The following is a 52,022-nucleotide window of genomic DNA, read 5'->3' as shown; positions in this document are numbered from 1 at the left end:
ATTAGGCTCACTAAATGGTCTTTTGAAAGAAACATTTTACAATCGAGCAAAGAGACTTCATCCCCTCCTTGCAGTCGCTTTCAGAATAAAGCATCTGGAACTTTTTCCTCCTCAAGCTGACATATCCATTGTTCCTGTGATGACACTTCTTTAGCTACTTCTCAACAACCCTTCACCTGGCCTGATGAACGAAACTGAGAGTCATGAAAAATACATAAACTTTCTCTCAGCCTATGATCCCTTCTTCGCTTCCTTGCTCAACAGCAATGGTGTGATAATCAGTATTGTGATGTAGGCTGCTGGGCAATAAGAAACTATTCTATGCTGTTGATGACAAGTGCTTCGTGTATTTTGTTGAGGATGGGCACATGACAAGGAAAGAGTACAAGCCACTTGTGAGTTTCCACATCGAAGCTGATACAAGGATGATGCAGCATGTGAAGCATATTCACATCCTCAACCACAACCACATCATCACTGTAAGAGTAAATGACACTGATGTGCTGGTGACTCTCTTGTATCATGCCAGTTGTAACAATTCCCTCACAGTATACATGGACGTAAGAAATTCAAACAACAACAGTCGCAGGTACATTGACGTAACGTTGCTGGCAGACACTTTGGGAAAAGAACTTTGTGAAGCATTACCAGGTTTCAAAAACCGTTTGGAGAACTTGGTTCTTCAACAATGGCTGAAGACACCTACCTTGTGCTGGAAGAGTTTGTGTATGTTTTGTATGGACAAAACAAGGTTAAAGAATATATTAACATTGCTCGCTTCAGCCTCTTCAATGTGAAGTATCAATCCAAAGACCTTAACACTCCTTTGCAAAATATCAAAGGAATGGATCCATCTATGATTCCTCGATGCAAAGCAACCATCAAGTAACATTTCCTTCGTGCAAACTTCATTGCCAACATGTTGAAGTCAGCAGATGAATGTGACATTCATCAGCTTGATCCACATGGTAACAGATGGAGTAGAAAAAAGGGAATGAACATGCTGAATTGGTTCACAGGTTCTATGGTTCCTAATTGTCTCAGCGATCAAATTGAAGAAGTTTCTGATGAAGAAGGTTATAGTGAAAGAGAAGCAGAGGAAACTAGAGACTCAGATGAAGATTAATTGTTTATTTGAGATGTAGGTCTAAATTCAAATATGTGTCCCTGATTTAACTTCTGTTCAGCTTTGGCAGAAGTTGCAGTTCTAAGTAGCCTACAGCACCAACGAAATACCTTATGTATGAATATTGTGTTATTCCTTCGAACTTTTGAAATGTATCGCTTGTAAACTTAAATCAGTTTTTGTTTAAAGCTGTCTTTTGTAAGTAACTGTCGTATAAGAGGCTACGGTGCCTACAAGGGTCTGTGATAGAATTGCTTCAACTCTTGGAACTTTGCTAACATTAACATGTTATGTTAGTAGGTTCTATCAAAGATATACAATCTAAACTTTCTACTTACCTTTCGTAGTTACTGAATGTACTAGATAGGCTACCGGTATGTAAAAATGACAAAGTATTTTGCCTGGGGATTGAAACTTTTTGCAGGTTTTGCGTATAATCAAACAAAAAGTGTTCATTGTGATCATAATATCAAGTCATGTTGTTCTTATATCTTTAATTTAGAATTTACCTGTCATTAAAATCATCTTTTATTGCCTCTTACTGTTTCCTGTGATGTATACCATCTTGATAAGCATTCAGTCACATAACAGACGGATATAGCAATATTGCGATATAGCCTATAAGAAGTTTAATTTTGAAATCTACGTCAAATTTCAGTCTATAGAAACATTTGCCAAACCTTACTGACTCAGACAGTCAAATAAATCGACCTGGCTCCTGGTCTAGTATGATATAGCACGGTAAGGACAAAGAAATGCTGCAATATGATTCAATGGTGCAAAATCTCCCTTAATTTTATGGGTCGTCTTAAACTTATGGTAGGCACTGTATAGCAATATTTACGTCGTTGAAAATTTGGTGCCCCCATCAAAATGTTATTCTAAAGTAAATCTGCTGGTTTAAAACTTTATTAAAAGTCGCCCAGACTAAAACAAAGTTGAGAACCACTGCGATAGAAGAATATTATTAATATCAAAAAGAACAATGATGATAAACACAAATCGAAGTTAAATAAAGATATTTTGAGAGTATGAATGACAATAGTTGTGGATATTGTAAAGTAGCTTACATGAACAATCAGTGTGAGAAAACTACACAAAATTTCCATTGATAGAAAATCGTTTACAAAATAATAACTATTCTTTTGTTGCAATACAGTAACTATAAACACAAAATAGCGAAACATTACGTTGTCTTGTATACGACAATCTGAATCCAGTAGACTTTACGACTCCGTCGGTCCTAAATATTATTCGCACTCTTGTCCCATTTGAAATGAATTCAGGAGGTGTATTTGTTCCACAGTATTTAGTTGGGTCCTGTTTTATAATAATATTTCATTTAACACAATCACAAAACAAATTAGGCTATCACTATATTGATACCATACCGTATTATTTTCTATTAACGTTTGTGTGTAAATATTCCATCGAAACGTTGGCTTATTGTCATCGTCAGGGTTCTCACTTAAAAAGTAACAATCTACCACTTATTCACTCAAAAAATACAAAAACTGATTACTTTGCTGTACGTAGCTCATAGACTTCCCTAAGATATGGTTTATTTTGAAAAAATAATCTAGTTAGTTTTGAGCGTGTAAAACTATATGTTCTCTGTACGTTGAAAATGACAAATTTTAGTTGATATGCTGCTGATTCGCACAATAAATCGTTTTTCTTACCGTATTATTATTGTCATATATTTGTAGATAATCATATGGGCACCGGCTGTTCCCCCATTCTAAGCTAAAGTTCAAAAACCGGATGCTCAAAGCCTGCATAAATGGTAGAAAACAGAATGAAATACTAGTATTTTTATTGTACAGAAGCATGCCATCTTTTTTTGGCAACCGGCTTAAGCTGGTTGTTGAAAAGTAACAACACTTATTTTTGCAAAAAATACTTTAATAAATGGCGTAGAGTAGGCCTAGTGGCGTAGCTTTTGAAGGAGACAGGCCAAAAAAAGAAAAACTGGCCACCCTTCTCTCGTTAGTGTCAAAGTCCTAAGACGACGAGAGTCCTATCTTTTCACATCTCTGTGCGTAGGATCAACCACTATAGTATGGGACCATCTCTACCTTATATTCAGAGTTTGTTCATTTAAAATTATTTAATACACACAGCATGGTTGTTTTTTGATTTTTTTATTTTGGTGGAAAAACATGTTTACAGGCTCAGGAATTAGGACTTTCATACCGTGATGCAATTTCCACGCAGTTGTTTTTTATTGCAATATGTTAACAATTTTGGTATATTAGCACTTGTTTTTCTAAAATATTGACCGACACATTATGTGGGTCAACATTTCAAGGAAATTTTCGATTCTTTAAATACTAACCAAAAAGAAGTTTTGCTGTATCTGATAGTGCACAGATGTTTATAGACTATAGCAAACTTTAAAGAGATTTTAATGCGCTATTTTCAAAAAATATTTTTGTGTAACTTGGAAAACACTCATATACTTTTGCTTTGATCTTGACTGCTGGTAACCTCTCAGACCAGAAAGAAAAAAAGATGTTTACACGATTTGTTTCATTATAGGTGAGGTGAAAGATTAAAAAAAAGTATTTTTTTGCACAACTGCCACATTCATCACTTTCTACGCATTTGATGAATTCAAAATAGCAGTACCATCTTTCTGTATAACTTCGTATAAATTATAGAAAAGCTTATAACTGCCAATATTACTTAAACGGCAAAAGGCTGGTCGAAGCAAAAATAATTCACAACGCTTTGTTTTGATTTTAAAAAGAATTGCTTCGACATGAAGTATTTCAACCGAGTTTTCAATCTCACGTTTCACAATATTTTCTTGACAAAAGAATGTTCATAGTCGTTTTGGCTCCAAAATACCGAAAGGGATTGCAAAAACTTGTGATCAATGCCGTATCGAAAAACCGTTTGCCTTCCCGTAAACAAAACTTATGGCTACAAAATACAAACTTTTAGAACGATAGTCAAGTAAAATCCAAACCAATGTGAGAATAAAATTCCTTTCTTTACAAGCAATTTTCAGTGATCTCAATAAAAATTGTGCCAATTTGACATTCCTTAAAATTTAGAAAACCTGACCGAATAAGAAATATTTCCAGTACTGAAAAAAGTGATGGATCACATTATTGTTAGGAAATGTTCAACCTGTTCCAATTGCGTTTGTGTGCACAAACGCAACAGGAACAGGTTGCACGTATCGTGTTTGTTTCAAATGTTTTTTGGTGGAAATATTTCCGGGTTTATCAGTGCAATGATTTAGCGCAGTACGTTTTCAAAAGAAACATATTATTGACAGCTCGCTTTCAGCAAAACCTTTTAGCCAATCAGTAGGATTGAGAGACTTCCTAATATAGTCATGATGTCGAAACTTCTTAGTGCTTAACAATTACTTTTTATACTTGCTTCTTGTTCGGAGAACTTAATGAAAATAGATCAACAGGCAATACCTTATTTTTTATTTCCTACGAAACCGGAAGTAGTTTACAATACATTTTAACTAATCGGGGTTTTGACAAACTAACAATAGTGATATAACTTTTGTCAGCTTCATATAAAACCTGGCTCCTTGATCGTCATTATTTTAAGTTGGCTAATATCATATTTACATGTGCTGTGGCTGCGTGTATAGTCCATTCACAGTAGACATTGTTCGGATATGATTCAGGGTAATTTGGAGATGTCAGGAATCCACTTTCATCACTGAAGGTATGGTTTGCACAACTTGGACTATTTTGCTGACCTAAACAAAACAAGAAAAACATGACTCTTTGTTCAAATAACAAAAATACAATAGGTTACTTTTTAGCTTTTTTCTTGCAATACATATAGCCTATTGACGCTACCCCATTTGTACAAGACAACGGATCATTAAGCCTACATTTCGTCGATGACTAAGCATAACAACAATGCTTGCTTTTATATAGCGCTGTATCCATTGCAGAATGCGTTGCTCCTCAGCGCTTTACAAAACAGACAATGTCAATGTAGCGGTATGGAGGCGCAATTAAGTATACTATTACCCGAATCCATTCCATTGCTCAGTGCCAAGCAGGAATTAAATCAGTACCATAAGGTTATGAAAAAAAAGAATAAAAGGTTATAAAAGCATCAATGAAAATCTGTGCACTGCAGAGGGCCAAGGAATGGAAAAGGGCACGTGACAAAAGTAAGGGCAAGTGCCCTTCTACAAAAGACAAAAAACATGCATTTTTTTGAATTTGCAAAATTGTTATGCTCCCTTATCTTACTCATTGAATAACCCTTTTATTGAATCAGCAGAAGATTTAAAAACTAAGAATTTGGTCATGTACCCTTGAAAAACTGACAAAAAAATTGTAACAAAGCTCACTCAAATACATTAAATGAACTTTTTCCATGTTTATAAAATTATAAGATGAAGCATAGGTTGTAAAGAACATAGGAACAATCTTCCAGAGTAGACGGATTCTCGAATTATACTGTAACAAACTATGAAAAACATTCTCCTCGCTTTACTGTTAAGTAAAAATCACAAAAAGCACAAACTAAGAATTGTTCTCACTGCATTGTAAAACCATTCGGAAAAAAGATCAGTAAAAATCGAAGTTGGATCAATTACACAGTTTTCAGTTTAATTATATTTCAAGTACACCAGCGATTTTTTTTTATTACATTGCAATTGTAATCACACTGTTCTAAAGGGTTATAGGTGAATTGTTCGTAAACAGTTGTTCGTAAAGCAATTGTTCGTAAACAAATCGTTCGTAAAATCAATTCTTCGTAAAGCAACTCTTTGTAAAGCAATTCTTCGTATACATCAATTATTCGTATAGGTGAATTGTTCGTAAACAGGTGATAGGTGAATTGTTCGTGAACAATTTTTTGCAACAGCAAGGTTTGTCTTGCAATTTCCGATGAAGGTGCGTAATGCAAATTTTCCTGAATAACCAAGTTACGACGACACAAAGAAATAAGCACAATGAAAAAGCGCATTTTTTGTTATTTATTGGAATACAACAATTGTCTGTGTTTAGCAATTCTTTGCTTACACTACCAATACTATTTTGAGTAACTTCGTACAAATTGTCCACGAGCCAAGTTTAGTATGAAGTATTGTGTGCAATTCCACTCAAGTAATCACAAATTTCATCATCTTGAAAGTCTTGACGCCAAGTTCGGACGACTCTAGTTAGTCTTTCTGCACTGTCCTTGTACTTCTTCTTTGGAGGGGGTCCTGCCTGGCCACTGACATACTGTTCAATGCAAACCTCATTTAGGTTTTGCTCTCGCTTGATTGCAGATATGAACTTCTAAATATCTGGATGATTTGCAGATACGGGAACATGAACCCTCTGTGCCATCCTTCAATGCTATTATTAGTTTTGGGAAGGCCACTGAGGACGCCATCATAGCAGTTCCAGATTTGAATTGCAAACATTGGAGAACGGCGCCCTTGACGACGATCTGGGCGCCCAACCCAAGTGTCTTCAAAGTAGTCAATTACTGGCTGAGCAACATCTGGTAATACATTCCCATCAATGAGAATGTCAAAGGCCCGGCTAACTTCATCAATAGGCACAAAGGCCAGAGACGACAACATGCGCAGCCTCAGAGCAAACTCTGCACTTGTCTCGTACTGCTCCTTCAGGCCACTTGATTGCGTCTTTCTCCAAATGCACTGGCACAAATGGAAGAAACAGCCACGGTGAGTTGAAAGTGGGTACTCTCTGCTCACTGCATTAACCATGGCCATCTCAAAGTCACTCATGATTGTCTCTGGAACAGCAACAGCAGGTAACAACTCCTTAATGTTTTGCAGCAGATGAATGTATGTCCCTCTCCTTTTGTCCCCCAGCAGGGCATACACCAGAGGCACTGAAGTGTTTTCCTTCAGTCCGTGTATTGTGTAAAGCTGTTCAAACAGTGAAGGCACTGTCTTGAAGGTGCCGTCAGCATACCAGTGCTTTGAACGGGCAAGGAGCTGCAGATTTCTTTCAGTGGCAAAGAGGACCATACAGTTATCTCCAGGCCCAGAATCATAGGCCAAGAATGTTACACCAGCAAAGGTTTGCTTGTACTCTACTGGAAGCACAATGTCACGGAGAGAATGTGGGATTGCCGGGCCTGCATTTTCCTTCAGTCGCACTTGGGTGACTGCCCTTTTCATGCTCTGTACACTTGGCAGTTTTGCTGCCATGGCTTGACTGAGTCCAATAGTTTTTGCTGAGACGAGGTAACTTGGGGCATCACGACTGTCTTTTGCTGCACAACGAATATTTTCCATAACCTTTGCTGCTTCGACATGACCAGCATCTCCAGCATGATTGTGCTCACCTCTGGATTGTACAATGGCTGCCATAGCAGTTGTTACTCGTGCAGGACATTTCTTATTCAAATGCTCACATTTCCAATAAGTAGTTTCTTGCCCTTGTGCGTTAAGTGCACTATAATCTTTGTAATAAAACTAGCCACTATACAAAAGCTTTGGCTTTCCTTTTTCGCTGCTTACAAACTGTAATGCCATTCTGAATCAGGGACTCTACGCTCTGTCTGCTCGTCTACACTCTATACAGGTACAGCACGTCTTTAAGCACAATTAGCACATTTCTAGCATATAGGCTACCCTAATTGATTGTTCGTAAACAATTGTAGCTTTTTTTTGAAAACAAAGCTGTAGCCTAACTTTTATGAACATTTGTTTACGAACAATTAGTATTGCGGTCAATTGCATGCCCGAAGAATTGCTTTACGAAGAATTGATTTTACGAACAATTGCTTACGAACGATTGTTTTACGAAAAACTGTTTACGAAAAAAACGTCGGACACCGTTCTAAAGTTTTCAAAGTAGGCCTACGTTTCCTTTCAAATTTAACGAACTACACGTTTCAATTACACAAGTTAAATGTTTCAATATTGATGTTCATCGATGATTTTTTTAAAGTTTGATTTTATCAAAAACAAGAAAATTTGCATTTGGTAAAGATTATGTTGCAATGTAAGAGTCTCTATTGAACCCCAATTACTGGCTCAACAAAAGTACCGATAGCATGCATGCTCCTTCCCAAATGTAATTGTAATTTGGATCAAAATTTTTTCAAATTACAATTACACAAAAACAAAATTACAATTACATGAAAATTTTTATTTATTTACATTTAGGCTAATTCCAAATAACTTAGGCTACAATTGTAATTTATCCAATTATGGCAAACAATTGTTCTTTTCTAAATAAATTTCTCATACAAATATTAACAGGCATGTCGTATGTGTAAAGCCTCCTTCCATTCAAACTGTAGTCTATCTACTTTCCTTTTATTGACAGTAAGGCTTCTCTAAACTTTATCAGGAACAAAATGATCTATTCTTTTGTTAAATAATATGAGGTGGTCTACTGGTGCAAATTAAGCTAAACTATCACCAGATGTATACAGTGACAATCTGTTTTTATTCCGACGTTTCGTCAATCAGACACGACTGACTTCTTCAAGGGGCTAGACCAGGTAGTGACTACCTGTCTAGCATGGCAAAACACAAGACCATGTTGCTGAAATCAACTAAACGGGCAAAATGAAAATTCAACTTCTAGACAAAAAATTATCGCGCGCAAAGTTTGAAATAACTTAGAAAAAAGGGACTTAAATGTTAACGATCAACAAGAAACTTAAATAACAACAAGAGAGGAGAGTGAACTGCATGAGTCATGATGAATCGAGTTTTGTACGCACGTAGTTTAGCTTAATTTGCACCAGTAGAACACCTCATATTATTTAATTAAATGCCTGGTGAACAGCCTCATTCAATTTTCAGCATTAATCTTTTGTTGTTATCATAAAAATAATTTTAAACTTAACTTTGTTTTTAGAGTTCTGAGTGGACTTTAGAGTTAGGCCAAGGCTTTTAACATCTTCTGCTCAGCTTAAATCTAGTTTCGATTTGCTAATCATGATCAAATATAAACTGTGACTTTTAAACAAGAAAACATTATTGGGCTACAAAACACACAAAAGTAACCCAGTTAAAACAAAAAGTTGTCAAAAACTTTTGAGGGGCAAGTCTCCCAGATAACCTTCTTAAATATTTTTCACTTTCGAACCTCGACTGCTGCACTCGCATTACATGTGGAATGACGATTCATAAATGTTCAGCTGCATTCAGCACTAGCTATATTTTTCAAACTCTTTATTTCAAATATTAAAAAATTTGATCTCAAACAGTTGCTTTTGCCCCCAAAAATTTTCTTCCAAGCTACGTCTCTAATGTAGCTAGTAACATCTTTAAGCTAAACTCATTGGAAAGTCTCCTTAAAACTGTCATATGTCTCTTAGCATCAACACAACTCAAAATTTCTTGACATAACTTTTTGCGACTATCGGATTCAATAGGCGGTTATCTCGATGGTGTTTTTTTGGGTCTTCCATTTTTTTCATGTCGTTAGGCCTATATGAGCAGTGCAGTTGACATTTCTTAACTACCCGATGAACTGCTGCCTAGCTGATCTTAATTGTGATAAATATCTGCCGGTTCTGATAATCGTTCACCATGTATGGTGAAAATTCGAGCCTTTTGAATTTCACCAAATGACTTTTTGTGCCCCATTTTTACTATCCTCAAATTACGTAAAAGTCAATAAAAAAATCGACTTAGGTGTTAAAAACAGTAAAACAATATGCCTAATTAATGTCAGAAAAGAAAACAATACGTATGATGTAGTTAAAACAAAGAAATGTTTGCAAAATGGTGTTTGCAAAAATGGTGCAAAATCTCCCTTAATTTTACAGGTAGTCTTACACTTATGGCAGGCACTGTATAGCAATTTTTATGTCGTTGAAAATTTGATGCCCCCACCAAAATTTTATTCTACAGTAGATCCGCTACTGTGCATATCTGATATTGCAATAGCCTACATATTCTTCATTAGTTGGTTACGTATTAGACATTTTCTGATGGAATTTTTGGAAAATTTGGGTAGGAGTCCGTTGGCTTAGAAATTTATTAAAAATATCCCTGACTAAAAAAAAGTTGAGAGCCACTGCTATAGAAGAAGATTATTAACATTAAAAAGGCTACCAAACAGTGCAAAAAATTTAATGAACTACAGTATGTACTTAAAAAGTCTTCTTACCTTGAGCCAAAGCCAGTGACATAAGGAGAATAAAAATCATGAGCAAAGAGCAGGCTGCAGACCTGTTCATCAGTGGAGATGTTTTATGTTCAATAACTTTACTCTGGTTTTGCTTCTTCTTTGCAGTATCATTCAATGACAAAGTCATCACAACCGAAATGTTCTACCACAAAAAATTCGCTTTAGCGACTTAAATTTGCTTCGTTTCAATTTGAAGAAAAAGTCTAAAAAATACAGCTTAAAACTAAAGAAGTGGTTTGTATAGATATACAGTACATTTCTGTACCAACACATCACAAACAAAGAATACGACCAATAAAAACTCGACTTTAAGTACTTTTATAGATTTATTTCATCACGATTTCTCTCTGATAGGCTACGTGTGTCATGGTATCTAGACATGTGACTTCTTTCCAGCAAATTTACATTAAAAACCACAGCACTGTTTTATAGTATTATAGTTTCACGATTTTTCAGATTGACCAAAGCTTTTGACATTTTTTGAGATATACAGTATAAGAGGTCTTAACTAAGGATCTACAAAACCACAATTATGTAACAAGTCAACGCTTCAATGTTTAATACTGGTTTCAGATATATCCCTCTAAAGTTGCCTCGATAGCTCAGTTGGATAGACGCTTGACTTTACGAAAGAAGAAACTGCAAGATCATGCGGCGCTGGTTTGACTCTCGGGGTGTGCGCTTGAGCAACGTATTGCAAGAACAACTCTCTATATCCAGCGGCTACAAGTGGATGAAGTAATTCACAAACAACAACACTACGGTAACAACAAAGCGAAACTTCACTCTGTCAAATGTCTGTGGTAACGGTCAATCTCGGTGACACGCCTGCGTCAGTGGTTCAAAGCCCTTACAAGTATTCGAAACTACCAGGATTAAGCTCTCAAAGAAGCTTTCTCAGTCTGAAGAAATATTCTCACAATCAATTAATCAAGCTAGAAAACACTTGTTCCAATTTTATGTTTTTAAAATAAAAAAATTCGAAAATTGGACGGCAGCTATCTTTGCTTTAGGGCCACGAACCACGAAAGACTGAAAATGACTAAAGTTAAAGTAGATTTTTCGAGCTGAGTAGAAAACAATTCAACTTGCTTATGTATAAAGAAAAGCGCTTTTTTTCTGATTTATTTTGACTAAGATTTAAAAACACGCATTTAGCCTATTTATTAAACTGGCTTCATTCCTCAATCGTGACTGAAGTCATATTTTATAAATGACAGAAGTTGAAACAATATGTTTTGCAATTGTACATTATCAAAAAGACAAGAATATATGAAAACAGCAAACGTAATTTTTTATTTGTTTAGTCATTGTGGAAAATGCTTTCAATGTTTGATCCAGAATCAATAGTCTGGTATAGTCTGTATATAGAATTATATAGTATATAGTATATGCAGTGACGATCGGTGCGGGAAAGCAAGGAAAGCAGTGCTTACCTGAGCGAAAACTATGCAAAATATAATGTCTGAATTCTAGGTTTAACTTCTTATTATCTTTATCAAGTCTATTTTAACTTGAAAATTACTGTGTTCGTGACTAGAATTACTCGTAACGCTTGTGAGTAGTCTAAGTCTTCACCAAACCGCATGTCTTGCCAATTAACGCAAACGCTTCTGTCAGAAACAATCACTGAGGCTTTAGGGAAATCAACTTTCCAAGTTGCTTTTCCCACATCCAAAAACGTCAAAAAACGCCTTCGTTTTATCCAATCCTCACCCGTTTTGCAAAACGTCACCAGCTGCTTAGCCAATCAGATGTGCTATGGTTAGAGTTGCTTTCCCAGTGACGTCAATGCGTACAATGGCTAGACTATCTCGTCAAACGCACAGAATGGTCTCTCGTCACGGTACACAGCACAGCATCATAAAGGCGAAAAGATCGTTGCTGTTTTTTGATGTCTCCTCGCCATGTATTTTAGCCTACTAGCTTTCATAGTCATACCTTTGCCCTTTTTACAGCGTTGATATAACGTTACTTCGCCAATGAACCTTCAGGTGCGGATGCAATATTTAGTTCGTTAAGCTTCTATACGCAGGAGGCAAACTTATCCAGCTTTTTGTACAAATTGCTTGCGGTTGTAATGTTTAGGCCTAAGTGTTAGTTTTTGTAGTGTAGGCCTAACTGAATATCTGAGAATGAACATTCATGACGAATTAAATATTTAGACAACTATTATTCCATGTCTAACACTGGATTTTGGTCCTGCAACGTTAAAATTAAGATTGTTCATGACTTCTAAACATTAAATGAATGTATGATCACGACATAGGCGAAGCACAATTTTACAGATTTTTATTTTTGATTTGTTTTGGTAATGCTCTCAGAGCGCACCAAATTGGAAGTGTTTTTCAAAAATGTCTGGGGGAGGCCCCCCAGACCTCCCGTTGGAAGTGTTGCCTTCGGCAACACGCCTTCGGGTTTCGCCCGACGGTTACGCCCTTCGTGCCTACTACCTTGCTGCAGCATATTTCCAAGTTGCTTTCCCAACGGTTTAAGCCACCGAACGTCACTGAGTATGTCTTTAGTATAATCTGTATAGTCTGGTAGTTTGCTAAAACTAATTATTTTATACATTGACTGCCAAAATCTTCATTTTTGAATTGAGAAAGACTCGTTGAGAGGTTAATCCTGTTGGTTTCTTATACTTGTAGAGACTTACAATTGACACAGGCTGGTGAATGCAAACCGGTAATGAATTTTCTTCTGGTTATTAAAATTTTTGCCAGCAAATTATTATTTCTTCATCTAGGCCCTACTGAATGGAGAGCTGTCCTTTAAGTATTTTATTGGACCCCTCACCCTCATCTCTAGAGTTGAGCCAATGTTGCTCAATCTTTCCTCTTTTTTGTTCACAGAGTCGATATTTTTGCTTTCTCACTTCCGTTGAGATTTTAAAGTTTAAAATTTCAAGCGTTGAAGTTTCAAGTTTTGAAGCTTCCTTTGAGATTTTAAAGCGTAAAGTTTGAGCCAGGTATTTAATATTGTTTATATCAAAAACATTATTCGTTTTTAGAAGTCCGACGTCAAAATTAAACAAGAAAATATTTGCATAAGCTTCTGAAAAAAACGCCTTTACGGTAGCAAAAGTTTTATCAATAAATCTTGCAAGTTTCATAACCTGGCTGATTCTACTACTACTACTACTACAGTACAGTATCTTAGTCGATGTGGCCTTTGATGAACTAGATGCTCAGTTCGTAATTTTTTCCAATGTTCCTTTGTCGTGCAGTGTCTCAAAGTGTTCTTGGTAGGCTGATTGATGTATTTCGTTGAAAATTAGATAGGCCTACAAATGTTGTTCGTTGTCTACCACGATTCTATTTGCTTGTAACCTAATGTTTAAACGTTGCATCCGAATCGAAGGATTCTTGTGTAACTATTTATTTTCAATAGCATTGCAAAACTGGAATAGAGGCAAAAGACATAAGCGTCTACTTCATGACGTGCAAAATTAAACATGCAATTTTATAGTTTTGCATTAGTATTAGCCTGTACACGTAGCACGCAAGTCGCAAGTTACTGTATAGTATGATATCAAGAAAATTTAATCGACACTTTACCCTACTTCCTTGTATGAGTCATACTTTTCGCATGCAGTGCAATATCCATGTTGCAACACCAAATATAACAGGCATTGGAATTGTTATCACGTGCAATTTTGACGGCCATTTTTGAGTGCATCTAAAAATATTTTTATCAGGACACGACAAACTGGACTTTTCTTTGTTACGGAGCTATAAACTAAATTTCAATGCAGTTTAAACCAGTTTCACTTTTTCTTACACTTGTTTTACATTTTCCCCTATTCATAATTGTATTTAATGAGACTGACAAAGTGTTTTCAAATTAAAATAGAATGTAATGAATAGCAACGCTCGTGGCAAAGGGCGCCGTAAATAGAGCTGCTTCCTTTTAAAAAGTGTACAGTGTTCTGAGTGAGTAAGTATTATTGCTGGTCTCAGACACCCCTTTGTGGTTTTCTCTCTTCATTTTGCTTCAATAAAGCCTGCTGGTCTTCATCACGAAGCAATCCCATACGCTTCGTGCTCAAGAAAGATCACTCACCTCAACCATTGTTGCAAGCGGAACTGAAATGACAGAACTGTGGGCTTGGCGCTTGTAATACTCTGCAATGTTACAAAAACCACTCTTGAAAGCTGGAGGAAGAGCTTCCTTCCACAAATCATTGCTTTCAAACTGCTGATAAATGTAAAAAAATGTTGACTCGAATTTTAATTGATTGCGATTTCTGTACGTCTATCTTCTGTTTACCTAGGTGGTCTGTCAGTCGGTCAAGCAATCGATTTTGTAAATGATGAGACAACAAATTGAAGCAACAGTGCTTCAATTCTTTTAGTGTGTGCTTGAGCAACTCACTTCAAGCACAACTTTTCGTTTTGTGGAACCTAGTGAATGGATCATTTGAGTCACCGTGATGGTCACAATTTAGAAAACAGCAATTCCACATTGTGCAAAAACTTCAGTACCAGCATGTCAATCGCGGTAACCGAGCTTGTGCCAGTTGTTCAAAGCGTCTATAAGTGCGCAATACAGCTAACATTCAGCTTCTAAAAGAACTTTCTCAGGCCGATAATAGAGACTCGAACCTTCAATAAATCAACCATGTTTGTTTTTGGATAAAAATTTTTCCTTTTTCATGTGCAACTATTGTAATATTACTGTCCTGATAAAATCCTCTTCCAAAAAAGGCTCCACTTATTATATGAACGGCATTTGCCCAATGCTTTCGATTTAATCTTTCACCATGTGCTCAACTACAGTAAACTGCAAATACGCAATCACTTTTAAGAACTCAAATCCTTATCCCGGAAACAATCTCAAACTGTCAGAATTAGTAATGGTCAAGACGGGAGAAGGAGAAAAAGTGAAAAGAATGCACACAATGCTGATGACTTCATGCTATTGTGTTAATGCAGCCTTGGAAAAATTAGTGCTGACGTAACACTTTCTCGTAAGTTTTCTCACGTAGGCTCATCATCATCATGTTCCTTCCTCGTATTCAGGGTTGGATACAATGCGCCATTGTTCTCGACCATGAGCTGTTCGTACTGCTTTTTCATAACTTAATTTTGTCCATTTAGTGATGTTTGATGTCCAAATCATTCTTGGTCTGCCTTTGTTTCTTTTACCATTTATCTTTCCTTCTATTAATGATCTTTGTAGCGAGTTTTGCCTTATTGTGTGTCCGAAGTAGTTCAATTTTCTTGTTTTGACTATTTGTAAGAGAATTTTACTTGAACTGAATTTGGATAATACTTGATCGTTAGTGATTTTTTGTTTCCATGAAGTTTTTAACATTTGCCTGTATGACCAGAGCCCGAAGGCATCGATCCGTTTTTTCATTTTTTGTGATACTGTCCAAGTTTCAAAGTTGTATAAAAGGGTTGACCAGATATAGCATTTTAGTATCTTTTTACGAATTGATAAATTTAAATTTTGATTAATTAAAACATTTTTTATTTTTCCTAATATAGTTCTTGCAGTTTCTCTCTGTCTTAGAATTTCATGTTTACACCTCCCATCTTCAGTTATTAAATGTCCAAGATAACAAAAAGATTTTACTTTTTGTATATTTTCATTGTCAATTATAATTTGGAGTACTGGAGTGTCTGGTGATTTTGAGATTATCAATGGTTTAGTCTTTTTAGCGTTAATTTTCATATTAAATTCTTTGCCAATTGAGTTGACATTGTCCAATATTTCTTGAAGATCTTCTTGTGATTCAGCCAACAAAACAGTATCATAAGCATAGCGTAAATTTGTTATGTTTAAACCGCCAACATTTACCCCTTTCACATCATCAGTCCGTCGAAAAATCATTTCTGTAGGCCTATACAAATTTAAAAGACACGGAGAGAGTACACATCTTTGGCGTACTCTACGCTTCTTTTTCCATGCGAATAAATGCTTTTTGATGCCAGTACAAATTGATAATAAAACGTAAGTCTTTGCCATTCATACCAATATTGGACAAACAATGAATCAGTTTCTCATGGTTAACTCTATCAAATGCTTTCTCATAATCAATAGAACATGCATATACATCTTTATTTACTACATTGTAACTCTCACAAATTGTTCTGAAATTAAGTATACCTCTCGTGTTTCTTTACCAGTCGTTGATCAAGTCACACTCTTAACCCAAGACATCGAGGATTGCTTTGAGGCAAAAAAGAAGGCCGGCGCTGTTTCTAGATCTTACAGCTGTCTATGACACCGTATGGCATCGCGGCCATACTTGCAAGCTGCTTCGCCTGCTTCCTGACCGACATACGGTTCATATGATTATGGAACTTGTCAGAAATCAAAGCTTCTCCCTTACCACCGGTAGCCCACGGCGAAGCAGACTGAGACGCTTGAAAAACGGCGTCCCACAGGGATCGGTTCTGGCTCCACTTCTTTTCAACATCTACACCTACGACCTGCCAACTACGGTCTCCGCAAAATACGCTTATGCGGACGATCTGGCAATTCTCCACTCCACAAAGTGGTGGGAAAATCTAGAAGACAACTTGAGCCAAAACATGAAAACTCTCTCAGCTTATCTCCAGAACTGGTGACTGAAACTCAGCGAAACCAAAACTGTGGCAGTATCTTTCTACCTCCATAATCAGGAAGCTGACCGTGAGCTACAAGTCCAGAACAACGAAAAATCTCCGTCCTTCTGCCCCGAACCAAGATATCTTGGGTGACACTTGACAGATCACTCACATACCGCCACCATTTGGTGTCACTGCGCAAGAAACTCACATCCCGCGCTGCGCTACTCAAGCGCCGGGCAGGCTCTAGCTGGGGGGCGAGGGCTGACACTTTGCGTATAGCAGCCTTAGCCCTTTTCTACTTTTCAGCAGAGTACTGTGCACCTGTTTGGTGCCGCAGTGCTTACTGCCATAACATCGACACTGCCATAAACAGCGCCCTGCGCACAGCGACCGGATGCCTGCGTCCCACACCATTGGCCAATCTCCCCATTCTCGCTGGCATCTAATCCGCTGAACTTCGTCGCGGAAAAGCCACTTTGTCCCTCGGTCGACGGGCACTGGAGCCTAACAACCTTCTCCACCACAAGATCTCTGCTCTCCCGAACGAGCACCCCTGTCGACTGAAATCAAGACACCCATTCGTGCCAGCCGCTCAACTTCTTATCAACGAAGCTGATGTACAAGACATCTCTGCGGCTGCTTGGGCGGACCATAAATGGAGTTCAGAATAGAAGTCAATCGCCAACAGACTCTATTTGTTCATCCCGACGCCGACACACGCCCTATCGGTCTAATACCAGGGATATCTATAACTACGGGATTGGAAACTCTATTCAGTGCTATACATCAGTAGGGTCATCACATTACTACGACTACAGAAAGATTGACAAAATAAAATACCGACTAAAAGATATACAAAATTCGATTTTACAATAATAATACAAACTACACTCCCATTGAAACTTAATTGATGTATAAAAGTACATTTACGCTGCTAGAAAAAAAACAATGAATCCAAAAAATAAATAAATGTAACGAGTCCAAAAATCGCCTACTGTTGTTCTTTAGCATTTTGCGTACTGCAAGTCGGATCAGAAGTAGGCTACGTAAATGAGGAGTGTTCAGCAATCAGTGAAATATGTTGTTGTATCATCAACTTGTTCACAGACCAATCCAGTACGAAACCAATTCGTTTACGATGTCATCAGAACTAAAACCAATTATCATTCTGGAATTTTTTTTAAGCAGCAAACAAAATACTACATGACTGCACTAATGGAATACAAACAAATAAACAAACCAGGCAAGCGTAGACCTTACAATTTACAGCAGGGGAATTGATTGTTACACTTTTGGTTGTTCGTTTAGTCTACTACTTGATGCCCTTTGAGGTCAATTTATGTGAATATTTATCACAGCAGCGCACAAAGAAAAGTGACCCTACTGGTGTATAAAATGGTTTTCAGTTCCACAGAGTTTCCAATCCCGTAGTTATAGATATCCCTGTCTAATACTACCAAGACAGGCATGGATGCGCCTCAACCGTCTTTGTACGGGCGTCGGGCTTTTCCGCTCAACCATGCACCAATGGGGAATGGCCTCTTCCTCCTCCTGTGAACGTGGTGCCGAGGAACAGACCGCAGACCACATCATCAATGACTGCTCCATCTTCAAGCCACCTAACGGAGTGGAAGGTCTGCGTGTCATGGATGATGAAACCAAAGATTGGCTGCTCTCTAGTAGCCTTCCAGTGTAGTCCGGGAACATTGTGGATCTGGGGTGGTAAAAGGATAGACCCTCGCCCCAGACGCTCACACGACGACGACGACGACGACCAGTGATAAATCCACTTTGAGTCATGCTAACCTCATTCTCAATAGTTTTACGATTTCTTAACAAAATTATTTTCAACAAAATTTTCAGTACATGACTGATCAAACTTAAAGTTCTAAAGTCACTGCAGTTCTTTGCTTTGGGTTTCTTTGGTAGTCTGATAAAAACAGTTTCATTCATTTCTTCAGGTATAAATCCAATCATAGAAATTTCATTACATAATTTGTGTATGCGTTTTAAACTTATGCCATTGAGTGCTTTTAGCATTTCCGGATAAATGTTATCTTTTCCTGCAGCTTTATTACATTTCAGATCTTGAATGGCTTTCTCAACTTCAGATATCAATATTTCTTCTTCTTCGTTGTTGGTAATTTCAGGCATACATGTTCTATCATCATCATATAATTCTGTTACATACTCTTCCCATCTACTCTTTATTTCCTCTTTCTCAAATAATATTTTTTCTCCTCCATCCATGATGCAACTGATGCAACTGTTTGCTTGTTCAAATATTCAACTTGTCACGTAGGCTATTAGCCTATTATTCAAATTTTCAATTTTGCAGGTGGTTAGAAAACGATGTTCTTGATCTCTTAATTTCTTGAAACGTAGTAACCTACAAAACCGTTTTACGGTGATTTAAGAGAAATTTATGTATTGTGTCGTATTTTTTGCGTTAAAATTATGATAATTTCGTAAAATCATTGATTGCTGTTTTCTTTGAATAAAAAGATTTCAATTAAGTTTTGGCTACTTGGATATTTCTCAGGCTACGTCAATGGGCAGGTCAGTTGAGCCATGGCGTCTTAAATACAATAAAGACTTTGTTTTAGAAAACATTACAAAATCATCCTTCTATGTAAACTCCCTCGATACTTTACTGAAACTAAAAAGTTAAGCTCAATTAGTTTTTGTAAACTAATCTGTGCAACTTGCTTACGGCAATCCAATAGCAGTCATCTTTAACAATGCGACACTAAAGCAAGGTTTTTGTCATGTGCTCAAAACACATGTTAATATGCGATGATAAGTGATAAGATAAGCAATGCAGTGGTAAATTACTAAATGTGTTGTGGTAAGTGATAAGCAATGGAGTGGTAAATTACTAAACGTGTTGTGGTGAAACATCTATTTCTGTATATTTTGTAAGTGGTATGGGAGTTTTGGGAAGATGCAAAAGCAGCGTTCAATGAAAGAAATAAAAAAACGTCCAACACCATTCCCAACATAACTTCTAACTTAATCTAAAGATAACTAGACCAGGTCAACCAGTAGGGAATCCAGGAGTAGCACTTGGTCACGTGCTCCTCCCTACGAAAGCAAACGTAATTTTTCTCTGTTCCTGCAAAACTTTCTCACTCGCATTGCCAGCTCAATCACATTGCAAATGAATCGGGTATTTTAAACAGTAGATATAAGGATATGCTTTTTTGGGGCCATTTAAAAACTGAGAAAATAGTACAATTTTCCAACCTAAAACACATTTGTCATCCAAGTAGTCAATAAACATATTCCCATGTTAATAGAAATTAATAGAAATATGAGGTGAAATGTGCCTTGTATACCTACAATGTAGTAAAGTGGGTATGCCACCTACGGATATTTGAGATTTTGCTAAAAGACTATGAAATAGCCTGTGAGCACTAGCGCAATCAGGGGGGAGAGGTAAAAAGGGCAATTGCTTCCTCTTCCCTCGGAATTATTTTAAATACAAATTTTACACTCCGTTACAACATCATTTAACAAGGTCTTACTATTGCTTTAGGCTAACAGTACTCTTAGAATGAACTGAACACATTTGAGATATTTTTTCAAAATGGTTTGGAGGATGCTCCCCAGACCCCTGTAAGTGCTGCACTTTCTGTGGCCTGTTGCCGGTCTCACTTACATGTGCAAAAATACTCCTTTGTCCCCCTGAAATTTTGCGCTGGCTACGTCCCTGTCTGTGAGTAGCTTGTGATATGTGATAGCCCACTACATGACCTACTAGAACACGGCCAAATATGCTGCTATTTGAAGAAATTTCTAAGAGTCTGAATGGTTACAATCATAACTATGACAAACCTGTCATCTTCCCATTTCCAGAAGTAAGTAAAATAAGCATTATTTGCACCTAGACATATGTTTGGCTTGTTTAACCAGAGATTAGGTATGTACGTTGAGCATAGTTTACGCAATAACAATGTAATATGTAAGACTTTCCAACTGCACCCTGGAGGTAGTATCGTTTGGTGCAATTGCATGTTCCATTAAAATATCAAGGATTTTTTGTGAATTCTATGTTGTAAGCTGTTCATTTGATGTATCAATTTAAATTTTAGTTTGTTTTGTTTTTCGCCAAGTTTAATTTTGCAAGAAAAATAAGTCTTTTGGTGAAAGATCCTGCTATACAAGAAACCTAACGACTGTATTATGAGACTACCTCCAGAATGCAGTTGGAAAATCTTACATATTTTACATTATTATTACATAAATTGTGCTTAACGTACATATCTAATCTCCGCCAAAACAAGCCAAAAATTGTCTAGATGCAAATATTGCTTATTTTACATACGTCTGTAAGTGAGAAAATGACAGGTTTGCTATGGCTATGATTGTAACAATTAAGACTCTTAGAAATTTTCTCAAATAGCAACATATTTGGCCGTGTTCTCGTAGGCCGTGCCCACTATTAAGACAAGGTAAAGCTTTGTCTAAAATAAGTTATTGGCATTCTTCTGTAGCTTTTGTAGCTTGTGATAATATGTGATAGCCCACTATAAAGACAAGGTAAAACTTCGTCCAAAATAAGTTACTGGAATTCTTCTGTACCTTTAAAAACCTAAGTTTAACTCAAATGTTAAACCAAACCCTGTGGCTCTGACGTCTACAGAAATCCAGGTTTTAATTGGATGAACTTAAAACTCTCGCGGTGTGCGATTGAGCAACGCATTCTAAGGACTGTTCTCCACTCAGTGGCACCTAGTGGATGAAATAATTTCCCGACAACAACACTTTTACAATCGAAAACTTGCTCAGCCAATCTCGCTAACCGGCCTTGAGTCAAAAGCCTTTACAAATATGCAAAACTACCAGGACACCCATCAAGGCTTTGTCACTCCGAATATAAAGATTCAAAAACTAAAAAAAAACTCAGTCAAATACAAAATCTGAGTCTGTAAGCGAAAGAAAAGAACGTACCGCATATTAAAGCACAATGTACGCAAAAAGCGACCAAAACACAATAAAAATTGCCAAAACTGTTTAGCAGTGTTCGCCGCTTTTTGTACCACAAGACAATTTGTAGAGCGCTCTATTTTGCAATGATGGAAAAAGAACGTAAAATAAGAGACACTGCAATGCAAAAGAAGTAAACCAAGAAATAAGTAAACTAGATTTAAATCTAAAAAAATCTAAAGCAACAGGTGGTAAATAAAGAACAGTGCACCCAAAGCGAAAATTTTCTTTTCCATGCAGTAGGCCTACCGCTAAATTGTGGCACATTTAAAAATCATTTTATGTTTCACTTTGTTAAAACAGCTAAAGCAATAAAATTGACCTGTGAGGAAAAAGATGGATCAAATAAAATTTAAATTGGTTACAAATAGTATAGCAAAATCTAAAAGTTTGTCGAAATCATGTAGGTTTGAGTTAAACTTGTACAAATCTTCATACAGATGATGTGCATCTATGGTGCAGCAAGGAAGCGATTTCACAATGCCAGGCCAATCGGTCACAATTGTTTGGCGCCGATCTTCAAAAAAGAACACAATTGCAGATAATTCCAGCTTGTCAAATAACTGTTTTTTTATTTGTTTATTCACTAAGAAAGCGAGGGTAGAAGGAAGTTTCGCTATGATGTAAGCTAATAAAATTTAAGACAAGCTGAGCTATGGAAATTATGTTTCAACGAAGAGTACAAATTAAGTAAAAGCAAAATATTAGTTATGGATTAAGCAGGATTGAGCCTGCATCAGTGCTTTGCTGATATAAACAGCTACGTTTAAAAAAAAGTGTATTTACTCACTTTTTAAAATCATCACGATTGCTTCTCTAACACGTGCAATCGTGCATGTTATGTACTGCACATACGCAACTCACAAAACAAAAATTAACCTAACGTTGTTAAAACCCTAGCAGTACATCAGCCAATAAATTTAACTGCAACTTTTGTTTCCAAAATATTTGTTGGCAACTGTTGTCTTTCTGGCGTCACTAGAATAAATTTTTGAGAAAACTTTGCCTTTAGATGAGTGACGGTGCATAAGTAGGTCGGTAAGATCATACTTATAACAATCGTGTTATGAAGTGATCACTTTTTGATGATTTCCTTTCTTCTAACCGGCAATTGTGAAATCCGTTGTAAGAATAACTTCAAATACTTTTTTTTCACAAAAACAATATTTATGAAATTTTATTTATTGACAAACTTTAGTCGTTTTCATTCTCAATAAGACCTCGCCTCCTACCAATATTGGCTTATTCTAAACGTATCAACTGTAGCCTACACCAGTGATGAGCAACCTTTTTGTGACTGTGGACCATAAATTTTTTTTAGAAATCTCTGTGGACCATAGCCTTTTTTGTATATCAGATTTATAATTGTGGCTTAAGTTTAGTAATAAATTTAACCAAATATTAATAAGTAACAATTCACCAAATATCATAAAATTTTAAGTCAGTGACTGCCTTGTTCTGTCACACATTAAATCATAATTACAAGTAAAAGTTTGATTCAATCTTAATTTTACTATACCACGCTTATTAATATCAAGTCGGTTTCTTTTTTTACAAAAAATGTCATTAATAACAGAAAATCCAGCCTCAACTAGCCATGTTGTTGGAAATGATATGATGAAAAATTGTACAATTTCGTAAATCTGTGGATTATTATTTTAAATAATTATTTTATCCGTGGACCACCGAAAATTCTCTGTGGACCACTTGTGGTCCACCTGGACCACGTTGCTCTTCACTGGCCTATACACGATGCACAAAAGAAGTGCTGGGTAGGGTACTGCACAAACATAAAACGCCAGGGCTGTGGAGTCAAAGTCCTGGATTCTGAACGATTTTGGCACATCCGGAGTCGGAATTGTTAAGAAAAAGCCGATTCCGATTTTGATTTGATACAAAACAATGAACAATAAATTTACGTTTGCATCTTTTTTTAAATATTGTTTTTTTCTTTGTAATTTGTTCTAAAAAATTTCCAGAAAATAGAAATGTTTGTTTTTGTTAATTTTTCTGAAAGTCGCCGTTTCAAACAAACAAAAATCTAAAAAAAAATAGCAACTTTAAAAAGTCTGGCAACACCGGAGTCGGCCACTTATAAATCGAGGGGTCGGAGACTCGGAGTCGGATACTTTTAGCCCGACTCCACAGACTTGGGAAACACCACTGTCCAGTTGTGACGTCAGCATAACTTGCGTTTGATGCCTTGGGTTCAACTACAAACAACTACAAATATGATGCTTTCGGTTCAACTACAAACAATACAATACTTCGAAAATATGCAACATTAATGACGTAAGCTATATACTACAGTATAATCAGAAATCTTACAGGAGGTTTTCGGTTTCTTCGAGGAAGTTCTCGGACAGGTTCTTCGTATTGTTCAAGCTCTTGTGGCTTGCCCTACTTGCTGTTTTAGGCATAAATCTTGCCGATTATTGAATCATACCAGTAAATAATTTCACATCGTGAGCGTTCATTTCCGGTAAATAATTTAAAAATTGCTTTTGCCTTTACTTTATCTGTTGAAATGCTTTCTTCAGTTATTCGTTGACCTATAAAAGTGTTTTTTTTTTCTTGCTTGATTAGGCTACTGCTTTTCAATGTTGAGATTTTTTTCTTGATCTAGTGATGTAAGAAAATTTTAGGGGGCAACAGCAACTGTCGGGATGGAGACAAAGCATTTTAATGTTTGCAATAAAGAGTTTGTAAATATAGCTACTGAATACAGCCAAACATTGATGAAACGTCATTTAACATGTAATACAATGTCATTGAAAGTTACCGTTTTTCTGAAAAAAAAATAAAATTTTGGGGATAAATGCTTCCTCAAGCCTCTTCATGCCAACGTTCCTGTATTGATCATGACATGGCTTTACAATTTTTTTTATGTAGTTTTTTAGTCAGTTTGTCAGTTTCATCTTGTTCAATCGAGTTGCCACAACTTACTACTACAACAATGTTATAAGTTACCGTGATCAACAGCAACGTGAACAAAAGCATGATCAAGACGTTTATAAAATTTTTTGCTACATGCAAATCTATTTTGCTGATATCGTAAAAGTGGAGTAATCATGTCTGCAAGATTTCCTGAATCTTTATCCAAATTAACGTGCCAATAAGCTTCTTTTACACATAGTTTGCTAAATATCTTAACTTGTACATTTTTAGAAATAGGCCTACATCATCAATGGGAAGTAGTCTATAATCCTCGATCTTTAGAGCGGCGTTAATGGTTGCGAACCAAATGCTATGACATCGATTTGAATTTATTTTTATTTTTTTCCTTTAGCGTTAACTCCGTCTTGAAATGATACAATACAGTGACTCAGAAACAACAACAGTTTAATTGCAAACAAAAACTTTACACTATCCTATACTGAGGTAATCGAGCCTGCTGCGTGACTGCTTCGAAATCTACTGGATAGGAAAATTCCCAGGAGCAAGTTTTCTAAAAAGCTTTCTGACCTAGAATAAAGATTTTACTGAAAATCAATTTCTTTTTATGTGCAATATTGTTTTGCAATAATCACGAACAAAGTGAAGCTGAGCTGATTTTTTGTTATCGTTGCAAACTTACGCCTGTTGGTTGAAGATTTAGATTAAGTGAACGGGAATGCAAGGAGTGAAGGAAACCTGTCTTGGTGTCCATCATTTTCAGGCATGCCTTAGGTGTCTTATTCAGACACAGCTGCATGCTATTTAGTGGTATTGAACTGGTGCCTTTCGAGGATTCGAGTGCCGTTGCAAGGCTCTCACTACGCCATTACACATTACACAGCCCACCATTACCCAGTGTAGTCCAGAACCATCGTGAATCTGGGGTAATAAAAGGATAGACACTCGCCCCCAGAGGCTCACACGATGACGACGATTACACGGCCGACTGAAAATATCGATAAAAAAATGATGATATCGACGCTAAATAGCGCTAGAGATTTATTCTCATTGTTTTGTTTATTAAACTTATACCAATAATAATCACTCATTCTTCCATAACACTCATTATAACTCACTCATGCAACCTAGTTGAGTAAATACAATGTCTACTTCTGACATAGAAGACATGAGTGCGATGTACTGCTGAGTATTTACACACACACACAATCACACATGTTCCTCTAGAAAAGCTGCAAAAAATGGTAGTTGTCATTTTCAACTAAACTCTACGTAGCCTAGACACAGAAAAAGTGCAAAGCGACACAAAATCAAATTTAAACCAGTGATTGAAGCGGTTTATTAAAAAAGACTACTGGATATATACATATGCTTAATGCAAAACATACAGTGGAAATGTACTTTAAGTGGTTGTTAAAGTACTTTTCACAAAAGCTGAACTGAATATTGACAACAAACAGTTCAATCCTACTCGATTCGCAAATATCTGTTTTTACGGTGGACGTGTGGTTGTGTGGAAAGACATAGTGCAAAACGCGTAAGTTTGAAGGTAGGATTCGGACAAATACAAGTTATCTTCATGAAATGAAAGTTTTATTTCCAGTTATCGTTTTGCATCTTCAACATCTGGTAAAGTTAGAGAAATTTTAACAACAGCGTGAGTTTGCTATGGTTAGTAGTTTGTACCAAAAGGTGTTGCGACCCGGCCATATTTTAAACTGTTTGCTCTGCTTTGGTATCATGCACGTTATAACGTCCTTGTCGCTTCTACCTTTTTCTAGACCTCTGCTATGTTTGGCATATATTGTTTTTTCGTTGTGATGGTCAGAAATAAAAACAAACTGAATTGAAGTGAAAAGATTTCATAAAATTTAAGAACGCCAGGCAACACTTCACTGCAAACTGGCAACCGCTAGTTTTGCATCCAGTGCTTCTAAAAATCTCTGGGGTTATAAAATGAACGCAACATGTTCGTTGCCAAATGGACACAAAAAAGTCTCTTGCCTTATCGTCTTCAGTTTTTAAGTTTGTTTTCAATCAAACTTGAAGCGTTTTTCTGCACTACTGCTGCATCGTGCAACGTTGAAAACTAATGAAAAACATCAATTTCTATGATGCCACTGCAGCAACGTTGTTTGAGCGCTGTTTCTGCGTGAGATGATGTTTGTTTTACATCTGTAAAACAATATGTTATCATTTTACCTGGTACTGATTTTACAATACACTGAATGTTTAATATAACGCCACAATTGATAGATGGGTCTCGTAATTGAATATTTCCTGTATCAAATTACTTTTTCTGAAAGTTGCTGATTGTAAACTCCAATTGCTTGTTAGCTGAGTTAGATGGAATATCACGGGTTTAGTGACGATTCGTAAATTGAATCTGTGTCCATACAATGATAAATTGTTATCATTATCGTCGGCCCAGTGATACTTCAAAATTTAGCGAAATTTGATTTTTGCGATGCAAAACCACCAAATCTAATTGAAAACCTTAACTTAATGAAACTTAAATGCGTTTGCAAACCTAATATATGCAACCTACAGAAAATCTCATCAAATGTTGAAAAACGTAATCTGCTGTAGCCTATCACTATCGTTTCCTTTTTTTATGCACTGGCATCGTAATCGAATGCATTGCCTCAGTAATCGTATGTAAAGCTTACTTGCAAAAAACAAGTAAACCGAAGTACATTTAACTTTATCTATTAAAATATGAAAACAAGAAATTTAACCTGCATCATAGGCCTAATACTATTTATTTTGCCATTTTAGCCTAACCACTTTGTTAAGAGTTTTCAGATTTAAAACAAATCCGCTCAACCTTGATGAAAAAATCTGTTTAGAGTTATAATGCTTGAAACAGATGTGTCACGTTTGAGACGACTGCTGTGGATCTTAATGGATGTTGAATGCAACAAGTATTTTAGGCGATGCTGTAATTAATAACATTTACACTTGATTAGTGGCGTAGGCTATACGAGAATAGTAATAACTGTGCTTATTTTGTGCCCATTTCAACAACATACTTATATGTCACTTTGCGGTTATAGATGCCCCACAATAGAGAACTGGAAGGAATAAAAAGACAAGGAATCACAGAGTCAGCTTCTATTATTTTGGCGTGCCGTTAAGTGTCTTGCCAAGGCACTACCACGTGCTCTGGAGCGGCGTCGAACCGACGTCCTTTCGAACGGCTCGGAGATGCTCTCAACAATCGGCTAAACAACCGACATATTGGGCTCTAAACTTATTCTCCCTAACTTGAACGTGATATTCTCTTTTTAATTCTTCTTGTCCATTATAGGTTTTGGCATTGTGTACTTTCCTTCATCACCGCAAGTGATAATTTTATTGCGACTGCACTCACGTTTGTCTCTCATTGACGAAGTGGTTTTTATTGCAATGGGATCTAATCTTAGTATTTTGCCATCTTTTGTTTCATTCCGACATAAATTCTTTTGTCTTATTTCAATTCGAAACCACAGGGGCAATATTTTCTTGGTGATATGCTCCAAATAAAAATGAAATGCTGTAGGCTATATGAAAATCGTAAAACACAAAAATCGTAAAACAGAACAAGTCCAAATGCTTGCCGTTGCGTGTGTACACTTGTGCTTGATTAAGATTTACGAAGAAACACTTCAAACAAAATACAGTGTAGCCTACTGTATTTTGAAATTTTGTTCCGTTTTATTACTAAATTTCTGCCTTGATTTCCCTTTATGGTTCAATACAAAGTGTATAGGCTTACGTGCCATATAAAAAAACAAAAACAATATTGAGCCACAAAAGGCACAAAAAGCACCCAAACAAGTTGTAAATGTGTCCTAATAAAATATTTATTTTTTTGACCATAAATTTTACATTTTTTATTCTCTTCAAAAAAATTTGGTTTTGTCAGAACTATGGTTCTCCCATTTTTTTTTTCGTAGACCCGCTGTTGTTTTTCATCATGTTCTATAGGAAAACATCAAGTGTCTTCTCAAAAGCTCACTGTAAAAACTATACGTTCACATTGCATTTTGTACATTTCTTGTCAGAATTTCTATCTTAGAGAGAAAATAAAATCAGCAGTCGGAATTATCATGAAATCTATTCTGCGATTTGATGTCGCTTGGAATACACGGAGACAAACACCTGAAGATAAGATAACAAAAAAGAGAGATTTGATCCTACCAATTCCACGAGCTTCCTGCGCGTGATAAAGTCAATGTACAGATTGTGCAAATGCAGCGATTTGTTAGCTGCAATACCGGCAATGTTACAATGACTTATCCAACTGCCACAGTAGAGAATAGAGAAGGCAGCGATGTTGTTGGTGTCACGTTACCACAATAGGACAAGCAGGTATTAATATGTATGCTGCGTTTGCATCAAATCTGAGGTAAAGTGAAGTGGAGTGGCTTGACAAAAATAGGAAGGAAGGGAATCATACGCAACCATCACTCACACTACAATTTAAAAATATAATCCTACAAGAAAAACGCCAAAAGATCATCGGGCAAACTGAGTGATTTCCTCAAGTGATCATTACCGTACACTGTCATTAATTTTTGAAAGTGATCACCTCTTTTCTGCAGCATGTAAAAGTTAAACATCTTTTGAGAAGATGCTGCAGCAGTCAATTAATCGGAGTAGGATATTGTTAGGCTACAGGTTTCGTTTTTCTCTTTTTCACATCAAAAAATAAACAGATTCCTTTTTTTCAATGTTTAGTGAGGTATGGTAAACAAAAGACGATCACTTCAAATTACGTTCCAGCGTATTAAACATGTCTGAATTATTTTACAAAAATATCAGAAACAGGTAATTTTTCACCGCATCATCTTTAATAAAAGTAAACGTCCGTTTTGATGTAGACTATTCACATAATCTACCTTATGCAGTACTATCGGCAACTTAGCCTACAACTGACTACATATCGTTGAAGTTTAGAATTTGTAAGTTGCAAGAAAAACACTATTACTGCAATAAAATCAGCCATTGACAGTTTAATTAAAGCAAAAAGTTTCTGCCATAGGCCTACTCAGTAATTTTGACCAGTTTATACACAGGGCGATATGGCATTGATCTTTCTATGCTAGTTTTTAGAATTTACAAAGGAAAATAACTAGGATTCTTCCGAAAAAATTTCTTCATGTAAAATAGGACCAAGTGATTGCAAAAGTTGCAATGTCGTAGATATTCAAGCAGCAATTAAAGCAATTGCTTTGTCAGTTGATCATGATAAAGTGTATGGTCTCATTGTCGGGCGTTGCTGCTGTACATTTCTACGTCATTGTCTGGTTCAGTGAGGTGCGCCTTCCACTTTATCACCCCCACCAGACAGCTGGTCTATTAGTTAAACAAATTAATTGTTACAACCTGCATTAAAACGCAAATTATTCTCAGTCGATTATTTTTTAGAGTTAAAGTACTCTTGTTTATGCTTTTTTGCTTTTGAAGTTACTGTGAAGAAGTCTACCGTACATGACGCACTACATCATCTTGTCGGCGTTAAAGGAAAAAATACGATTCACGTGCATGATATTTGACAATGATCACGAACTTTTGCTAAGCAAAACAAGAACTGCTGGTAGGAAAAAAAAGTTTGACACAGCCTACCTTACTAACTGGTCTATCAAGAGAGAGATCAATGGAAAGTCAAAAACTAGGATTATAACTTGAGACATATTATTATTTTTTCATTTATTGAAGTCAGCAGTTGCTAAATGTATTTATCGTCTGTCAAAATGATTTAATCTGTTTAATTTTTTACAAGTCAAAAATAATGAGAACTGATAGCAGGCTTTTTAGTTTTTAAGTTTGCTATTCAAGCAGAGATGTTGAAGTTGGTGAAGACTGAGGGTTCTTGCAACACAAAAAATCTATAAAAGAATAAATTTGTTGTTTTGTTAAGTCATGTGTAAGCTACGTAGAACAAACATTTTTCTGTGAATCGTATCACACAGACAATTTTACAATTGAAGTTCATTTTCATTTTCAAAGACAATTCTTTTCAAGTATTATGTACACTTTTGCATGTAAAATATATTGTAAAAACTTCATTTTTTACTAAAACAACCAAAGGATTGGGCTACTTTAGGCTTTCCAGTTTGTCAGTCCGTAGAAATGGATGTATAGGAACTATTATTTCATGAGATTATGAGCTTGAACAAACAGTTGCACAAGCAGGAATAAGCGGATACGGTGTCTGTCATATCGCAAAACACTTTTTTTGTAATTTTGCTCCGAAGAAATTCCATTACGTGTTTACGTTCTGGACACGTTAATGCTGGCTCCTCATAATCTTGTTTAGTGAAGGCTTGGATTGCATATCAGACCTAATCCAATAGATTTGAATAGTGGTCTACAAAGTAGTCTTCTTCTTTAGGCTAAATCGGGTTGATTAAAACATGAAGCTTTATGTTAACATAGATTCTCTGAAAACTTTGCCTAAAACATACCTTTAGCTCAGCTTTGATTAATTGTTTGCTTGTGGGCTTCTTCTTCTTGCTTATGAGGCAGCAGTTCAGGCAAAACCTCCCAATTGTTGCAACCAGTGAAATGTCTTCATATCAGGGTCTATCAGGGTTCATCGCTACTCATTGCATCTAACCAGTATCATGTAAACAGTGAAAAATACAACAGACTATTTGCAGTAGCCGAAGAATTGCTTTGTGTAAACCATTACTGTCCACAAGTTGGAATTTTTTCAGGATAAATGTTATACAATTGCAAACTCCAAAATACAAAAATTTAGGAGTGGAAACGAGCGACCTATCACAACAGACCCCTATTCTTGTTTCTGTTTACAGTACTGAGTGTAGGCTATTTTTTTAGTTAACATTTCCTTCCTTTGTGATTTTAATTGTGATCATGCTTTTTCCAGGTCTCTCAGTATATGAAAATGAATTGTATAGATAAAGGTTCAAAGAGTGATGCTTTGCTTGATTATTTTGTTTCGGAAAATCAGTCAATACAATCCAGTCCCAAATATGGCCAATGCCAAGATACCACATTCACCGCCTGTTCCGAGAATGGACCGTTAATACCGTTACCGCCTTTAGAGAAATCCTTTCTTCATTCCAATAAAAGACTAAACCAGTCATCACAAGTTGGTTTTTACAGAAACGATCACAATGGTAATGGCTTTGAATATGAGTTGAGTTTGAGTAATCCATTTTCAGAATGCAACAGCAGCAATAACTTTTTTGGAAGCCAACAAACCCAATGGAAGCAATCCAGTAGCTTTTCTTCAAAAAACGCGAGCTATGCCCAACCAGAAAGTGGTCATCCATTAACATATCCTCAAATGCAAGTGGTTAATCATAATCTCTACGAACGAGAGCTTGTTGGCACAAGCGATTACCAATTGAATACATTCCATTCCCAATCTCGGTTTGATCCTTTGCATCCATCATTGGTGTTCCAATGCATTAACAAGATGAATGAGCCATTGCCTTCAAAATCATGTTTATCATCCCTTGAAAGCCTAGCATCTTCTATTTGCGCTGCTCCCATTTTGGATCCTGCGTTTTTCTCTCTCACAAAAGATAGACGTTCCGGATCTAAATCATCAAAAAACCGTGGTAAATCTTCAACTGGCAAACGCAAAAAAGGAAAATCAGCAAAAATTGCACCATCTGGAAGCAAAGCATTTCCACGCACTGAAAGGCCGAATGAAAGCACGCCACTACAAACCGTAAAGGAAGAACTAACTTCAAGTAATCAAATTACCTGTTATACAAATGAAGACACTCCAGGAAATCTAACCGCAACAGCGGTCAAAAGTGAAGCACAAGAAGCATTTTTTGTTGATAAAAACGACGACAATTTTGGCACAGATTCGACTTTTTCTTATATTTCCACAAGCAACGATGTCAATGCCGACATTGCGTTCATACAGCCAACAGTAACAGTCTTGCACGTGACTGAAACTCAGAGCTCTCAACCTTGGAACAACAGCGCGGCTGTGTATACAGATTTAAACAAAAGCACTCTAAGCAGCCAAAAACGTAAGTACTTTTAGAGTTTATCATGGTGAATTTTAACCTTTTTATAAACCTTTGTTAGTGGTAATAGAATTTTTAATTGTTTATCCCGCTGACTCTTCAGATTTCCAAAGCATCCCTGAACTCAAAGTTTCCACAAGTACTTCCAAATTTGCACATGCGCAGTGTATTATATAATTGTTAATTAGTTCATCCACCAGTGAAGATGGTGGTGCTGCCTACCGCTTAGTTACTTTCTCTCGGCCGCCTTTCCTTCAGCAACTACACGCCCACCCAGCTTATCACAACCTGAGTAGATGTGAGCGGTGTTTATCAACAACCAACTTAAGCCGTGTGTGGAATCAGGTTTCCATTGCGAGAAATCCAACATTTTATCCTCTGCGCCATCCCACCGTTCAGCTGCAGTGAATCCTATCAAAAAAGTGTTTTTTGTGTTGGTCTACTTATGTCTCCAACTTTTTCTTTTTCTTCTTCTTCTTCTTCTTCTTCTTCTTCTTCTTCTTCAGAAAATTAAGAGCAAACTGAAATAACTCTGAAATTTTAATTTCCATTTTTTCAGTATGTAAACAGGAAAATTGCTCTTTTCAAACAATGCAGCTTTGTAACAATACACGCCATCAGAAAATACAATTGCGATGTAAATAAAAAGTACTTTAACAACATATATAAAGCATGCTTGATTGATGTAGTTACACGCTGGTACTTCCGATTTTAGAACTTTCCTCATCAGAAAAGCTGCCAGAGGGGCACAGACCTATGTACAACAATAACTAGAAACATCCGGTCCAAGAAGCTGAAGTTGTGTCGAAACACAGTACAACATTGTGTAGGAGTGTTAGGACAAGACGAAAAGAATAGTCGTTTGAGCAGAAGTGCAAATACTTAGGTTGCAGATCTTGACATTAGTTTTCACAAGAAGAAAAATTCGCATCGAGTTTTTAGTTAAAAAGGTGAAAATGGTTCCATACTTGATTCAAGAGTTGGGTATGAGAAGATGAGGTTCTTTATTGTACTAAGCATTCGGCACTAGTTGCAGCTGTTTTTTTGCCTCATGCAAGTTAGGTCAATCGCGCAGCCACCACTCTGTTGTAAACAGAGAGGTGAAGATGTTTATTATTACTGGTAACGCAATATAAAATTCACTGAAAACGCTGATAAATATGTACTTAAAGAAAATAGTTAGAACGCGGCAACGTGCCTGAACGTAATTTGAAAGAAAGCAGGTAGAGAATTAACTACACAAATGACCAGCTCAGTGGCCGAGTGGTTATCGCTTTTGACTCTAGTGCTGGTGGATTTGATATCGATTCCATGTTGGGTCAAACCTATGACTTCAAAAACGACACCGATTGTGTTCTTTCTTGCATAACGCAGTGATACGTTGGGTAATGGTAGCCACTTTAACAAGTCGAAACTCTGCCACTAAACTTAAATACAATGAAACCGCCAACCAATCATAAGCTACGGTTTAAGTGATGTAAAAAATGTCAAATAACTGAAAATAATAGCCTACACAACAATTTTCTGATGGCACTGTAAGTCTTACCCAGACTTTCGCCTGATGGTTAAAGATTTAAATTAATTCGACGGGAAGGCAAGGAAGCCGATCTTGCGTCCGCCTTCAGGCATGCCTGTGTCTTGCTAAAGATACAGCAGCATGCTCTTTAGAGGTGTCGAACTGTAGATGGCGCCCTTTCGTGTGCCGTACCAAGACTCTCACCGCTCGGCTGTGCAGTTGTAGGTTTACTATTAAATATAAATTCCAGTGAATTATTCTTACCAGTCTCTTGTCGGACTTTTCGACCACGATGTCATTGATTCGACACTCGACTAAAATGCCATTTAGTGCTCTTAAGATGCTTGAAACCAGGGGTGTCCAAAGTCCGACCAGAAGCTAATTACGGCCTTCGAGGCGTTGTTATATGACCTGCGCCTGTTGCAGTATGCGTTATTTTAGACCCGCAGACGCGCCATAAGTTATGCCAATTTTCTTGCGCTTTTTTAAAGTTATTGTTGTCAACAAAATGATGCGCTTTTTCTGCTCAACATACTTGTGAGAATACATAACATACTCGGTTAGCCTATGAACTTAAGGAACATAACTGAGGGTTTCCATCTACTGTTATAAAGTTTTTGAAGGTTTTAATTTTTGCTAAGAATGCACATAGGCCTAACTTGTATCGCATGATATGTAAATATTAAAATGCTTAAACTTGCCTAGCCTATTGCTTCGTTGTATGAAAATGAAAGCATCGAATAACACATCAAAGACATCTTTTTTTGTGCAAAATAAAGTCATCAGAGATTGTTGGTCTTCGGGCACTTCCGCAATATGAAATATGGCCCTCCTTCAAAAAAGTCTAGACACCCCTGGTTTAAACTAATGCCTAAACCAGCATGTCCACAAATTTAAAACTATTGAAAATAGCTTGAGAGGAATCAAATCTGAAAGCTGTGATAAACTTTTTAACAGCTAGATTTTTACGGAAAATTTAGCGTAGACTTTTTCAATTCTAGCTACTTAAGTAGGCCTATATTTTAAAGCGTTGGTCGAAGATGTTTGGAATTTTTTAGCAGAAAAGTTCTTTTTATATAAGAATGTTTCTATAATAACCGAGTGGTGAGAGCACTAGTAGTGGTACGGCACACGAAAGGGAGCTTGTTCGACACCGCTCAAGAGCATGCGGCTGTGTCGTTGGCAGACACTTAAAAGTATGCCTGAAGGTGGACACAAAGATTAACTTCCTAGCCTTCCCGTTGACTTAATCTAAATTTTCAACCACGGCCGTAAGCCTGGATACTACAACAATAATGAGGAGGGAAAAATCAGATAAATGGTGCGCATTTTTTTTAAATTTTAGCTTGAATGTCCTAGAAAACAACTGAAAAAAATGCTTAACATCGAAGTTTTTGTTTTTGAAACAAGCACTTTGTACATCCCTTGGTCCTTGCAAATCTTGTGAGATATTATTACATTTTGCAGGAATAAAATATAAAAATTTAACTGATTAACTTAAAACAACTAGAAACGCGCTTGTGTTGAGGTAGCCTGAACTATCACCATCGTTTTTTGATTAGTAATGTAGCGGAAGATATCTGGCTGAAGAGCAACACGTGTAAAATAAGACTCTAGCCATCTCTTGATGAAAAATAATTAGTTTGATGCCATAATTTTTATCAACTGTCTGGGTAATCGGGAACTCAGTTTGATATCAATTTGCCAGCAGCTTGTCTTCTTCCGCCTTGTCAGTTATACTTTTACTGCAGTTGTATAGCAATCTTATTGTGCAAGTGTACATATGAGATGGAAAAGCTTCATAGCGATAAAAAGAAAAGAAAACGCATGCAGGACTTGCTTGAAAGAAACAATTAACTCTGTACCTTAACTTGGAGCTTTAATACCGTTCCGTTGGTCCGTTGGTTTACGAGCCAAAGATGGAATTGATTTGGGAAGTCAAATTGTAGTTTATTCATGCCAATTAATGCTAACAAATAATTTTGTTTCATTTGTTATAGAGTCAAGAAATATAAATTATGGCACAAAAGAATATCACTTATTTTTCAATGAATGTTCAGTGTCAAAGAGCGGAAACTAGGAACGGTGTATAGCGTTTTCATTTATAACATATACATGAAATATTTGTTTTCGGAGTAGTAGCAAAGGTTGTGTGCTACATAATAGCATAGCTGCGTGCTCGTACGTGACAAAATACCAAAAACAATCAATTGTAAGACTCATTACTAAAGTAGGAAACTGTAATTGCGTCAATGTTGCAGGCACCTTACATTGTAAACATCTCAATAATGTTGTAATTGTGTTTAGCTAATTTGTTGTTGCACTGGGTGTCTGCAGTCCGTCTACACTTACACCAAGAGTGTTTTGTTGGTCGAAACTCATAATTTCGTCACTAAGAAACTCAGTTTGAACGAAGAACAAAGTGAATACGAAGAAATCTTTTGTCAAAGCAAAATTGTTTTTAAAATATTGTCGGTTTCACACATAACATAATTTGCAGCGATGCAACTCGATGACACATCTGAAAATTTCAAAATGACAATAACCTTTCTCTCTAGATTTTGTAGTCTCTACATTACTGTATTGGTACTGTTTTGATTTTTGAATTTATAAGGATTTCTCTTTCTGACCATTGCCGCTTGATTTGGATAACGTTTTTCAAGTTTTAATTTTCATCACAATGCTTGTCCAGAACACGTTTCGGATTTGATGTATTTGCATCGACTGGGAAAACAAAGGATTTTTCTAACGGTTTGATAGAAACAATTTATTGAGTGTTTTCTAAACATGTCAAATTATGGAACGAAATAACTTTTTTAAATCTTGGGTGAAGAAGCCCCACCAAAGAGATCTGATGCTCAATGACAAAAAGTACTCCAAGTGTAAAGCGGCAAACACTTTGGCTTCGTTGTGTAGCCCAGATCGTAACAGAATGGTAACAGCGGCGGCCCGACTTGTCTGTTTAACGAATCGAACGGTCAGGCTCGGATTTAAGGGGGGGGGGGGCAGAGGGTGCAGGTGCCCTGGGCCCTCCGACTTTTGAAGGGCCCCCTACGTGGAAAAAATGTGATTTTGTGTTATTTTTTTCCTTTCAGCCTTTAAAGTTTCTGCAAAATGATGTACAGTGCTGGATTAATGCTACTGTAGGCGTAGAGGTGGTTTTTCGCACGGGGGCCCCCCATCCTCTAAATCCGGCCCTGCGAACGGTTGTCTGTTTAATACTAAAATTTAGTCTGTGAAATGCTTGACAATGAACACAATTGACTTCTTTGCTTTTCTCCCGTTCCATCTTAATCTTCGTCCAATGCGAGCCGAGTTCAGCATTTGAAATGAAGATGCAAAAATAAATAACAGATTTACCTTTTCGCACAAAAACATGTCTAAGACAGGTAATGGACTTTTTGGGAGAAAGAACGAAGGCCAAGTAAAAGAGGTGACAATTAGGCCTGTTTTACACCGCATTGACAATAGCGATAGTTGCAATTTATTTTTGTCAAATGAGCACGTAAGCAAGTATTTCCTAATAGAACAATCGCGTCACAAAATAGTCAAAACTACCTGCCGTGAAAATTCGGGTGTACAAAATGCACAATTCAGCTAATGCTAAAAAATTGCTGATTTATGAAAACGGTTAACTATTAATTTATTCCTTTCGAAATATAACGCTAAACAAGAAAAAACCCATGCTGATGCACGCAATTTGAGTGGAGTCCCAATAATGATAAAAGAATAAAGGCTATAAGTGATGTAGGCACAAATATACAGTGTAGCTTAAATAACTGAAAAGTGTTGGTAATTTGACGCACCGTGGTAAGCATGGTCATTAGGAAATCCGTAGCCTATTTTCGCGCGTCTCTATTGTGCAACGTTGATTTAATTTAGCTGATGTGCTGGAGCTGGTGCAATTAGCAGAGTAATTTGGTTCACAGAATCTCAATGGAAGATTTAGCTCTGCGTTTGCGTGCGAAGATGTGAAATGAAAAAAGTTTTCAAAAATTTCAACGCGACTTTTTGAAAACAGCTTACGATCAGCATTCACCTTTATGGCGGGATTTTATTTTCAAATATTCTTTTTCTTGCCAGAGACAATATTTACTTGCGACTTCTTGCAATGTCATCTTTATTACGTCATGCTAATGAGTCATTTTTATTCAATACAACAATGCTCATTGCTCATGCCATGATGGACTGTGTAGGGTTAGGGTACAAGCAATTTGAAAACATTTTACTGACGTTTCTCGCATCATAACAATTGGTGTCCTCAGAGCAAGAGATCGCAAAATCTTGAACGAGATATGCTATAAATGGAGGCAAAAGAAAGAGATTTTTTGATCATATATTCAAAATTATAAGTTCTCTTGTAAAGTTGCCAGGTTATTGTTGCCATACTTTGAACATCCAACCTTTTGAGTTTCAAGTATTGATGTGTTACAATTATTTCTTAGGCAATTGAAAAAAGCTAAGAGATCGTGCCTGCGGAAGCAGCAGCCAACAGCCTACACCTTATGGAAAATATATTTAAGCTATTTGCTGCGGCTGTTCGTTTTACCTAGAACTACTTTTTTTTATAATTTTATCCTCTTTTTTACGAAGAAACAGCAGATATCACAAAGCGTGTCTGACAGTAGCTTGAATGTTGCTCATCTATGAGACAGGCGCCTCTTGTTTAACACGACACTAGCTTGTAACGCAATTAAATAAACACATCACTCGGATCTCCGAAGTGATTGGCGAGTCAATGCTTTGTTGCAACTGATCTTACAAATGTTCCAGGCGTTGTGAAAACAATACAGTAAACAACACCTTGCCTATACGCACCCTTGCAAACTGTATCTCTTTCTATTTTTCTTCATGCATCATTGTATGCGCTAAGTGGAGCAATCCTTACAACAAAATAAAATGGGCAACATTTTATAAAAAGCATAAATTTAAAGAAATCACAGCACAGTAGTTTATACTAAGACAAAGAATGCACACGAAAAGCTTATAACACACACTAATTGCACAACAAAAAAACTGCTTCAGATTCATACTACTGTAAATTTTAGAATTTAATCTTTGCCTATAACAATAAACTAACTCAAACAATGGTCGACAAAAAAGTTTATTCTGCTATATATTATAACATCAATAATCATGTCAACAGCTATTTTTGACAGCTACGAAACGATTATTTTGATACTTAAAGATATAGAGTTCAGTCTTAGCTTTTCAACCTAACGACACAGCTGCAAGTCGGTCCAAATTTTCAGGTCTGGTTCAGTGTTGGGCCAGGGTAAAGGGATATTAGCTTTGACAAAATTTTGGAGATTCAAAGCAAAACTTTTCAGTCCATTTTGTACATCACTTTGCCTTTGCAAATATGATTCATTCAACAATGTAACTTACGGTCCTATCAAGCGACAAGCTTCAAATACTTTTTTCACATCAGTCCATGTTGGATCTATAATGTAGAGGCCATTTGCAATTCCATAGCCGGGTATTTAACAAGATGTGATTATTTTACTGATAAAGTTAATGCATTTCGGAAGCCAAGGTGCTTGTGTAAGAAACCGCGACTTTTTCAGAAGATATTATTTCATTACATTGCTTCCTAAACACCACTCAACACGGTACGTACATCGTGTGTAACACGGCCTCTCATATACTACACAACACAGCTGTACCTCAATTAAAACCCTATTTCTTTTACGTTCTACAGCTTTTTCATAACGTTAAGTTAACATTACAACACATCACCAACTTATCAATTTTTACCAATAACAGTTCACCAGTTCTAAATGATAGCAAGGTTCTAAGAAGAGCCCTTAGCTTCAAACTGCACATCCAACTTTTTTCGCATTAGTTTTGGCGGATAGCTCTGTTTGTCATATCCCTTGTAAGTTTCGACAGGTTTTGTCTTCGTTAGATCAAGTGATTGTGTTTTCTGCTGCTGACCATTCTTGTATGTCGCTAATATAACGGGGATTAATTAGTCGTTAATTGGAGAAATCGTATATGTGAGGAAGCGAAAAGGAGTTCCGATACACTTAAGTAGTACATCAGGGTGGTTTAACGAAGTTTACATGAAATTTAGAGAAGGTTCCGCTCTTTTGTCTTGTTTCAAGGCATTTATTAGACTATTGAGAACGTAGACTGCATATGAACACCAAACAGCTTTATGTCATCGGAGTGGTGTATAAAAGTCAGTGATTTTTCAAGTCGTTAAGCATTTGTCCTCGCCCTTGCCCAAGCAGTGATATCAAACGTTTGAAAATACACTTTTTGGGCAATCTAGACAAAAGTGGTCTATGCCAATTAGATTCCACATTTCTATTGTTAATGTTAACTCTTTCGCAACCACCGAGGTCACGACGTTTTAATCTAAATAACCAGACATTTTTCACAAAAACCTGTTGTATTTACACCGTAATAATATCTCATGTGATCGACGTAGACGCACAATCTTGACATCAAATAAAAGCATACATCCCCAGCAGCTACCCAAAGATGAAAAATTTTGCAATAAAATTTAAAACATTCAATGTACAACTAGCAACTTTCCAAACGGTACTTATTCTAATTGCTAAAAAAATTAAAAATTGGCAGAAAAGTATACTTCATTATAATCTTTACTACCCAAGCATGATACAATAATATGAAAATATATGTAGTTTAATCGAATGCCAAAACAATTCTGCACATGAGAAAAATTTTACTTCGTTTCTGCGCGCAATGCTTTAGGAGTTACAGCAGAATGAATAAGGACAGGTAGCCTAAAGCCTATGGATGGATCTGCCATCATTTACATTTTTTTTTGCTTGAAACACCTTTTAACCTTGGACGTATGGATACGTCCTTGGTCATCATGGTTAAAATCTCAAGACGTGTGTATACGTCCGTGGTCGCGAAAGAGTTAAGAATAATAAATGAACGGCAGATTAACTTATAAGAAAATACATCCACCAAACATATCCAAGAGCACTACTCAAAACATAGCCTACTAAATTGCTGTCAAATACAATGAGATTACAGTAAAATTTTACTAAAACTTTTTCAAAAACTTTCGATACGTTCATAGCACATAGTGTGTCAACGCTGACAAGGCAAAACACACTTTAAAAGGTGGGATATTGCAAACATTTACAAATACTTGATATGAAACAATGGGATTTAAATCTCCATTTCATTGTTTATTTCCTTATAGATTAGCATAGCAGTGAGGCATATTGAATTGAAGTTCTGGTACCTTAAATTTCATATCACTTTTTTTAACTTCTAGAAGGGTTTTGTCTTGTGAAAATGTATCCAATGCCCCACAATGGTAAGTGATTGCAATTGATTTAAAAGATTTAAATCTCACGTTTGAAAAAGTAGTAAAGTGATTTTACAATGTTTGTTTTTCACAACAGCAGTTACATGAAACAAATAAAATCATTTCCTGAGCAACGCTCTGGACCTTTCAGTTGAAAACACTGAATATGTTTAACGACATAGTTTATTGGAAGATGTATTTGACACACCACTTCTCAAACCTTTCGCTTGACCACAGCCTAGGCTTTCGTTAAAGGAGTTCGAACATAAATTTATTTTGGCAAAGCGAGAAAAACTTTCACTGCAACACCTAATTCGACACATAACAACATCGAATAGTCTTAGGTCAAGTTACATTGCTGCAAGCCTGCAATATTACATCTTTGCAACGCTGTTAAGAATGTTCAAACATTTATCAGAACTATTCACAATGTTGATGCAAAAACTAATTGCACATTTCAAATTTTCATCTTATAATCGAAACATTTATTTAATGTAATAAAAAATACAAAAACACTGCGTACGTGGACAATAAGCCAGCAAAATGGCAAAGCGAAGGTCGCCATTTTGTTACTACTTCTCTCGGTGATTACAAGAGGAGGGGGCGTTGCGTTTTGCGTAATATTATCTTCTGTTTCTTGTGCGGCCTTTCAGTCACGACTCAAGCAAATATCTCACATTTTCCCTAGTTGCTTTTTTTTTTTTTAAAACTACAGAGATTTCTTTAAAATGTTATTTGATTATGTTAGTAAAGTAGTAAAGACACATTTCAATTCAATTACTTAGCTAAATACCACTCATGAAAAGCAGGAAAGCATTTTTTTTTCGAAATTTTAAAATCAGTTGAACTTTGTGCTTGTCAACTATTTTTAGTTACCTGCCTAACACTATAAATAACAATTTCTTTTCACCAGTGAAATATAGGAAGAAATTTGTCAATGAGAAATTAAATCTCAACAAATTATTTGAAGCGTTTGATTGACAGCCATTGAAGCTTTTGCATTAAAAATTAATGTCTTATAAGAGTAAAAATAAACCATGTTGCGTGCAAAACGGTTTTGCAATTGAAAATTCGTACAATACACTTTTTCATGTGATTAAACAGACTTTAAATTTTACGCAAGCGTTTAATACTTTTCTCAATAATTTTGTGGTTAGCTAATAGAAAATAAAGTAGGGAAATTTTGGACTTTTTGCATTAATAAACCCAGTGACGTAGCTAGAAAGAAAATATTAAGGGGTCAAAAGCGACTGTTGGGGGGCAAACATTTTAGTATTTGAAATAAAGAGTTTGTTTTAAAATATAACTACCGAATGCAGTCAAACATTGAATAAACGTCATTCAACATGTAATACAATGTCATTAACAAGTTGTAATAACATTAAAAACCGATTTTTGTTGGGAGAAAAGATAAAATTTTGGGGAGCGGTTGCTCCCTCAAGCCCCCTTATAACTACGTCTCTGCATGAGCTTACAATATGTTCCTTTTGCAATAAAAACTCGTTGTGGCACTTATGTTCAATATCATTACTATTATATCTAAAGAAGACTTTATTTGACATTTGCAGCTGCAGCCTGGCGCCAGTCATACGCCGCCACGCTTTCCAGTCCGGGTTCTGATTCTGGATATTCGGATCATACTGAGATGCACTGGGTGGGTGCAAAGTCCGGAGTGTGTGCAGGACATAGATTCCCGCATCCGGCAACTGATGAGGAGGTGAATGAGCAAACAATTGGTTGAACGTGATATCAATCGTTGATTTTTCAATGTTCTAGTCTTGTTTATTGTTACCGGTATTACAAATATGGTCACAGCAGCTGCTTGTCATTCTTGTTCATTGAATTGTTATAGGCTGCTATTATTGTTGTTGTTATTATTATTATTCTAAATATATAACTAATGTCAAATGCAGTTACTAGTCTCTAAAACCCACTGCAGACTGTTTCATCCTTGTTTGGGATCATCAGAAAGTTCTTATTCAAATAGAATCAACAAGTGCTACACACTTCCACCTTCACTTCAAGTTCTATTTGTAGTATTTTTGCTCTTTTTATTGTTCTATGATTTGTTCTATTTGAATAAGAACCTCCCGATGACCCCAAACAAAGGTGAAACAGCCTGTAAAAGATATTAAAGTTTATTAACTGCATTCGATGTAATTCGCTCTGCTTGGCTTTTTTGCTTGGATTTGAGCACTTTTTTGTAGTATTAATAGTATTGTATAACCATTATTATGCTAAAAGTTTTAAATTTGAAAATTACGGGTAGAAAGCGAAGTTTTTAAACCAGGTCGTTTAGCTTTTGGTTACAAAAGCTGTAAAGCAATATTTCTACAGCAGAAAATGTATGCTAATTAATCAAACAATGGTCACATTTATACGTGTTTCTTTTAAGCCCTTTTGTAAACTAGCACGGTATTATCACGTATATTCTTTCGCAATTGATTCAAACATCAAAAAAAGTTCTACGGCACTACCAATATTGTGTAACATTTTTGAGCTTTTTTTTATTCAAAGGCGAGTCCTATGCTTCGGGGGTGAAGAACTTAGATTAAATAGACGGGAAAGGAAGGTAGCCAGTTCTCTTATCAATCTTCCAACATGTTTATAATTGCGTTGCCCGGACACAGCTACATGCCCTCAATGGGTATCAAACAGAGGTCGAGGGTTGGTCAGGGGTTCCTACCATTTGGTCACGCAGTCAGCATATCATAACTTGTAACCAGTCGAAAGAATCGGTTTAGGCAAGAATGAACATGCAAAGTGGAGTTCAACCTTGTATAATAAATTAATAATGGTGTATGCCTGATAACCAAGTATGGGACTCACAATAAAGTGGTGAGCGGTGTTTTAACAACTAGCTGAAGCCGGGAGTCGAACCAGGTTTGCATAATTGGAAAGCCAATGCGTTATCCGTTGCACCATCCCACCGTCATGATGGTAATAGCCATTAAATAAAATAACCTAGAAAAGCTTAAATGAAGACGGTATATGTAAAAAGAGTTCAGGCAAACCAACCTTCAGAAAAATAAAAGGAAAGCTAGTGTTTGCTTGTGCACGCTGCAACGTAATCCTTGATGACACACTAGCGTGCACAAACATTTTTTTTTTGTCCTGATTGTGCAATAAGGTGATAGTGGCCTATTAAAACACTTACGTCATTGAAACTTCCTTTTCAAACATTGTCACTTTCTGTCTGGTATGACTTTCGTCACCAAAGATATAACGCACATCACCATGAGGTGATAGATTTCCTTAGTGTTTTTTTCAATTATCTCATGCATCGAAATGTCGACGTTTGCATTGGTTTTGCGTATGTTTCTGTCGCTAATACGCAAAACAGGTGGATTTTTATTGTCTTGGCGCTTTCAGCAGTGCACAATATCAAATATAGAACTGCAAAATGCTTGTTTTATTTAGAAAATGGTATATGTCACATCCATACCATATTATTGTCGAAAACTGAAATGTGATAATTTGAAAACCTTTTAAAATAACAAAATGTGTCGTATGCCTTGCAGTTGCACAATGAATTAATCTTTTATGATTTGTATCAGTGAAATTACTTTCTATAAAACCACTCTTATGACAGATACTTTTATAGTTCACCCGAGAAAACGTATTTTTACCTTTCTACAATGCGTATATCTAGTTGCAATAATGTTACACTGCTTTTTGTTACCAACATCACGTTGCAGCCATCTCCGTTTGCTCATCCATACTCTCACGCCGGATTAAGTCACATTCCTGGGTTGCTGCATTGTCCTACAACCACCAATGGCTTTCCATCGTTGCAACACGAAATAGATGATTCCCACGTGTTCAAGGAGCCCCACTCGGTGCAATACTCCAGTTTCAGCAATAGGAGCGACTTGGCGGTGAACAAATCACCTGATGGGTACGAGTTTCACATTTGTTCAATTTAATTTCCTAATTGCAGGCCAAAATATTCCCGCGTCTTCATAGATAAAACAAGTAACAGCGTCAAGTTTTAACCTCATGAAAGCTCACTACTCGGCTATGCTTTCTGTTAAGCGTTGACTTTGCAATAGCCAGCAATGTGAAGTTCATGCTTTAAACACACTTTCTGCATTTGATTTATTTCAACTTTCTTTTTTGTAACCGAAAAATTGTCACTGCATCTATAAGTTGTTCCTTTGCCACTGTATAAGATAAGAGATCGTGTTTATGTACGTGCGAAATATAAGCCGGCTTGGACCTAAACAAAACCCATAGCCTACAGGTTGTTAGACAATACGGTACAATTTAGTTTTTCAGAGTTTTAAATAACCAAATTTCTTTTTTGTTTGTCTCCCTGCAGGACGTCACCGGTTGTTGAAGGTGTGAAGCAACAAGTGGACTACAAGGATTCTCGTTACAACGAGGTCTATACAAATCCTACGCCATACAGTGATTCCACTTCGAACTACCAATTGAATCAAAGTGCAGAGTTTGAGGCAAGTGAGCTGAACAGAACGTACGAAGAACAATACAATTACAGCCAACTCGCTGACGCTGCGCAGCACATGCGCAAGGGAATGATCTCTCAACCAGAACATAGCGCCTTTGTGTCCAGCTTGTCAGAGCCACCTAACGGCCATTCATCTTCACCAATAATTTACGCTAATCAACAACAAAGTTTATACCAATCTTTGATGTCTCCCGAAGCAATCAACAACTCAACTCTCATTGGAAATATGGCCAATGGTGACGTTTACGGCCAAGAAGCTTATCCGCACAATCAATCATTTTACCAAGCTCCTACATATCAACCAAGTCTTGAGGAGGATGCAGAAAGGCTTAAGTTGCATCATCATGAAGTTCATCAAGAAGTTGTTTCTGTTGCTCCTATCATCAACATACAAGATCTCACTGGCTATACAGGTAAACCAGCAATGTATCTATACGCTTTGTATTTAAAAAAAGCTTGAGCGTGTTTACTTTACACATTTCCATTTCCCTATAAAAGTACAAAGTCTGGCCAAACTCCGGTTTTGCAGTGAGCATACCATCCACGATAAATCCATCAAAAACTTTTATATATATATTTTTTACAATCTGCTCACTGAAGCGTTTAAGTTTTTTGCTTCTTTTTAAAGCTTTATAAAGAATGAAATTTGTTTTGTTTTTATCAATACACATTTTTGGTTTTGCATTTCTACAGGTAACGGGCCAATACAGCTCTGGCAATTTCTCTTGGAATTATTGTGCGATCCAAACTGCAAGCATTTGATAAAGTGGACGGGAGAAAATTGGCAATTCAAGATGGAGGAACCAGACGAAGTAGCAAAGTAAATATATTTAGAGCATAGCCTAAAGCTAGTTTTTTTTCTCGTAGTAAGGATTTCAAAACATAAAAGTCCTCAAATGATAATTTAATATTTCTTCACAAAGTGAAACTACTAACTTTGACTTTTTTCTTTTTGTAAACTTCAACGTCTTCTCTGAAACAGTTTCTTAAAAATAATTTTTAAAAATGTGGACGCATCAAATACACGACTCAGTTCATTACGCACAATTTTATTGGGACCATGCCTTTCCTAAGTAGCCAGAAAATATTTACCGTTTTTGGTTTTAAATCTTTATCCTCGGACTGACAAAGCCTTGATTGGTTATTCCTGGTAGTTTCGCATACTTGTAGAAGCTTTTGATGCTGGGCCGGTTACCGAGATTGACAGAGTGAAGTTTCCGATTGTTAAAATGTTGTTACCGTGGAATTTTTCTATCCACTAGATGCCACTGCATGGAAAGCAATCTTGAAATGTGTTGCTCAAGCGCACACCCCGAGAGCCAAACCAGCGTCGCATGATCTTGAGTCGAGCGAGTAACCACTGAGCTAACGGGGCGGACTTTTCTTTTATGTAGCAGACCATCATGACTCTCACTCAGTAATCGACAAAAAGCTATTTCACGAACAATGTTTATTTGTGATACAAAACTTAAATATGTCGAGGAGAAGTTTTTAGTACCTCAAAGTTGCAACATTGTTTTTTTGACTCTCTTTTGGAAGTTGTCATCAGAATGAAGCCAACCTAAATGTGGTGACTGGTGAGGTAAAATAATTTAGGTAGGCTACACCACATTAAGTTGAATTCTTTTGGACGGCAAGCTCCTGAAGAGAATCTAACAAAAAGTATTATAACTTCTGGCAATAAAAAACTTTCTCCTTGCTATAGGCATAGTCTCTGTTAGTTACTTAATCAAAATGGTAAGGAACTAGTCACAGTCTACAACAACTTGGCCGAGTGTTTTTCTCTGCTACAAGATATCTGCTAACGCTAATATGTATCACAGGAGATGGGGATTAAGAAAAAACAAGCCGAAAATGACTTACGAGAAGCTTTCACGTGGAATACGATATTACTACGACAAAAACATCATCGTAAAATGTCCAGCTAGGTATGTCTTACGCAGCAAAAGACTACCGAATAGCAGTCACTAATTACAACATAAGGGAGAAACGTTTTTAATCTATGTCGTATTCGACAATATGTTTTGTTCACATTTTGTGTATATTTGTCAACTGACTGTAGGTAAATACCTCATAGAAAAAAAAATTCGGAAAATATATCTTGGAAAAAATCGACCGTTGTAAACAAGTATGCTATCCTCTTTAAAACTTTCACACAAACAAATATCCTCAGGAAAAGATCCACACTCATAAATATCACCTCGGATAAAGCGATTTTGGTAAATATGCTCTTCCTAAAAAAATTGAAACTATTCAGTGTGAAGACTGGAGATATTTTTCCGAAGGGATGTTTACCAGAATCGAATTTTCTGATAGAATATTTACTAGGGTAGATTTTTTTCCGGAGATTTTACCGATTAAATTGTCATCCAAATAAGGCACGACATGATAAATTTTAGTATTTTATGAGCAACAAAAAGATGGAATGAAAATGACTTCTTATGATTATAGGGTTTCCTATTAATTTATGAAAATACAACACTCACAAACCAGTAATTGTTATGATACTATATGCTGTCATTATTGCTCTCTAGAGACGTTGAACCAATGTAAAAAAGATCAATTTTTCTAGCTGGAGTAAATACTAGCACAAACCACTAGGCCTATCCTTTTTTTTTCAGGCGTTACGTCTACAAGTATGTGAACGATTTGGAATCCATTCTTGGATTATCTTCTGCTCAGCTGCATAAAATGCTTGGAATTCAGCCCCTCAATGAAGATGGAGAAGAATTGGTTTCAGCACAATCTGATGAAGAAGACACGCAGAAAATAATTATTACAGCTCAACAAAAGCCCCATCGAACAGGTGTGTTCTGACAGATAAATTAGCGACTACGGTACTTGGAAACTGTAGGCTACATACTTATCACCTTTCCGTTTTTTAGTACTGTAATCATCATTGTGACGGCATTTTATAATGTTGACGTATGACGTTAAGTTAAAAATTGAATGAGGCTGTTCACCAGGCATTTAATTAAGTAATATGATACGTTCTTCTGAAGAACGAGTTGTGTTTTTTGCTTGGTAGGACTAAAAATATGTGTCAATAATGACACATAATGTCAAATCATTGTAGCCTACATGTCAAAATAATGCACAAAATTAAAGCAGATTTACAGTTCAACTATTGTGTTTTGATGCAGGCGTTCAAACAGACGTGCAATCAAAGCAACATTCTGGTATTACCAGGAGTATGCGTGCCAGTGCATCAGACATGTTCGATATCCGATTGGAAGAACTAACAGGGATGAGCGAAATGAAAGATTTTCAAGACCTGAAAAGAAACCGCTCAATAGGAACTGTCTTGAATAAGCACAGTGATCTTCCAAAGTCAACTTCTGCTTCATTTGACCATACGTTGATACATTATGCTTCAGACAGTGAGGAAACAGGAAAAACACAGGAATCAAGGACAATTTCAGGTTAGCGTAAATAAACTAGTGTACAAGTTAAGATCACTCTGTCAATCTCGATTACCGGATCTGTTTAAGGGGCTTGCAAGTAAATGTGTAACTGCCAGGAAAAAGTCCTTGAACAGTCTTTCTCAATGCGAAAATAAAATTTCCTCATTCAATCAACCAATGGCATTGAAATGACTTATTTCAACAACAAGTTGAAAGACACTATCAGCAATCAGCATTGTAAGAGTACGGTTTGGAAGACAAACGTCTAAAGTTGTTTTGGCTACTGTAAAAATCAGTGCAATGATACTAAAAAGTGGCTGATAAATTTATGCTTATAATTTAGTTGCCCTCTGTAAATTGACTGACTCTTAATGTTGACCAGTTTGGATATAACCTTGGATAGAATTGCCAAAGTTTAAAAATTGGACTTGGAAAAATGCATATTAACAAAAACTACGGCTTAATTGTGAGTAAAAAGTAGGCCTATTAGAAAAGACTAATGTAACTCTTTTTATCACAGAATCTAATAGCGAGATGATTGAGAATGTCTCGGATGAAGCACGTTCAAACGTTCAGGACAAAGCTAGCACTTCTGTAAAGCCAGAATCTCTCATACAAAGACAAAGCTCTCTTCCTTGTTCGTCCACACCAACCCATTCAAATATCGAATCGTCAACGCTAAGTTACGTTAGACCACACTCAGCTGCGTCCAAACTGACGCAATACCCGAACACTTCTACTCCCCTTGATCTTGTTTTCTCGTCGGAAAGCGCAAAGCACACTTATCCGCTTCGACATCTCATTTCTTCTGCCACTGCTTCAACAGACGATTGCAGTAAGACAAATTTTAATAGCAACTGCAATAACAATTCTGAATGCAGTTCGTTTCAATCAAACAAGAAAAGCAGCGATGCTGAATGGAATCCAAGCAATATATTCAACGAGCTTTTGTACTGCTAGTAAGCTTATGGCTGTTACCAGAGAATATAAATCGAAAAGCCGAACCAAAAGAGCGCTTGTTGCAAGGTCTGTGTGGTATCGAAATCAACACAGCATGTTACTAGCCAAACAAAAAATTGCTGGTATTGCAAAAAAAAGCATCCCACCTGAGATTAATCCATTCATGCACGCTTATTGCATTGGGCATTGACTGAAATCCATATCCATTTTTACAACGTGGAAGCTACGTCTCTGGCCTGTTGATCTCAAGACTTTGGGCCACAATGCTTTTGGTGTTGGAGAACTAAACTGAATGTTTGTAATTCTGTGTATGGAATTTTATCACAGCCAATGTGGCTGATGCGCCCTACAGAAGACATTTGAAGTTGTACATACATACCCTAGTTTATCGTAAATAAGAGATTATATGATTTTATTGAAAGCATTAATTTTGCCAGAGCAAAATTAATGGATGAGCAATAATTTTTAGCGACATTCATGTATAATCACCAGTTTCTGAATGAATAGCTTTATTTGTGCGACAATGCCGAAAAAAAAGTTCTGTAGATTAGTTTTATTTTTGCGTAAGTTTTTTTATTGCAAGCTGCAAAACTCCTTTATTCACTACGAAAGTATTGTTCATTTCTCAAATTTTGATAGTTTTGTGTTTTTTTTTTTTCAAATTGAATGCGTCGAAATGTAGGCCTAATCGCGTTTGACTAATAGAATGTGATATTGAAAAATCGTAAAAGATTGATATAACAAATATGTTTTCATGATGAATGTTAGTTATAAACTGCTATAGGCTAGTCTGCATTGACTTCAATGGATCGCCAAGAGGCTTTTACAAGCTACGGTGAAAGAATAAAAGTCGGTATTGTTTACAATGTTACTTCAGGCAAGTTGGCACATCAACATCAAACAAAATTAATAATAAGTCCCGAATGTAGACTAAACCAGCAAGAGATATATAGCCTATAGACAGTAAAAGGTAAGTCCCATATTTGATCCAAGAATTGGGCGATGAGGAGATAAGGTTCTCAATTCTCATTATACTAAGCCTTCGGTATCAACGAGAGTACGGTGGCCAGTTCCTTTCTCTCGGCCGCCCTTCCTTCAGTAACAACGCTCACCCAATAGACCTTTTGCATAACAAACCAACAGAGCGTGACGTTGGAGTCGTGAACGACTAGCCGCTGTTCACAATGCTGTGCGATAAGGTTAGTGGCGTAGTTTGCAGGCAAATATATTGTTTAACGTTTGCTTGAGCTGTTGTTTTGTGGTCTTTACAGGCGTGTATCAGTGTTTCAGTATAATTTGCCAGAAAATAAAACTCTTTTAAGTTGTAAACTTAGGCTACAGAAGTGTAAACCTTCGACCAGTTCTTTGCTGTATTGGAAGCGATCTTGCCAGGCAAAGATAGGAAGAATTTCTTGTATTATACAGCTTCAAAAGCTAAGCATGCAAATCAAAATATTGATGCAGAACTTAATGACGAGGCTACTTTCGAAATACCTCAAAATGCTGCAGGAGCACTGCATCTACATAGATTAGCGGTGGAAGATTGAATTTTTGCTGGTGTTGAAGCTTCGCCTGGGTTTGTTTTATACAGACTTAAAGCACAAGGTTTGGTATTAGTTCTGCATTCGTACTGTAATGTACTGTACACCGTATTTTTCATTCATGAATGCACCTCATGTATTTAAGGT

General features: G+C 36.5%; 1 protein-coding gene across 1 annotated transcript; it reads left to right on the top strand.

Moving 5' to 3' along the window:
• The first annotated feature begins 31,584 nt into the window (after nucleotides 1–31,584).
• On the top strand, nucleotides 31,585–51,548 carry LOC145767056 (uncharacterized). Its single transcript, XM_082578797.1, has 9 exons — nucleotides 31,585–32,692; nucleotides 43,068–43,216; nucleotides 45,198–45,397; nucleotides 45,821–46,383; nucleotides 46,664–46,790; nucleotides 47,794–47,898; nucleotides 48,592–48,776; nucleotides 49,114–49,392; nucleotides 49,895–51,548. The coding sequence occupies exons 1-9, from the start codon at nucleotides 31,585–31,587 to the stop codon at nucleotides 50,332–50,334; spliced, it is 3,156 nt and encodes a 1,051-aa protein (XP_082434923.1). The 3' UTR covers nucleotides 50,335–51,548.
• The last annotated feature ends 474 nt before the right edge of the window (nucleotides 51,549–52,022 follow it).

This window comes from Aplidium turbinatum, chromosome 1 (genome assembly GCF_918807975.1).
Source record: "Aplidium turbinatum chromosome 1, kaAplTurb1.1, whole genome shotgun sequence".
NCBI classification, from domain to species: Eukaryota; Metazoa; Chordata; class Ascidiacea; order Aplousobranchia; family Polyclinidae; genus Aplidium; species Aplidium turbinatum.
Note: the sequence above shows the minus strand (reverse complement) of the source record. Positions and strands in the feature narration are given on the sequence as shown.

Bases quoted from the DNA above. Each gene is read 5' to 3' on its own strand.
- LOC145767056 (XM_082578797.1), top strand. From the start codon at position 31,585: ATGAATTGTATAGATAAAGGTTCAAAGAGTGATGCTTTGCTTGATTAT. The intron at 45,398-45,820 runs GTACGAGTTTCA...GTCTCCCTGCAG, and splicing joins GTGAACAAATCACCTGATGG to GACGTCACCGGTTGTTGAAG. The intron at 47,899-48,591 runs GTATGTCTTACG...TTTTTTTTTCAG, and splicing joins ATCGTAAAATGTCCAGCTAG to GCGTTACGTCTACAAGTATG.